Here is a 70,124-nt window from a genome sequence, read left to right as displayed (position 1 = left end):
AGTCTTAAGTCGCTCGTTCTTTTGGGTTTGGCTCATAAACCAGAGAGCCGGTTGCCGAATGCTCTGCAGAGGAGCGCTACAGTCGCCGCTTGCCCAGTTTATAAAGCTGAGCTTTTTTGGTGAGGGTTGATTGTGTTCTGGTTTTCGTTTTTCTCCTGTTATTGTGGCCAGTGTAAGCTTTCTACTGGAGGTTGTTCAAGACATATTTACTTCCTGTGCGATCAGACACCATTGCTATCCAGGGATGCTAAAAATTCTCCCTGCCCTGGAGTTAGGTTTCCTCTCCCAGGAAAAAGATGGGATGACTTTGACTAACTGCAGGCAAGATTTGGCCTCTTTGGCAAATGCATGAACACAGCGCTTGAAGAGAACATGTTGGGGAGGGGGGTGTCACGGCTTGGGTTCATCGGCCTTCTCTCTTTATTCTCGAGTAGTCCCGGTTTTGAGAGGCCACAGGGGATGCGCCTGCCGAAGTGGATTGTGTGCCCACTACATTTTGGCTGTGGATGTTTTCTCTTTTGCATGGCTTCTGCAGGTGATGCGGGGGGAGGGAGGTTTCCGCTTTAAGATATCAGAAAACAAAAGTGCCAAAGAAAAGTATGTTTGCGTGTGTGTGTTGTGTACACACTCCATACTTGACAATTGTCTTCCCCCCACCACCACCACCACATTTTTGTAATCCCGAGATTGCAGTAAAACAGGAATTTTACTGAGCCCTCTGTGGCTTTGAGAGCCAACGTGGAGAAATGCTTAGACTAGGATTGGGAAGACTTGGGTTCAGATCCCCACTCAGCTACGAGGCTTATTGGGTGACCTTGGGCCAGTCGCTTTCTCCCAGCCTAACCGACCTCGCAGGGTTGTTGCAAGGTTAAAATCAAAGGGAGGAGAACCACAGGTCTCCTCAGAGGAAGGATGGAGTTGAAGCTGATAGATTCTTGAGAGGGCTTTTATTTAAAAAGCCACACTTCTGAAGTATAGTTGTACTGGAAGAAGGAAGGTTGTTCTGTCAGACCTTGGTAGCGGAAAGTCTTCTTAAGTCTTGTCCTCAGATCTGTTAGGAAGAATTTGTGGGTGTGTTTTGGATCTATGCTGTATCTTAAAAGGAAAGAAGGGAAGGACGGATTTGGTGTTGGGGGGGCAGAGATGCTGACTGAATCCCCTTTTAGTGTCTGCATCCAAGCCAAGGACAGACTTGGGGTCCAGAGACCACATGGCCGCTAGGAGGGGCAGCAGTTACCAGCATGGTAAGGGAAGGAATGTTACCATGCTTGCCTTAACAGCATGGTAAGGCAAGGCATGGCAAGGAGGTTGCCAGGGGAAACCAGAGGCCTTCTGGCTGTGGCTAGTCTTTGTCGCAACAAATGGTTATCATTTGAGGGGAGGGGCTGAAACTGACCACCATTCCCCCCCCCCCTGCAATTAAGGCTTATAGAGTAAGCAGAGACTTGGGATTGTCTGCTCTCCTTGGGTCTTTACAGTTTCGCTGAATAATAATCGTTGTTTTCCTTGGTATGTTCCTACAAACTGGCCTGTGGTGTTTTAGTAGGGAGAGAAAGAACCTGTGTGAGAGTTCACTTTCTAAAGCAAGAAGGAGGTTTTTATTGTTGATGGATTTTTTTTTTTTTGCTGCAAAAAAAGTGAGTTTCTTTAGCAACTTTGAGCAGGAAAAAGAAAGTTCAAAAAGCGGAATGTGTCAAAACGGGGGGAGCTAACGCTCCAGACTTGTGAAAAAAATAAACGGACGTGGTACAAAAAAAATTCATAAGAATGCAAACTGCTTGGACTTGTTTGTGTCTGTGGTTGTGTCAGACTTCTTGTGCTTGACTTTACATGGGGTGGAGGTTTCTGGCCAGGAGAAAAGGGAATTTTTATTTCTCCAAGATTTTGGAATTGGGATCCGTGGGGAAAGCAGGTTAAGAACAGGAGGACCTCCTTGAGGGATCTGACCCAGCTTCATCTAGTTCGAAGGCTCCCAAACTGTGCTCCGTGGAGCACTTGGTGCTCCCCAAAACATCTCCTTAGTGCTACGTGAAGAGATTGGAAAGAAAAATGCTACTGTTATTTGGTTTAGTATATAGGTGCTAGGTGAAAATTAGTGCCCCGTGATGAATTTCTCTCCTGAAAAGTGCTCCATGTCTCAACAAGTTTGGGAACCTCTGATCTAGTTATTCATCCTTGGCTGGCCAGATTCCTCTGGAAGCCAACACACAGGGCCCGAAGTCCACTTGCTCGTACACATTAGACTGAGACATGTGCAGCTCCTGTACATGAAGGCTCCACTCTGGTTTCTAGCTTGACCTTTACAAACGTTCCTTATCCTTTTCCCAGAACTTGTCAGATAGGAGCAGAGTTTCCAACACCCAGCGGGTGGTTTCTGAGAAATTCCAGGGAAGATGGTGAGGTAGACTGTCCAGAAAAGGGGAGGTTCCTCTCAGCTCACATGGATTGTAATCTCCACAAATTTGATGGTCAGAAGTATTACCAGCCCCCCACAAACACGTGAACATGTGTTCAGACTGACATGGGGAATGAGCTTGTGTTTTTGTGTGGTGTGTGTTTTTACTTCCACACGAGTGGTGGAGGCTAATATGGTGAACTGGATTTGTTTCCCCACTCCTACACATGAAGCCAGCTGGGTGACAGGCTAGAGAGTCACAGCTCTCTTAGAGCTCTCTCAGCCCCACCTACCTCACAGGGTGTTTGCTGTGGGGAGGGGAAGGTGATTGTAAGTGGGTTTGAGTCTCCCTTAAGTGGTAGAGAAAGTTGGCATATAAAAACCAACTCTTCTTCTAAAGAGGTGACTGTGCGTTTCAGCAGAGAAACAATGGCGTAGACCTGATTTAAAAGTTTAAAAAGGAACATGGAGGGATTTTGTACAATGGCGAGGAGGGGGGAAATTTATCCCAAGGAAATACCAGCAAATACTAAATCAAATGCCAGGCAAAAAACATATTCCTTGTCCAAACTAACAGTATAACAGCCACCACCCAAAATCGACCGGAGATACTCCAGTTTGGAGCAGAAGTTACTTTTAAATGTGGGGGGAATGGGGAATAGGAGAGAGGAGATCTGTTGGGTCAGAAGTGTCCAGTCTTCCAGATGCGAGGCCTTAATGGCAGAGAGGAACGAAGCGCCAGCCCTCTCTATGGTGTAGGATGGTTTGTGGGGAGGGGAAGGGGTAAGCTGGTTTGATTCTTAAGTGGTAGAGAAAGTCAGCATATAAAAACCAACTCTTCTTCGTAACAATTGATTTCAACACCCCTGCCGTAGGGGGTTCAAGGCAAGAGGTGTTCAAAGGTGGTTTGCCATTGCCTGCCTCTGCGTAGCAACCCTGGACTTCCCTGGTGGTCTCCCATCCAAATACTAACTGACCCCGCTGAGCATCTGAGATCTGACAAGAACCAGCTAACCTGGGCTGTCTGTGTGCGTGTGTGTGAAGTGCCGTCACGTTGCTGTCTGTACTTGCCCTTAAATCCCCCTTCTGAGTAGAGGAAGTTCAAAGTCTTCCCTGGGCATGCAATACTTTGGTCTGCCTCTCACTTCCTCTCTCTATATATATGTAAATGAGAACTGTAAAACGGGAGAAATGCCGATCCTTGGGAGAAACTTGACTTTTTGAAAAGCAGGGTAGCCAACTTACAAAACTCCATATATACTTGTGTCTACATTAAGGGCTACTTTTTAAAAACAAACCTACATTTTAAAAAATCTTCAGCATACTGCTGTGCTGGAACAGAAAACCTTGTCGCCAACGCCCTCCGTTTGTGGACTGGACCAAGATGGCTGCACCAATGGAACATTCCCCTAACTCTTCTACATGGGGGGCTGGTGGGTAAGTAGCAAGAGGCAGCCTGGAAGGAGAAGGTTCTTCACACAACGCATTGTAAAATGGTGGAACTCCCTGCCCCAGGATGTGGTGATGGCTGCCAACTTGGAAGGCTTGAAGAGGGGAGTGGACATGTTCATATCCATGGCTACTAGTCAAAATAGACACTAGTCATGATGCACACCTATTCTCTCTAGGATCAGAGGAGCAGGCCTATTATATGAGGTGCTGTGGGAATGCAGGCAGGAGAATGCTGCTGCAGCCCTCGTTTGTGGGCTTCCTAGAGGCACCTGGTTGGCTGCTGTGTGAACAGACTGCTGGATTTGAGGGCCTTGTTCTGATCCAGCAGGGCCTTTCTTATGTTTAACACATGAAGCTGCCTTCTACTGAATCAGATCCTTGGTCCATCAAAATCAATAGTCTGCTCAGACCGGCAGCGGCTCTCCAGGGTCTTTCATATCAACTACTTGCCTAGTCCCTTTAACTGGAGACACCAGGGATTGAACCTGGGACCTTCTGCATTCCAAGCAGAAGCTCTACCACTGAGCCACAGCCCCTTCCCCAAAATTTGTTTCCACCCAGGATCGTATGGGGACCTTTCGTGTGTGAGGTGAACGTGATAACCGCTACACTACGGAAACTTATATAAACTTATATGTTAACTCAGAGCGCAGGGTGTCCCAAGCTTCCGATAACAGTAGGGAATGTTTTTTTTTTAGTCAAGGCTGCACTCCGTAACTTTTGGAGATTTAATTAGTTGTAGCCTCCTTGTACCAACTCGGTTCAACACCCCACACTCTCTCAGTTTCCCCCTACACGCACTCAGAAGGGTATAACACTCCCACCTCCTCTACCTTTACAATTCCCCAGTTATTTTCTTGGTAAGCCCCCCCCCTTTGTTTACCCAAATCCCATTCTTGCTTCCTCCCCAGGCGGCCTGCCCCTAGGGTGAGCAGTGCTCAGTGTCTGATGAGGACTAGGAATATAGAGAAGAGGTTCTCAACCTGGGGCTAGATGGCCCCCCCGGGGGGGGGCAGGATATTCCAAGGGGGCCACAGGTGAAAATTACATAAACGGGGGGCCACAGGGAATTGAAGAAAACAGAAACACATGAAAACCTAACACATGGTTTTCTTCATTGCACTTCTATGCATCGTTTGTAACTGGATTTTTGTATCGCTGTAATCTTGTGCAACGGTGGTAGAGGCTTTGTTCTCCCTTGTATGTGAACATTGTTGTTTATTAGCAGGTTATATTCCCTTTTTGTGGGGTATTTTTTGTAAATTTCAGTTTCCCAATATGAACAGCATGTGTGCATTTTGTGTCGCTGTTTATGCTTCTTTGTTCCTTGGCTATTTACAAACAAAACATTTAAATAGCTACCTTTCTACTGGTAGGACGGGAGGGGGCACAGGAAGGAAACAAGGTCGGAAGGGGGCAAGGTCGGAAAAAGGTTGAGAACCACTGATAGAGGATGGTGCCGAGTTGTTTTCTGTTGCTCCAAAAGGTCAGACCAGAACCAACAGGTTGAAATTAGATCAAAAGAGTTTCCGCCTAGAAGAATTTTCTGACAGAGCGGTTCCTCAGTGGAACAGGCTTCCTCGGGAGGTGGTGACCTCTCCTTCCCTGGAGGTTTTCAAGCAAAGGCTAGATGGCCATCTGTCTGCAAGGCTGATTCTATGACCTTAAGCAGATCGTGAGAGGGACGGCATCTTGGCCATCTTCTGGTCAATAGGTGTGTGTGTGGGGGGAGGTAGTTGTGAATTTCCTGCATTGTGCAGGGGGTTGGACTAGATGACCCTGGTGGTCCCTTCCAACTCTGTGATTCTTGCATGCACAGGGGATTCAGACCAGGGGAATAGGAGGCTTAACCCCCCTCCTTGCCCTGACCTGGATGGCCCAGGCTAGCCTGATCTTCTCAGATCTCTGAAGCTAAGCAGGGTCAGTCCTGTTTAGTATTTGGATGGGAGGTCACCAAGGAAGTCCAGGGTTGCTATGCAGAGGCAGGCAATGGCAAAGCACTTCTGAATGTCTCTTGCCCTGACCTGGATGGCCCAGGCTAGCACTGTCTCATCACATCTCAAAAGCTTAGCAGGGTTGGCCTTGGTTAGTACTTGGATGGGAGACCACCAAGGAAATCCAGGGTTGCGATGCAGAGGGCAGGCAATGGCAAACTACCTCTGAACATTTGCCTTGAAAACCCTACAGGGTAGCTATAAGTCTGCTGTGACTTGACAACACTTTCCACCAGCACCACGTTTTTCCCCCCAAGCTGAAACGGCCCCAGGGGGTGCTCACATGTACAGGTACATGTTGGTTTATCTGTTCGAAGAGTGCCCCCCTGGAGGCCATTTCAGATCAAGAAAATGATGCAGGGAGAGGCTGAATCCCCTCCCCCTGTACATCCTGGCTCAAATCTAAATCAATCTCCCAAAAAAACAGGGGTCACACGCCTCCAGTACGCTTCTGCCAAGTTGACTCAAGGATATAATGAGGAAAACTGTATTATGCAGAGAGGTCTTAAGAGAGTTGTCTTGTTTAGGAACCAACTAACAGAATCCCATCACCGTTAAGCTTTGCTGTTGGGGGCCATGAAGGAGACTGTGTTATCTGCCTTCGGCCCAGGTTATCCATCCAGTATACTACTATGGGCTTCAGACCACTACAGAACTGCTTGGCCAAAGGGTTCTGCCCGTGACGCATCCTTGTGTTGTGTGTGGACATCCTAGTTTCCAGGCACCACAGGTAGGACCCTTGCACAATATATATGTGTGTGTGAAACCTCCCTGCCCCAGGATGTGGTGATGGCTGCCAACTTGGAAAGCTTTAAGAGGGGAGTGGACATGTTCATGGAGCATTCATGGCTACTAGTGAAAATGGATACTAGTCATGATAATGCTGCTGCAGTCGTCTTGCTTGTGGGCTTCCTAGAGGCACCTGGTTGACCGCTGTGTGAACAGACTGCTGGACTTGATGGGCCTTGGTCTGATCCAGCAGGGCCTTTCTTATGTCCTTATGAGTGTTTTTCCAAACTCTGTTGTTCACAATACTTTGTGAATTTATTACATAAAGAACAAGACTTTTTAAAAAACTCATGTGATGTTCTTTTAAATTCACAATATATGCTGCAAACACTGAAGTTGCATAGTGAACAGTGGCTCACAGAAACAGTCAAGGCCATTTCAGTACGGGCTGGCACCTCAAAGCCTTGAAATGGCCAACGACGCAATCCCTTTGGCAGAGGCCCTCGGTTGAAGTCCAGCTGGATTGGCAACTTCCCCCTGCGCTAGAAAGGAGATGTAAACTGAAGAACACGTGAACTGCAGGGAAGGCAGGCCTTTTTGAACTGAGTCCTTAAAAGTACTCAGAGCACATCCTGCTCGTGTGAACAATCTTGAGTCCTTAAAAGTACTTAAAATTGTTCACACAAGCAGGATGTGGCTAATTGTAACCCAAATGTTCAGACTCCATATTAATCTTTCTCCCCAGAAAAGCAGACTTCTAATTCAACAACTGGAAGCTTTGCATAATGGTAGTGTTTTAATTAGCCCATGTATTTTGGGTTTTTTAACTTTTGAAGATTGGATTTTGAACAATTTTTAATTTGCTAAGTTCTCCGCTGCTAGATTTTTTACCTTGGAAAACCAGGGAACGGTTATTCTGGCTCCAGTTTCCAATAGCCCCTGGATGATTATGATGAACTCCTTTTTGGGGTACGTATGTACATGTGAAGCTGCTTATACTGAATCAGACCATCGGTCTGTCAGGGTCAGTACTGTCAGCTCAGACTGGCAGCAGCTCTCCTGGGTCTCAGGCAGAGAATGATCTTTCACATCACCTAATGCCAGATTGTTTAACTGGAGATGCCGGGGATCGAAGCTGGGACCTTCTGCATGCCAAGCAGGTGCTCATCCACTGAGCCATGGCCCCACCGGTGGCCCTTTTCACCACTACAATATTCATTTAAAGAGCAACCAAATCCATACCCCGGATTCCCAATGCGGCCACACCACCAAGACCTTCAGAACCATCTGTTTTATTTTCAGTCCCCGTGTCTGCCCCCTGCCCTTGCTTCCGTTCCCTGGTTCTCGCTCCCCTCGCCTTCGGTCGCGCCAACTGCAGCGTTGGTCCTTTCCACCTGCATCTGGTTGTAATCCCCAATTTGAACCATCTGGGCATTCTGGATGATCAGGTGGGGCTGAGGTCCTTGAGATATCGAGGTCGGGACGGCAAAGGGCTGGGAGGGAGAGGCCCAGCCCGGCCCGGGTTGATGCTGGAACATCCCAGGCGCAGAGAATGTGGGAGGGAAAAATGATGGTGGAGCATGGCTGGGTGGGACATGGTACAATCCTGGAAAGCCCTCTTGCATTGTTGGGAAACGCATCTGGGCTGTGAAGCCGGACTGCAGGCTGAGCGCAAAGAGACGCTGCTGCATTTGATGATAATCCTGATAGTGTTCGCGCAGCCGTTCCTGGTGCCGTATCTGCTGCCTCATGCTCCAGGCGGCCTTCTTCCTGTTGAACTCCGACAGCCTGAAAGTGTTCTTCACCCTTCTTTTGAAAACAGGTGAGTTCTCGTCCAGGGTCACAATTCCCACCAGCACCCTGGGCATCTCCCCTTTTTTTAACGGGCTTTCCTGGGGCACAAAAGGGATGACAGAGTTGCATTTGATGATGCTGGTGAAGGAATCCATCAAGGCCATGTTTGTCTGGAAGGTGCAGAGCCGGCTCTTGAAATTCTCTGTCAGGAGCAGGAGCGTGAAGGCCGAGTTGTCCAGCGCATCCTGGAAGCAGGCCAATTGGTTATGTCCAGGGACCAGGAAGTCCTCGCAGAAAGTGGCTCCGTTCGGGACTCCCATGTTTTCCAGAAGATCCTTTACCCGGCAGGCAACGCTCTCATCTTCATTCGCGTGGACCACTACGAACATGAAGAACTGATTCTCATCATCCTGTGGGCCTGTGGGGGAGGATGCTGTTGCAGGAGGGACGTCCTTGGAAGAAGATGCAGATTTAGGACCAGTGCTTTGAGATGCAGAACAAGAATCCTCTACGGGAGTTTGGATATACCGTTCGGTAGCTGGATTGCCTTGCAGCGGGGATGTAGCTTGCAAATTTGAGTGTATGCCTTCTTTGAGATCTGGCAGTTCTGCTGGCATTATATTTGGGGGTTCAGTACATTCTACGGGTCTCTGAACAGTTTCCTCTAAAGGCAGCGCATCTTCCTTGCCAGAGGACACCGATGGACTCAAACCACTACCTAGGCAGTCATCTCTGCTGTTGCCTTGGGGCTGGTCTTGCGGAACCGGGCTATCAGACCGGCTAACAGCCGGTGATGCCAGGCTAGTTTCCCCTTCACCAGGTTGTGCCAAAGAACTGGTGGCACTCCCACAAAGCTTGCTGACCTCGGGGTCACCGCATCGGCGAGCCATCTCAGTGAGGTACGGCACGGTGGGGGACTGGCTGATCTCAAAGTGGCTCGCGAAGGAGGCGGGGGTGCCCGTGGAACGCAGGGGCTGACCCAACGGCACCAACGCGCTGTTAATTGGAACCGGGAAGCTCCTTGGGAATTTCTCCGTGTCAGATTTCAAGGTCTTAAATTCACCGCTCGCCAGCTCTGCAGCGAAACCGAGGCCGCATTTCTTTCGTGCTTCGGCCAGGAGGCTATCGAGCTTGGCGCTCTGGACCCCATTGCTGCAGCGAAAGGCCTTGATCGCTGCTCGATAGGCTTCATCTCTGGCCTGGGGGAGGCACAGTTTTTCTTCTGCCAGAAGTGAATAAATCTGGGCCAATGCCTGCGCCGCCCGGGGCTCTTCCTTCGGAGGATGAATGCCACCGACCTGTGTGCTGCCCCAGTGACGTCTACAAATATGGGCCACTGCTACGTCATCCCCCAAAGTATCCAGGATCTTACTGGCCTGTTGCTCATGTCCCAGGGTCAACAGGATCATCGCTTGCAGGAGTTTGCAGCTCCTGGTATCCTGCCGCACGGAGTTCAATTTATGTTTCAGGTGAATCAACTTGTCTTGCGGGATGTCGGATAAGAGGCCAGAGACCTGCTCGAAACTTGGTCGGGCCTCGGGACCCTCTGCCATCTCACCAAATGTTTCGGTGGAGGAACACCCCCCGGGAAAAGCATGACACAGACTCGAGGAGCAGCCATGGTGCCAGGGGGAGAGGCCGGGTGCCGCGGTTGCAGGTTTAAGACTGGTCATGGCAAGCCAAGCCTTCCCCTGAAAAACTGCCTCTTGTCTTTTCTTGCATTGATCGAGCAGTGCTTTCAGAACGCCTTCTGCCTTCTCTTCTTGGCGGTCGGCCAATCTGTAATTAAAAAGCAGAAAAGATTGGAGATATCTTTAGTGCCGTCTGGGGAATCCACGTTAGAGATCCTTGCTCGGCCATGAGGGACCTCAGCTCAGTGGCAGAGCGTCTGCTTTGCATGCAGAAGGTCCCAGGTTCAATCCCCGGCGCCTCCAGTTAAAAAGAACCAGCTATTAAGTGATGTGAAAGACCTCTGCCTGAAACCCTGGAGAGCTTTCATATCACCTACTTGCCTAATCTCTTTAACTGGAGATGCCGGGGATTGAACCTGGGACCTTCTGCATGCTAAGCAGGTGCTCTACCACTGAGCCACAGCTCGATGCACCATAGAAATTGTTTGCAACTGGATCTTTCTGTGTGAGACGGAAAGATCCAGTTGCAAATGACTGCTGTAGCGCATGCATTACCCAATGTGCCTGAATGTCACAGTGCATGAGAGGACAAAACCCCTTCAATAATGCTTTACAGTCCTTTTTGAAGGGGGGCTGAGTCCAATGATTCACTGTGATATTGATATCGTGTTTATCGCCTTGATCGGCTGCTGTGTCTCTGGGTACATTTAGGGTTGCCAACCTTAGGGAGGTGGTGAGCTCCCCCTCCCTGGCAGTCTTCAAGCTGAGGCTGGACAAACACTTGTCAGGGATGCTCTAGGCTGATCCTGCATTGAGCAGGGGATGGACTAGATGGCCTCTATCGCCCCTCCCAACTCTATGATCCTATGAAAATGATTTACCCCATTTATGTGCATGGTTCAACTTGTTTAACCAGTTCAACTTGCTTTGCCGCACCTAGAACCAGGGCATGCCTCGTCCTCATTCCGCAGGGCCTTCTTTGCAATAATGTTTCTTTGCCACCCAGTCCCGTCTTCTGTTTGCAGCTCTGAATAAACATATGCCACATTGTCATCCCAGCTGTGCTACGAAGAGCTCAGAGTGGCACGCGTGGTTCTTCCTGTACCCCACATGACAACCTTGTGATGCAGTTTTGCGCCAGGAAGAATGGCTGGCCGAAGGTCACCCAGCAAGCAGAATGGTAGTGCCTCCCCTAGGGTTGCCAGGTCCTTCTTCACCAATGGCGGGAGGTTTTTGGGACTGACCCTGAGGAGGGCAGGGTTTGGGGGAGGGGAGGGACTTCGATGCCATAGAGTCCAATGGCCAAAGTGGCCATTTTCTCCCGGGGAACTGATCTCTACTGGCTGGAGATCAGCTGTAATAGCAGATCTCCAGCTAGCACCTGGAGGCTGGCAACCCTAGCCTCCCCTGACCCCATGCAGGCTCTGTCTTCCGAGCAGGAGCCCAGAGGCACCCATAACCTGTTGGAATATCTATCGTGGGGATATTCCGGCATTTAGCAGAGTGCCTTAAGCTTAGCAGCAACGGAAGCTACGCGTGTGTGAAAATAAAAAGGAGCAGTCGTTTGCTCTAATCAAACTAAAGTACATTTATTGTTGAAATACACATTGGATAGGAAAGGACAAACAAGGGTTCTCTATCCTGATCTACCCTGCTAATTCTCTAGGTATTAAAGGGGATCTGCCTTCCACTTCATCTTGGGGTGGGAAGGCCTGGACGTGCGGAGCGCCCGGCTCCTAGATCTTGCTTGGGTGATGGGCGAAAGGGAAAGAGAGAGAGAGGGGGGAGAAGTTTCCCTGGCAAGACATCCTCTAAACATCAAAGGGGCAGGGAATGAGGGCAAGGTGTAACTAGAGATGACCTCCCCCCTGTCCTGTCTATCTATCTGGCGTGGTGGTCAGTTCCCCCTCTGGGAATGTGCAGGCAAGTGACCCCGTCCTTGAAGGGCAGATTTTCCAGCATTAGAGACTCCCATTGCAAGTTGCAAGCATTCGCCAGCAATATTCTCTTGGGGAGACGGGCGCGCGCCCTCGCCGCTCCTTTTCTCCGGGGCGCGCGGAGCAAAAGCCCCGCACCGCCGCGGCAGGGAGAAGCGTTTCCCCCAGCCAAGTTCTGCAAACTCAGCAATAAGCCCCCCCATGCAGTTTGGAGAATTCAGATGGGGAAAATGTGCATCTAGAGCGCGGCAAATCCAAGGATTTGCCGCGCTCTAGATGCACATTTTCCCCATCTGAATTCTCCAAACTCTGCATGGGGGGGCTTATTGTTGAGTTTGCAGAACTTGGCTGGCCGACTTACCTGGGAAAACCACAAAAGAGGGGGGGGGGACCAAACGGCACTCAACCAGAGTGCTGGTTCCAGACCGAACAGGTTGAGCTGGAAAACGCTGACATTACAAGTCTATGGATTTTAATAAGGTGCGCACTCACGCTGAAAACCCCGGCCTCTCGTTTCGCCTCGACTTACCCGGGAGCCAGGAAGGCGCGTTGCAAAGCTGCGGCCCCGCTCGAGGGGAGGCGGACTGGAGACTCGGGGCCCCTGCACGGCCGCAGGGGAGCCAGGCGGACCGTGCCTGGCGCAAGAGGAAGCGTCGCCGGGAGAGCCGGGGAAGGCAGCTTTCGTTTTCGGTCCCGAAGCGCCGCCTTCCCCTTTCGCTTTCCCCCACCGCTCGATTATAACAGCGCTACTGTTCGTGCTGGTCGCGCCTGTTCATCCCAGTTCTTCGGAATACCCCCTCCACGTGGCCGGCCGGCCTACACGTCTTATCTGACAACTCCTCCTCTCTGTAGAGCTTTTTGCTTGGCTAGATTGGATGCTAACCCTTCTATGGCAATGCAGGGCAGAATCCTGAATATCCCATACTCAGACAGGATCTGCCCTTGCTCTTCTGGCTCTATTGACTCATTAGCCCATGCCCTTTGGGAATGCCGCCTTTACGACGAACTTCGATCGCACTATATTTCCTCCCTTTTAATATACAAATCCAATGCCTCTGTGACTGACATAATGCCTTTTTTACTAAGCGATAGGGACTAAGCCCTGACCTGGATGGCCCAGGCTAGCCTGATCTCATCAGATCTCAGAAGCTAAGCAGGGTCAGCCCTGGTTAGTATTTGAATGGGAGACCATCGAGGAATACCAGGGTTGCTGTGCAGAGGAAGGCACTGGCAAATCACCTCTGTTAGGCTCTTGCCATGAAAACCCCCCAAACGGGTCGCCATAAGTCGGCTGCGAATTGACGGCACTACACACACACACAACCACACACACACATACACGGACCCCAAGGCTACATTGTCAGTGGCAAGATTTGTTTCAGTCCTTATATCCCTCCAACACCAGATATATGCTGCTCCAGATCAATTGATCAAGGAGCTTCTAAGGGATAAAAGGAAAAGAAAGGCTTTCCCCAACCTGACTCTTCCGAGAGGCTGAGCTGCGGACCGACTTCGGGAGCCGGCTCTTTTGGAGGAGCAAGCGCTAGGGATTTGTCGTTAGGGTTGCCAACCTATCTGGCACCCTGTATTATATATACGTGATCTGCTATTGCCACTCATTCTACTTAGGAGTCAATATACTCCGAACAGCAGCAACAGAAGATGCCTGCTATTTCCACTACCAAGTCTGGAGGTTATTGAGAGTATATCCACGTCTCCTTGGTGCAAATTTGGCGAGATATTCGCACAAAGACTCTTTGAATGGGATTCAGACATTTGTAATTACAACTTGTTTATGATTTATCGTGCATAATATTGCACAGATTGCACAGACAATGATTATATAATTGTATGTTAACTATATGCCCAAATTGAACAAAGACATACTTTGCATGATTTATTGAATGCTTGTTTTTCTGCTATTTTGTATTTGCTAACCTCCAGGCACTAGCTGGAGATCTCCTGCTATGACGCCTGATCCAGAGATCCGTTCACCTGGCGAAAAACGGCCGCTTTGACAATTGGACTCTGTTGCCTTGAAGTCCCTCCCCTCCCCAAAGCCCGCCCTCCTCAGGCTCCGCCCCCAAGAGGCAAAGAGTGAACCCTAGATCTCCCGCTACTACAACTGATCTCCAGTCGATAGAGATCCGTTCGCCTGGAGAAAAGGGCTGCTTTGGCAATCAGACTCTATGGCATTGAATTCCCTCCCCGAACCCCGCCCTCCTCGAGCGCCGCCCCCCAAATCTCCAGGTATTTCCCAACCCAGAGCTGGCAACCCTATTTGTCGTGCATGTGTACTTTATTTTGCAAATAGGCTAGCCATGGGGGAAACTAAGGCAGGGCCCGGATCAGAGCCCCGGAGTGGAATGGATACATTTAATTCTCAATGCGGCCTCATCCCTGGATACTTCAATCCCAAAACTGGGGCCATGGGTAGACAAGACAGCTGTTTTCTACGAACCTGAGAAGGCTCAGATTTGCAGAAAAATCTGGAATCTGTCTACATATACATGCATATATTGGGAATTAAAACCCTCCAAAATGGTAGAAGCTGTAACTCTAAGAAAGGAATGACCTCACTGGGTGTTGCTGGGCAACCATAACAGTATTGACCTATGAATTCTTGCTGAATGCTCAACGCTAGTCTCAGCCAGCTGAGGAAATGGCAAACTGTGCCTGGCATGGCACCTCAATGTTGGTGCGTGTGGACTTACATGCAAGTTTCTAAATGGCCTAATAAGCACATGAGGGAGCATGTGGAGACACAGATGGTAGTCAGTCACTTCAGATCACATTTTGGAAGCTAGCAGCGAAAGCAACCGCCAGGGGTAGAGCCTTTCACATAAAGCTTTTTTTATAATGCAGAGGAATATCCAGAGTGGAAATCTCCCTCTGGATGTGGTGCAGTTAGGGTTGCCAGCCTCATTGAAGAGAGCTGTGGTTCAATGGTAGACCATCTGCTTGGCTTGCAGAAGGTCCCAAGTTCAATCCTCAGTATCTCCACTTAAAGGGACCAGACAAGTAGGTGATGTGAAAGACCTCCGCCTGAGACCCCGGAAAGCCGCTGCCAGTCTGAGCAGACAATGCTGACTTTGATGGACCGAGGGCCTGATTCAGTATAAGGCAGCTTCATGTGTGTTCAACTGGGGCCTAGAGGTCTGGAATTACAGCTATTCTCCAGACAACTGAATCAGTTCCCCTGGAGAAAGTGGCTGCTTTGGAGGGTGGACTCTATGCCAGGGGTGTCAAACATAAGGTCTGTGGGCCAGATCCAGCCAGGTCCAGCTGAAGCAGCCACCACCACCCCCTCGATCTGGGCTGGCGAGGCAGGGCCCAGCCTGTCCAAGTGACATTAATGTCATATCCACCCCTTGTAACAATTGAATTCAACACCCCTGCTCTATGGCATTACAACCTGCTGAGGTCCCTCATCTGCCCAAGCCCTGCCCTCCCCAGGCTCCACACTTAAGTCTCCAGGAAATTCCCATCATGGAGTTGGCAACTCGAAGTGCAGTCCATTCTACCACGTTCAGATCCTTACATTGTGTTACAGCGTTTACGAGTCCACGCGGCCCCTGTCAAGGAACTGTGGTGGTCCAATCAGGACCACAGCATTCAGAGAAAGAGGGTCTTTAAGCCTCCCCCCACCGTAAAAATTTTCCCTACTGGAAAGAGCCCTAGTATCAGAGGAGCATGCCTGTTATTTTAGGTGCTGTGGATGCTGCTGCAGTCGTCTTAGTGGGCTTCCTAGAGGCACCTGGTTGGCCCCTATGTGAACAGACTGCTGGACTTGATGGGCCTGGGTCTGATCCAGAGGGCCTTTCTTATGTTCTTATGGAGGACGGGGCTATTCATGGCTACTAGTCAAAATGGATGCTAGTCATGATGCACACCTATTCTCTCCAGGATCAGGGGAGCATGCCTAATATATTAGGTGCTGTGAAACATAGGCAGGATAATACTGCCGCAGCCATCTTATTTGTGGGCTCTTAGAGGCACCGGGTTGTCCACTGTGTGATCAGACTGCTGGACTTGATGGGCCTTGGTCTGATCCAGCAGGGGTTTTCTTACGGTCTTATGGAGGACGGGGCTATTCATGGCTACTAGTCAAAATGAATACTAGTTATGATGCACACCTTTCCAGGCTACTAGTCAAAATGAATACTAGTCATGATGCAAACCTATTCTTTCCAGGATCAGAGGAGCAGGCCTAGGTGATTGTAAGCTGGTTTGATTCTTCCTTAAGTGGCAGAGAAAGTCGGCATAGAAAACCCAACTCTTCTTCCTGCGCCCTGTCAGTATGAAATTGGGGACCCTTGCTGTAACCCCTCCCACCTCGTCACCACCGTGTCTCAAACAAATCTCTTCAGCTGTGAGGAGCATAAACTTTATTTTATTAAGAAAACAAAAGGAGAAGGGTGGACCTGAAAGAAGATGCTGGTACCAAGTTCCCTGCTTTGCATCACAGTAACAAGTAGATGAGGGGACATACAGCTGTGCGTAAAGCTATTGCAACTTTACATGCAAGGGGAAAGGGGTATCTGCGGCAGGTCATTTTATGGATAAAACACCCCAGCTGCAAAACAGAGCTCACTCCAAGGTCTCCCAATGTCAAGAGTAGAGGTAATTTCGGTTCTAAAAGCTGAAGGCGTGCCCGACGTTGCGAGAAATCCCACTCCTTTGTTTCTCTGTGAGCCACTCTTCCCTGGGCGTACCTCCTATTGAGAGGAAGTGAATTCAGAGCAGGGATTCACACAGAGGTTCAACGGAGAGCCTCCCCTGACGGCTGGGAATTCGGCCGAAGGAGGATCGAATGCTTGATTGCAGAATTAGAAGAAGCTATTTAGGCCAGCCTGACAGATCGCGCGAAGACGCAAATGGGCTGCCCCACTGCAGAGGAGCTGAGGAGGAATTCCTCTTCATGTCTGCGTCAGTGAGTGACTGAATGATCCAGTCTTATGTGGCGCAGAGATTAGAAAGGAGGCAACGCCCAGAGGGTTGTGCAGAGGCACTGCAGGGAATCTCCTCTGTGGAAAGGCCAATAAATAACATATTATTGGTTCTTGTAGGTTATCCGGGCTGTGTAACCGTGGTCTTGGAATTTTCTTTCCTGACGTTTCGCCAGCAACTGTGGCAGGCATCTTCAGAGTAGTAACACTGAAGGACAGTGTCTCTCAGTGTCAAGAGTGTAGGAAGAGTAATATATAGTCAGAAAGGGGTTGGGTTTGAGCTGAGTATTGTCCTGCAAAAGTAATGAGCTAATCATTGTCCTGTAAGTATCAAGATAATGTGCTAATGAGGGTATGGTATGTTAATATGGAACCATTGTATCCTGAAGTGACCTGTTAATGTGTGTAATCCAAAGCTAATCTGCATGGCTATTGTTGAATGTTGTCTTTGTTAGTCTGGAGGTGTTCAGAACAGGAAGCCAAGCCTTATTCATTCTTAAACTCTCCTCTTTCCTGTTAAAGTTGTGCTGATGTTTATGAATTTCAATGGCTTCTCTGTGCAATCTGACAAAATGGTAGAAAACCTCCAGACTAACAAAGTCTGTTCTGAAAACCTCCAGACTAACAAAGACAACATTCAACAATAGCCATGCAGATTAGTTTTGGATTACACACATTAACAGGTCACTTCAGGATACAATGGTTCCATATTAACATACCATACCCTCATTAGCACATTATCTTGATACTTACAGGACAATGATTAGCACATTACTTTTGCAGGACAATGACTCAGCTCAAACCCAACCCCTTTCTGACTATATATTACTCTTCCTACACACTTGACACTGAGAGACACTGTCCTTCAGTGTTACTACTCTGAAGATGCCTGCCACAGTTGCTGGCGAAACGTCAGGAAAGAAAATTCCAAGACCACAGTTACACAGCCCGGATAACCTACAAGAACCAATGAACTCTGACCGTGAAAGCCTTCGACAATATTTTAATAACATATTAGTTTGAGAGGCGTGTGGGCTGGGCTGAGAAGAGCTTTAGGTCAGGGGCAGCACAGACCAGCCAGGAAAACATTTCCAAAAGCTCCAGCAAAAATACATGGAAACTTTATGGCTTCTTCTCAGGTGCTTCAGGGATCTTATTCAGAGCGCTTTTCCCTGCCTTTTTGGCTTCCCCTTCCTTTTCCTTGACCTCTATCTTTGCTCTCTTCGGCATTTCAAAAGTAGCTTCTGTCTCCCGAGTCTTGTCTGCTTCCTTCGCTTTTCCTGCTTCCGCCTCCCTGGCTTGCTTGGGCACCTTTGCCAATTTGGGCACCGCACCCAGGGGCTGGGGGGGCGTCCCCGCCTCCTTCAGAGCCCCACTCAACGGGGTGGCCTTGTCTCCCCCCTTGGGTGCTTTCTTTGCCCTCTCTGGGCCATCCAGTGTGGGCATTTCCTCCATCGTGACCTCCTTGGCCCCAGCCGGCAACGCTCGGAAGGGCCCCACAATCCAGTTCAGGGGCGTGTTCTGCCTGACGTACTCCACCAGCATGTCCAGGGCCTCACGAGCCTTGGCAATCTGCTCGCGGCCCTGGGCCAGGATGTTGGATGGCAAGTCTCGGAAGGACGTGGCGGAGGAGAACGAAGCGTGGAGCTGGCGGACGTTGCCGACGGCTCGGTCCACTTTCTCCCGGATGTTGCCGGGGAGGCCGTCGATGCTGGACATCAGCCGGGAGTAGGCCGGGCCCAGGTCTTGTGTGATCAGACGCAGCAAGGCCAGAGTTCGTGATTCAACCTGCATAGAGAAGAGAGAACTTCAGAGGTCAGGGGGGGACATCACGCCAACAAAACGTGGTTTGGTTCCCCACTCCTCCACATGAGCGGCGGACTCTAATCTGGAGAACCAAGTTTGATTCCCCACTCCTCCACATGAAGCCTGCTGGGTGACCTTGGGCTAGTCACAGCTCTTGCCGAACTCTCTCAGTCCCACCTACCTCTGTTGGGGAGAGGGGAAGGCGATTGTGAACCGGATTGAGACTCTAAAGGTAGAGAAAATCGGGGTATAAAAACCAACTCCTCCTCCTCCTCTTCTTCTTCTTTCAAGGGTCAAAGCTCCCTTCATCAGACACAGCCTCAACGTGTCTCAGCCTAAACTACCTCGTTCTAAACTACTTCAATCTCAGACTAAACTACCTCAATGGGTTGTTGTGAAGATAAAATGGAGGAGAGAATGATGTAAGCCACTTTGAAGAAGAAGAGTTGGTTTTTATATGCCGACTTTCTCTACCACTTAAGGCAGAATCAAACCGGCTTACAATCAGCTTCCCCTCCCCACAACAGACACCCTGTGAGGTAGGTGGGGCTGAAAGAGCTCTAACAGAGCTGTAACTTGCCCAAGGTCACCCAGCTGGCTTCGTGTGTAGGGGTGGGGAAACAAATCCAGTTCACCAGATTAGCGTCCGCTGCTCATGTGGAGGAGTGGGGAATCAAACCTGGTTCTCCAGATTTGAATCCAACCCTCCAAACCACCGCTTTTAACCACCAAGCTGGGCCTTCATTGGGGTGAAAGGCAGGGTATCAATTAAATAAATGAGTAAATAAATGAACTTGGGTGCAGGGCATTTCCATAGCCCTACTTGCCCTGACCTGGATGGCCCAGGCTAGCCTGATCTCATCAGATCTCAGAAGTTAAGCAGGGTCAGCCCTGGTCAGTTTTTGGATGGGAGACCACCAAGGAAGTCCAGGGTTGCTGTGCAGAGGAAGGCACTGGCAAACCACCTCTGTTAGTCTCGTGCCATGAAAACCCCAAAAGGGGTCGCCATAAGTCGGCTGCGACTTGACGGCACTTTACACACACACACTGAAAGCATATTCAGAAGTCCAGAAGCGAGCGATACCTCCGTCTCTGTGTCTCCTGTGGGCTGGTTTCCTCCTGGCTGCATCTGGGCCCACTCCGACAAGACCTGGTGAAGTTTCTGTTGGGCCTCTTGGAACCGCTGCCCCACACCTTGTTTCACATTCTCGACCTACCAAGACACAGAACAGGCTCATTGGAATAACCAAGAATGTTTGCAACACATTTTGGGTGCGTTCATACATGCCGAGTAATGCACTTTCAATCCACTTTCAATGCACTTTACAGCTGGATTTTACTGTATGAAATGGCAACGTCCACTTGCAAACGATTGTTAAAGTGCATTGAAAGTGGATTGAAAGTGCATTATTCGGCATGTGTGTGAAAGAGGCATAGATAAGGCCTATGACATACTGATATGGGAAGGCAGCATAGTATAGCCCGATCTCATCAGATCTCAGAAGCCAAGCAGGGTCCACCCTGGTTAGTATTTGGATGGGAGACCACCTAGGAATACCAGGGTTGCTATGCAGAGGAAGGCACTGGAAAACCACCTCTGTTAGTCTCTTGTCTTGAAAAACACATGAGGGGTTGCCATAAGTCAGCTGCGCCTTGACATCACTTAACACACACAAGACATACTGACTGCTCCTAGGTCTAGTCCTTGGCAATGTGAAAGATCTTAGTTAGCAGTACTTACAAAGTCCTTTCTCTGATAGGTAATGTGCAGGAGAAAAAAGCAAATCACCAGAAATAACACAACAATGTGGTTGTGAAGATAAAATTGGGGTGGGGGGACAATATATGCCATTGTGAGCTCAAGGGAGGAAAGGAGGGATAAAGATTTACCAGGGCAGGCAGCAGGAAATTGGGGCTATAATGTAGGAGTGTGTGGGGTATGTATGTATGTGCCTTCAAGTCGCAGTTGACTTATGGCAACCCCAGCAAAGGGCTTTCAAGGCAAATGAGAAGCAGAGGTGGTTTGCCGTTGCCTTCCTCAGCAGGGTCTTCTTTGGTGGTCTCCCAATCCAAATACCCACCTGCTTAATTTCTGAGATCTGACAAGAGCGGGCTATACCATGCTGCCTTCTCTCCGTCTGTGGGGTGGGCACGGCTAGAATTAGACTCACCAAGTTAATAACCAGCTGGAGTTGCAAAAGTATATTTTGAGTGCTTTCCTTGAGGAGATGAAGCTTGCTGAGGGAATGCATGTAGGCCCGGTGGCGGACTTTGGTGGATAGGGACCCCAAGCGGATGAAATAACTTTGCTTCCCGTCCTTCGTGGCAGCCTTCTTCGAACCCGGTACTTCCGCAGCCAGCTTTTCTGCAAAAGAAGGACAGGACAGCCTCAGTTCTGAAGGGCACATTAAAAAGCAGCATCCGAAAGACACGGAGGCGATGCTGCCAAACGTCCAGCTCCCTTCTTACCCAGCTCCTCCTGCGTCACCGGCAGGAAGTGGTCCACCATTCTCTCCGACTTGTCCAGCATGGCGTCCACTCTGCTCGCCACCATCTGCTTCAGGAAGTTGGTCAGCTCTGTGGTTTGTTCACTGAGGTTCTCTGCGGGTTTGAACGGCCGGCCGGCCACAATATCCCTCGTCCCCTGGGCAGCTTGGAGAGCAGTGCTCACTGTAGAGGACACCACCGACTTGGTCAAGTCCATGCTGTCTTGAACGGTCCCTTTGGTCAAGTTGATGATGTCACCCATTCTGCTCGTCACAATATCTTTGGCCCCGAACGCAACGTCCTTCGCAGTATTCACTGTGGAATTCACCACCAGCTTGGTTAAGCTGACGCTGTCCTGAACGGTCCCTTTGGTCAAGTTGACGATGTCGGCCACTCTGTGGGTCATGAGATCCGTGGCCCCAAATGCAACATCCCTGGCATTGTTGACGGTGGACGTCACCACCGACTTGGTCAAGTCGACACTGTCTTGAACTGTCCCTTTGGTCAAGTTGACGATGTCGGCTACTCTGTGGGTCACGAGATCCGTGGCCCCGAACGTGGCATCCTTGGTGGAGTTAACTGTGGAATTCATCACTGACTTGGTCAAGTCAACGCTATCCTGAACTGTCCCTTTGGTCAAGTTGATGATGTCACCCACTCGGTTGGCCATGAGATCCGTGGCTCCAAACGCAGCATCCTTGGCGGTGTTCATTGTGGAAGACACCACTGACTTGGTCAAGTCGACGGTGTCCTGAACAGTCCCTTTGGTCAAGTTGACGACGTCGGCCACTCTATGGGTCATGAGATCCGTTGCCCCAAAGGCAGCCTCCCTGGCAGTGTTCATCGTGGAAGCAACTACTGACTTGGTCAAGTCGACGCTGTCTTGCACAATATCCTTGGTGATATCTACGGCTTCTGCCACTCGTTGGGTCACTATATCTTTGGCTCCGAAAGCAGCATCCTTGGCCGTGTTGACCGTGGAAGAAACCACTGTTTTGGTTAAATTGCAGCTGTCTTCATACAGCTACAAGGCACGGGAAGAGAAACCACAGAACACAACTCAGGTAGAAGAAAGAAAAGTCCTTCTATCCCAATGTCTGGCAGGACTCCCCGTGTTGCTTTGGAAAGCAGGAGACCTAGGGATCAAGCACTGCTCCTCTAGCTCACTGAGCCCCCAAGGATACTGATCATAAGAAGGAATTTCAAGCTACTTCACACTGGGATATTCGCACAACAACCCAGAGAACCAGCATGGTGTAGTGGTTAAGAGCGGTGGACTCTAATCTGGAGAAATGGGTTCGATTCCCCACTCCTCCACATGAGCGGCAGACTCTAATCTGGTGCGCTGGATTTGTTTCCCCACTCCTCTACATGAAGCCAGCTGGGTGACCTTGGGCTAGTCACAGCTCTCTCAACCCCACCTACCTCACAGGGTGTCTGTTGTGGGGATGGAGGGGAAGGTGATTGTAAGCCAGTTTGATTCTTCCTTAAAAGCTAGACGCTCACACCCTGAAAATTTTGTTGGTCTTTAAGGTGCTACTGGACTTGAATCTGTATGTAGAAATATAGTTTGTAGGCAGTTAATTAATTAAATCACGAATTATCCTTGTGAAACCTGGGAGCAGGGACTCTTTCTAAGTTTACAGGGTTGTTGTGAGGACAAAATGGGGGGTGTATACTGCCCTGTGCTTATTGGAGGAAAGGCCAGATAAAGGTGTACAGAGAAAGAACTTACCTGAGTGGGTTGCTGGTGAAGGCAGGGTAGAGTCTCCTCTATTCTCTCCAGACCCTGATTCACATAATTATTCACCGCTGAAACTAGGCAGAAATTGAAATTCACATGTTTTAAAACTCCCTGCTTTGAACCAGATCAAAAGTACAAGGACTGCGTTGGGTTTTGGTGACGGTGGGTTTGTGGTTTTCCCCCCTACCATTTATCTAAATGCCCCAAATCCGGCCCCCGCTTGGAGCACAATCAATTTACTCTAAAGTCAAGTGAGGTCAACTCCAGAACAACAAAGACTATCAGAAATCAAGACCCGTAAAGATGAAGAGTAGTTTGGCTTTATTATTCTGTCTTGCTTGCAAAAATGGCTTTGCAAGACTTGGCAGGAACTGTAGACAACTCAGGTTTAGTTAAGTATATCGCTTGCAGAGGCGTGATTTCAAAGGGCTTAGAGGAGCTAACCAATTTAAGAATTTAACAAAAAAATTCAGCTCTTTGGACACTGTACTCTAGTTGTGAACAACAGTGGAGAGGAAGTATCATTGGGCATGAAAGCGATAGGAACAACAGTGTTTTAAAACTAGAGAAAGGAAAATGGCTTTAAAATCGGGTGGCTGTTGCTCAGAGATGTGGCACAGCTTAAATCCCAGGGGTGGCATGTGTATTTGCAAACATCTTGGATTTAGCCATGAGGACTAGAAAGAAGGTGTTGGTTTTTATATGCCTATTTTCTCTACGTTTGAAGGAGAAGCAAACCAGTTTACAATCGCCTTCCCTTCCTCTCCACAACAGACACCTTGTGAGGTAGGTGAGGCTGAGAGAGAGCGGAGAGAACTGACTAGCTGGCTTCATGTGGAGCAGTGGGGAAACCAACTTGGTTCTCCAGATTAGAGTCCACTGCTCATGTGGAGGAGTGGGAAATCAAACCCGGTTCTCCAGATTAGAGTCCACCGCTCATGTGGAGGAGTGGGGAATTGAACCCGGTTCTCCAGATTAGAGTCCTCTGCTCATGTGGAGGAGTGGGGGATCGAACCCGGTTCTCCAGATTAGAGTCCTCTGCTCATGTGGAGGAGTGGGAAATCGAACCCGGTTCTCCAGATTAGAGTCCACCGCTCATGTGGAGGAGTGGGGAATCAAACCCGGTTCTCCAGATTAGAGTCTGCCACTCTTAACCACTACACCCCACTGGATCTCAACCCGTTTCTGTCTGGGAAAAAAAAGTTAAAAATGTAATAAACCCACCCCATGCCCCAAAATTTAACTTAAAAGAGACCCAAAGTGGAGAGAACTGAAACATTTAAGTAATTTTGTTCCGGAGGGTAGCCACGTTGGTCTGGAGTAGATTCGAGTCCAGTAGCAATTCAAAGACCAACGAGATTTTGGGGATATGACCTTTCAAGAGTCAGTACTTGGCGAAGGGAGCTGTGACTCTCGAAAGGACATACCCCCCCCCCCAATCTTATTGGTCTTTAAGGCGCTACTGGACTCAAATTAAGTAATTTAGAACATGTGTGCAGTATGCCAAATTGCCCCAATCCTTCGGCATTCCGAGGAAGAGTCATGAAACCATATGAGTTGGAAGGGGCCATACAGGCCATCTAGTCCAACCCCCTGCTCAATGTGGGATCAGGATGCATTGAGAGCCAGCGTGGTGTAGCGGTTAAGAGAGGTGGTTTGGAGCGGTGGACTCTGATCTGGAGAACCGGGTTCGATTCCCCACTCTTCCACATGAGCGGCGGCTGCTAATCTGGGGAACCGGGTTGGTTTCCCCACTCCTGCACATGAAGCCAGCTGGGTGACCTTGGGCAAGTCACAGTTGTCTTAGAGCTCTCTCAGCCCCACCTACCGCACAGGATGGCTGCTGTGGGGAGGGGAAGGGAGGGAGATTGTAAGCCGGTTTGATTCTTCCTTAAGTGGTAGAGAAAGTCAGCATATAAAAACTAACTCTTCTTCTTCTGAAAGGAAAAGCCCTCCCCCAGAGCCAACTAGGTGGTGACCTCAATACTCACTGCGGGGCACGACGTGGTTGAGGATTGGCTGTGTGCCCCCTACTACGATCCCTACTGCCACTGCAGTTACCGTCTCCATCACATTGGCAGCCTTGTTGAAGTACGGATGAGTTTCTTTAGCCCGGTGATACAAGGAGGCGCACAGATTGTACATGGCGCTGATCAAAGGGAGGCTGGCCAATCTGCTTACGACGTTCTGGAGGAGGGAGACGGTGAGAGCATTAAGACTTGAACCTGGAGCCTCCTGCTTTGGATGCTAAGCACGGGCCCACTCGTGCAGCATTTTAGCGCAAGCCCAAGTCCTGATCCTGGTGGCATTCTCCCCCCCTCCGCTTCCCCTCTGTTCGCTGAGGACCCCAAGGTGCACATTGAGTGGGAGTATCCTGCAGAAGTTTGTACAGCACCTAGCATCCAGTGGGTGTTTCAGCATCCAAATAGAATAATGGCTGGACTACTGCAATGCATTTACCGTAGGGCAGCCCTTGAAGACAGGTCAGAGGATTCAGCTGGTTCAAAATGGGTCTGCCCAGCTGATAGCGGGTTTGACTTAGAGCGATCACACTTCACCACTTGTATAGGCTTTATATCGGCTGTCGGTTTGCTTCCCTGCACGGTTCAAGTTGCTGGCGCTGAACTTTAAAGGCCTATATGGCCCGAGACCAGATTCCCTAGAGGATTACCTATTCCCATATGTGCCTGCCAGCTGGCTGGATGTCACCATCGGGGACCTGTTCTGTGCACTCCCATATTCTAAGGTCTGCTGGATGAGGACAAACGGCGGGGCCTTCCTAGTGGTGGTGCCTTTGCTCTGGAACTCCTCCCCAATGGGCTTGCCTGGTGCTGAGTAATTAACCCTTTTGGTGTGGGCAAGGTCATTTTTATTCTGTTATCCCCCATCCTTGTTGTTAGCGATTTTAAACTCCAGTTTTCAAAGTTTCTTTTCATGCTGTTTTTAGGATATTTATGATTTGCGTCTGCCATGTTTTAACATGTTTTTCAGTAGCTGTTTTAATAATTGCTTCTTTTTTGGCTTGAACATCTTTACTGGTTTTGCAAGAAATTGTTGTTGGTGGAAAGTGCCATTAAATTGCAGATGACTTATGGAGATCCCTCATGGCAAGAGACGAACAGAGGTGGTTTTGCCATTGCCTGCCTCTGCATAGCGACCCTGGATTTCCTTGGTGGTCTCCTATCCAAGTACTTACTGGGGCCAATCCTCTTTAAGCTTCCAAGATCTAACAAGATTGGGCTATCCTGGGCTATCCAGGTCAAGGCAAGAGATGTTCAGAGGTGGTTTGCCATTGCCTGCCTCTGTGTAGCAACCCTGGACTTCCTTGGTGGGCTCCCATCCAAAAACTGACCAGGCTGACCCTACTTAGCTTCCAAGATCTGACAAGATCGGGCTAGCAGGAACCATCCAAGCCAGGAAGTAAACTCTTATGTCATCATTTATATTGCAAGCTGCCAAAATCAGGGTCAGCCTTAGCCAAGGGGCAACTGCCCCACACCAGGTCCCACACTGGGGCCCCAGAATTATCCACAGTCCTGCCCCTCCATTGAGGGGGGGGGAGAAGAGGAGCTGGAACCCACTACCACTGGTGCTAGCTCTGTCTGGGGCTTGGGCCTCCCAGCTTGCATAGGGTTGCCAGGTCCCTCTTCACCACCAGCGGGAGGTTTTTGGGGCAGAGCCTGAAAAGCATGGGGTTTGGGGAGGGGAGGGGCTTCAATGGCATAGAGTCCAATTGCCAAAGTAGCCATTTTCTGCAGGGAAACTGATCTCTATCAGCTGGAGATCAGTTGTCATAGCAGGAGATCTCCAGCTAGTACCTGGAGGTTACAAACCAAAAAATTCAGTCACAACTTAATATAGATGCAAATTCTTTGTTACAAAAATTGTCAACACACCCCTATAAACTATACAATCCACCAACTAGTGTACACATACAAAGTATCAAAAAGGTACAAGATCTTTCTTATATCAGAGAGGTATAATAAATATTTTGTTTTTACTCTAACAATATTGTCTATAAAAGAATAATCATATATGAATTCTTGTTTCAGATGCCAGGTAGCAGAGGAAGACGGCCGTTTCTTTCTTCTTCAGTTCCTCTTCAGACCCTTAAGTTTACCAGTTGGTATATTCCTTCATTTTTGAATAAGTTCTTTCCTTTATTCAAAAGCTCCCCATGAGTAGTTCAAAAACAAATTCTCTGCTCCTTCAGGAGTCAGGTTCCATAGATTCCTCTTTGGGATATCAGATAACTTATGTAAAAATGAAGGAATATACCAACTGGTAAACTTAAGGGTCTGAAGAGGAACTGAAGAAGAAAAAAACAACCGTCTTCCTCTGCTACCTGGCATCTGAAACAAGAATTCATATATGATTAGTCTTTTATAGACAATATTGTTAACTAGAGTAAAAGCAAAATATTTATTATACCTCTCTGATATAAGAAAGATCTTGTATCTTTTTGATACTTTATATGTGTACACTAGTTGGTGGATTGTATAGTTTATAGGGGTGTGTTGACAATTTTTGTAACAAAGAATTTGCATCTATATTAAGTTGTGACTGTATTTTTTGGGTTGTAACTAACATTTGTACAGCATTGTCTATTGCAGTGATGGCGAACTTTTTAAAGACCGAGTGCCCAAACTGCAACCCAAAACCCACTTATTTATCGCAAAGTGCCAACACAGCTAGAAGTCCACATGGGGCTAGGGGTTGCCAGGTCCCTCTTTGCCACCTGTGGGAGGTTTTTGGGGCAGAGCCTGAGGATGGTGGGGTTTGGGGAGGGACTTCAATGCCATAGAGTCCAATTGCCAAAGCGGCCATTTTCTCCAGGTTAACTGAAATAGCATATCTCCTGCTACTACCTGGAGGTTGGCAACCCTGCATGGGCGGCCGAGCGGGGGAAGAAAAACAGCTGGAACAGAGCCCCCACCCCTTCAGTTTGGTTCTTTTTCCAACTGTTATCTTCATATGAATTAAAAAAGACTGTTATGCGGGGGGGCTGATGGTGGGGACAGCCCTCTGCACACACTCAGAGGCACCTTTGGTTGCATGAACGAGCATAGTGGAAACCCGAGCTAAGTGAAGGGCTTGGCTCCAGCACAAATGCCAGGCGGTCCCCCATTCAGCCCTCACTGCCAACCCCCTGCCCTGCAGTCACCAACCAGCCCGCCACAGATGGCCACCCAGGCGTCCCACTCCCGGTCCAGCCCCGTCCTGGCTCCGCCTCTTCCAGTCCTTGGCAGAAGGCTCGTCGTTGTCTTCACTTCCGAAGCACGCAGCCGGCGACTGCGGAGAAGGCACTGGGAAGGAGCCCAGCGCTTTCCGGAGGAGCCAGAAAGGCACCGCTGGTCCCCAGCCTCCTCAGCCCGGTGAACGAACTCAGGCAAACTCTGTGCTGGGGCAACGGCTCGCGTGCCCACAGGGAGGGCTCTGAGTGCCACCTCTGGCACGCATGCCATAGGTTCGCCACCACGACTCTATTGTTTGATAAGTACCTGGAGGCTGGCAACCCTAAGTTTGCAGTGGTGGCAACTGAGAGAGGTCTGCTCATTGTTTGGCCCTGATGGGGGGGGGGGTGACTCAGGGGATGGGCTGTGTTTCTAGGGCCTACCCTGGACTTTTGCCCAGGTCCCCAGAATTACTAAGATTGCCCCTGGTTAAGACATAGACATAGAGAGAGCAGAGATATTAGTATTTTAAATATAATCCAGAATACAGGGGTGGGGTGGCAGTATTATACAAAAGAAATGAAACCATTCTGCAAGTGAAGCTCATTTGCATGTACTGTACGTACTGGTCTTGGGGAGCAACGAAGACATATGCTAGTCCTGTGTGGCGCCGCTAGCCAGCTTCTGAGATTCCCCCTCCAATATTCATTTTCTTTATTACATTTTGATCCCAATTTGCATCCAATAATGGCCTCTCAAAGTGACTGCCATGAATAAAATGCATATAATTTAAATACAAATGACAGTGAGAATCCAATGAAACTGGTCTTCCTTTTTTGTTTTTCCTCGGAGGGCAGCTGGATTTCACCAGGGCATTCACACGTACTTTCAGACCTATTATTAAGGACTAACAACTTAATTTTTAAAAGCTTCCTTGGAAATAACACTGCCCTTGTTAGGGTTGCCGGCCTCCAGGTACTCTCAAATAACAAAATACCTGTGCTGGAGACAACATAGTTACCAAAAACAGCAGCACGCAGGCTCACAATGAAGAAACGTATACTGATACTCTGTATTCTACAATACTTTATCATGTATTTCTATAAATAAATAAACCAAAAAGCATTCACAATACAAACAAAGGACAACAAATGCTGAATAAGTTCCCACAGGAACTAAAAATCAGTCTCAAGTAAGTGAAAACCGTAGCAAGGAAGTCCAATTTCCTTTCAGTAACACTCAGGTAAATGAAGTCGGGTTGCATCACCCAATAGACTGTTTATAAAGCAAATGTGGATGGTGTTTAAATTCTAAGTGTATGTGTATATTTTTACAGAGGCAATTCTAGCCCTACAAACTAAATATTACTGAATATGAAGACCAACTGAAGAAGCATTACAGGCGAAACGACTACCGATCTGGAGGTGTCGTCTTGTTTTTGATTTATGATTCTACTCTGCATATTTTTTCCACGTTTGTATTGTGAATGCTTTTTGGTTTGTTTATTTATAGAAATACATGATAAAGTATTGTAGAATATAGAGTATCTGTTGGGTATTAGAGAGCGAGCTTTGTTACATATCAGACAGTTAAAGGGTTAATATTGCAACTGACCAAATGGTCAGTGTAGTGGCCATTGCAATAGTGCCCGAGGGTCACGTATACAACTATTTTGCATGTTCAACTGCTTTCGATTTCTTTGTTAGAACTGAAAGCAGTTGACCACGCTACATTCTCTTTTTGCTTGACTGCTGAACAGGCAGGATGGAGAGAGGCTCTCCTTTTGCTAAGGGTGCCTACTCGTAAGTAAGCTTAGTGCCTTGCCAAAGGTTTTGGCAAGTATAGGAAACATAGAATGTAGACAGATATTATTTGTTTTGTATCCCAGTGACTTTTTCCCTACCCTGAGTTAGAGTAAAGATTGTTTTACTTCAAGACAAATGCGTCTTGCCTCTTTTGTGCGTGTGTGTGATCTCTATTCTCATAGTTCAAGAGGAACGATCCAATCCCTCTGATTTGGTAGCAGAAAAATTAAATATCGGGGTTTCCTTTACAGGAACTGGGGCCCCGATTCCCCAACAAGTGGTAGCTGAGTACGCTTGGTTTTTATTTTGGCTATTGAGATAGGATCACACCGCACCTTTTTTTTTTGCTTTTGAGATCTTCACTGGAGACGAAAGGATTTACAAACGCCCAGAGGGAATTTTTCCTGTGACGGAGCCAGCAGCCTGGTCTGCAAAGGACGGCAGGAAACACAACCCCGCGCTTGGATCCTGTGAGGAGGAAAGCAGCCCTGAGCCGCTGGAATGAGCAACGATAAGGAAAGTATGAATTCAAAAGGGCCCCAGTCTGTTTCTGTCCCACATATCACCCAAACCTCCTTCCCCGTATGGAAGAGAATGGTGGAAAATGCTTTAACAGCAATTGGGGTGAATCACGTTTTGAATGAGGACCCGCCAGCTGACACAGATAGAGAAGCCCTAAAGAAATTTAAGATTGCAGATGCCCAGGCAATGAATTTGATTGCCAACTCAATTAATCCGGAAGAGACAGCGATAATTTTGAATAATGATACCAGCAAGAAAATGCTTAATGCACTCAATGAGAAATTTGGAACTGTGTCCAAAACCCAGAAAATGATTTTAAAAACTAGACTGTATGCAAATAGAATGTCTGGAGATATGACCCTCTTGCAACACCTTAAGAAAATGCAAGATATGGAATCAGAGTTGAAGGCTGTAGGAGGGGAAATCGGTGAAGAGGAGTTCCTCCTACTATTTCTGGGAAGTTTGCATTTTAAATATAACGCTGAAAAAAGGAATCTTTTGGGTAGAGAGGACTTGACCCTTACTAAGCTGGTGACTGCACTTAAACAGTTTGACGCAGACAGGAGCCAAGAGAGGGAATTATCTCGTGGAGTGTCTGTACTGCGTGTAAATGACAAATCCACAATCAGATGCTTCTCATGTAAAAAGCATGGTCACCGGTCGTTTCAATGTGAGAAACGTGAAACAAAGGGAGAAATTCCCCCCCCCTCTCGCCGGGAAGAAAAGCCCGCCAAATCCTCACAAAGGGAGAGGGATGGAAATGGGAGGCAACAGCCCCAATCATCCACAAGAGGGAGTCCAAGCCAAGGGAAGCCCAGATGGCCCCACCAGCCAAAGGCTTATCTAGTCTCGAATAAAGCCTCAACCAAAGATTATTTAAAGCGTGTAAATACATTTGTTCTTGACAGTGGTGCAGATGTACATGTGTCTGGCTTGAGATCAGCTTTTGACTTTCTAGAGCCTTGTGATGAAACATTAGTTATGGCTTGTGGAGAAAGATTTCTATGCACTCAGAAAGGAGAAGTTTCTATTGCAATTCAAAGCTATTGTGGAAATGTGATGCATTTAACCTTACAAGACGTATTCCTAATGCCTAATTCAGATGAAAATTTATTGTCCGTGAATAAACTAGTGGATGCAGACTTTGAAGTGTCTATAACAAAAGACAAATGTCGCTTATTTGATTCTGATGGGAGAGAATACCCAGTGCTATCAGTAGGCTCACACTATTGCCTGGAGAATGTTGCAAGTCAATTGGAGGAATATGCTTGTAGTGATTTTGAGAGCAATATTGATTCTGATGAAAGTGATTTTGATGGAAATGAGGATAATGTTGAGGAAGAATCAAAGTGCCTAGTTGCTTTTAATAAAGGATTGACAGAGCAGAAGGCTGCAGATTGTAACCACAAGGACTGTTTGTACCAATGGCACGTGAAACTAGCTCATAAAAACTTTAAGTCAGTGAAGCAACTGCTGATTGATTGTGGAATGCCAGTTAAGGAATGCTTTAAGGACAAAGAACGTTGTGAAGTGTGTCTCAGAGGAAAGGGAACAGCGCCTAAGCACGTGCAGAGGCCAAGCAGTGTTAAGGCAGAGATTTTGGAAGAAGTGCACTCAGACTTGATTGGCCCACTCAAGGCTTCAGCAGGAGGGGCAAAATATGTTCTGCATTTCATAGACAGCGCTTCAAGATTTGCATATGTGTATTTGTTGAAATCAAAGACTGAAGTAGCTGAAAAATTTAAAGCTTATGTTGCCCTGATGAAGAATAAACATGACAGAGGAATAAAGTTATTGTACACTGACAGAGGGACTGAGTACCTTAATAAAGAAATGAAAGAGATTCTTGAATCTGAAGGAATAGAGCATGCAACCTCAGTTGCATATACCCCTAGGAACAATGGGTTGTCAGAAAGGTTTAACAGAACTCTGATGGAAAGTGCAAGATGCTTAATGCTACAGGCAGGCTTGCCTTACCCCTGCTGGGGAGAATGTGTAAATACAGCAGCTTACCTTTACAACAGGACAATTTCAAGTGCTATCAACATGACTCCATATGAAAGATGGAATGGCAGGAAGCCTAGTCTGAAACACTTGAAAGCATTTGGATCTCGTGTGTTTGCATACATCCCAAAGGAGAAAAGGGGAAAAATGGATCCTACTACAGAACTTGGAATTCTTGTGGGATACCATCCTTTCTCAAAAGGGTACAGGATAATGGACATTAAGACTTACAATTTACAAATATTGAATGCAGTATATATAGATGAAAGAAATGTTATTAATAATCAACAAATTAATAACTTTGATGATCCAGAGGTTTGTGAAGAGGAAACCATAGAGATTCCATTTACAGCATGGGATTGCAATCCACCTGCTCCTGCGGAACAGCAAGAGACTGCAGATTCAAAAGGGGTTGATCCCGGTGCTGATGGAACAGCGGAACCCTCTCAGACCTTAAGGAGATCTACAAGGACTACAAAAGGAATACCAGCAGAGAAACTGAGTCTTTTCACTAGAATTGACAGCCACGTGGAACCCTCAAGTTGGGACGAACTGCAAAAGTTGCCCGATGGGGAGCGGTCAAGATGGCTGAAGGCAATTCAAGAAGAATTAGACTCACTGCAGAAGAATAATACCTGGAAACTAACCAAACTCCCACCAAACAAAAGGACTGTGGGATGTAAATGGGTGTTCAAGGTCAAGAAAAATTCGGATGGAACTGTTGACAAATACAAAGCAAGACTAGTTGCAAAAGGATTTACCCAGAAGTATGGAACTGACTACACAGAAACCTACGCACCTGTGATTAGTCACACGGCTATAAGGACTTTGCTGAGTATAGCCGCCTCCAGGAATAAAGTGGTACTGCAACTCGACGTCAAAACAGCTTTCCTGAATGGAGACTTATCAGAAGAAATATACATGGAACTTCCACCAGGATTAAAGGACTGTGATACTAAAAATCAAGTTTGTAAACTTGAAAAGACTTTATATGGGCTCAAACAGTCAGCAAGAGCATGGAACCACAAACTAACCTCATTATTGAAAGCTCAAGGCTTTGAACAAGGAAATATAGAGAAATGCTTATTCAGAAGGAAGAAAGATGATGGATGGGACTTTATTTTGGCTTTTGTAGATGATCTTCTGATTTGTTCTGACACTGAAGAAGCTGCAAAAGAAATTGCAAACAAACTGAATGAATCAGTAGAAGTGAAACTACTTGGAGAAGTAAAGAACTATCTTGGAATGGAGATTGAAAGAAACCAAGACAATGGATTTTCAATCAATCAAAGGAACAAGATACTGGAATTTCTGCAATTCATGAATATGAAGGAGTGCAAGACCAAGAACACTCCACTTGACCCTTCATATATGGATCTAGACGGAGGTGAACTATTGCCTAACAATCACAAATACAGAGAAGCTATTGGAAAACTTCTATACTTGAGCAACGTTAGTAGACCGGACATAAGTGCAGCAGTTGGAATCCTAAGTAGAAGGACCAGCACACCTGCAGAACATGATTGGAATGCAATCAAACACCTCACACAATACTTAAAGAAAACTATTGATTTGAAGTTGAAGATAACTCCAGATACTGAGCTGAAACTGATAGGATACATGGATGCTAGTCTAGGTGGTACTAGAACAGACAGCAAATCTACAAGTGGATATCTGTTCTACTTTGGAGAAAACCTAATCTCCTGGACTAGCCAGAAACAGCAAGTTGTGTCAACATCTTCAACTGAAGCAGAATGCATAGCAGCCAAGTGCGCATGTACAGAGCTGGAAGAGATAATTGAACTGCTACGCGACTTTGGATTAGATGAACTGACACCTGCTACAATGTTTGAGGACAATCAATCGTGTATAGCACTACTGAATGGCGAGAACTCTAAGAAAGGGAAGAAACTTCTTCGACTCAAAATGGACTCAGTAAAGGACAAACAAGAAAGAGGTCTCGTAGTAGTGAAGTACTGTGAAAGTAAAGAGATGGTGGCTGATATCCTGACGAAGCCACTGCCCAGACAACAGTTTGAATACTTACGTGATGCATTGTGTTTATATGTCTGAATGTAACTAAACCTCGAAAAGGGGATTGTTGGGTATTAGAGAGCGAGCTTTGTTACATATCAGACAGTTAAAGGGTTAATATTGCAACTGACCAAATGGTCAGTGTAGTGGCCATTGCAATAGTGCCCGAGGGTCACGTATACAACTATTTTGCATGTTCAACTGCTTTCGATTTCTTTGTTAGAACTGAAAGCAGTTGACCACGCTACATTCTCTTTTTGCTTGACTGCTGAACAGGCAGGATGGAGAGAGGCTCTCCTTTTGCTAAGGGTGCCTACTCGTAAGTAAGCTTAGTGCCTTGCCAAAGGTTTTGGCAAGTATAGGAAACATAGAATGTAGACAGATATTATTTGTTTTGTATCCCAGTGACTTTTTCCCTACCCTGAGTTAGAGTAAAGATTGTTTTACTTCAAGACAAATGCGTCTTGCCTCTTTTGTGCGTGTGTGTGATCTCTATTCTCATAGTTCAAGAGGAACGATCCAATCCCTCTGATTTGGTAGCAGAAAAATTAAATATCGGGGTTTCCTTTACAGGAACTGGGGCCCCGATTCCCCAACAGTATCAGTATACATTTCTTCATTGTGAGCCTGCATGCTGCTGTTTTTGGTAACTACGTGGCCTCCAGGTACTAGCAGAACATCCTCTATTACAACAGATCTCCAGCTGAGAGAGATCAGTTCCCCTGGAGAAAATGGCAGCTTTGGCCATTGGACTCTAGGGCATTGAAGTCCCTCCCCTCCCCAAACCCCGCCCTCCTCAGGCTCCGCCCCAAAACCTCCCACCGGTGGCGAAGAGGGACCTGGCAACCCTAGCTTCTTGTGTGTTTCAAAAGGGCCCATCTCATCTGCTTCCCAGTGGGTGGCTCCCCTTACCTCCCACTTAGCATCTTTTACTTGATCCCAAAATCTGGCCCTGTGGGGGCCATATGGTTTTCTTCCATGGCGCGACTGCAGTGTATGGGGTTGACCTACCTCATTCATTAGTGCTTCAAGATTATCTCCTTGAGCCTCCGTGGCGGTGTCGCTGGTGGACGCGTCTGTAATGGGAGAGGGAGGAAAAGAGGAACATGGGGTGCTGGTCAGCAACTGTTCATTTAGAGAGGCTGTATTCTGTAGCCGGCCCTTTGGCCCTTCCATAGCCATGTCCCACTGCGGATACCCAAACAAAGAGCTTTTTAACTCCTTCCTCCACAGTCAGCGGTCAGTGGCTTTCTTGGGTAAGCCCCTTCTGTGCCTCCTCTGTAGGGTTGCCAACCTCCAGGTGGTGGGTGGAGATCTCCTGCTATTATAACTAATCTCCAGGCGACAGAAGTCAGTTCCCCTGGAGAAAATGGCCGCTTTGGCCATTGGACTCTCTGGCTTTGAAGTCCCTCCCCTCTCTAATCCCTGCCCTGCTGAGGTGCCTCCCCCCAAATCTCCAGGTTATTTCCCAACCCAGAGCTGGCAACCCTAAGCTGGAGATCTCCTGCTATTACAACTCATCTCCAGCTGATAGAGATCAGTTCACCCGGAGAAAATGGCTGCTTTGGCCATTGGACTCTATGGCATTGAGGTCCCTCCCCTCTCCATACCCCGCCCTCCTCAGGCTCTGCCCCCAAAGCCTCCCGCCAGTGGTGAAGAGGGACCTGGCAACACTACTCCTCTCTGGCACAGGCCAATGAGTAGCTAATGGGTATAAGCTGGAATCCCACGGCTTAATTTGCTGAGATCTGTGAGAAGATGGGATGAAGAGCCCTTTGGCCCGGTTGCATCTCGTTCTGCAAGGGAGATAAAGGCTTGAATTTCTTAATAAGAGAGCCAGCGTGGCGTAGTGGTTAAGAGTGGTGGACTCAAATCTGGAGAGCTGGGTTTGATTAACAACAGCAATAACAAAAAGATTATGACGAGAGGCTGCGCAGGGCCACGTCTCCGCTGAGTAACCAGAACCAACCTCCGAGATCTGAGGTTAAGAGAGAATTTCTGGATCAGGCCATAAGATCTGGAAAACCTGCTTTTCCTCTCTCTTTTATTTTGATTTGTTTTCAAACTGTGCAACATTTAGCTTGAAGAGTTTTAATGGACGTGAAAGCTTGCACACAATGCTTTGGGTCATTTCGGTGGGGGGGGGAAGCGCTGTCAAGTCGCAGCCGATTTATGGCAACCCCGGAGGGTTTTCAAGGCAAGAGATGAACAGAGGTGGTTTGGGCCATTGCCTGCCTCTGCGTAGCCCCCCGGGACTTCCCATACAAATACTAACCAGGGCCAACCCTGCTTAGGGTCGAGATCTGACGAGATCCGGCTAGCCTGGGCCATCCAGGTCAGGGCAAAGGTGGGTTGCAATTGCCTGCCTCTGCATAGGAATGCAGGACTTCCCTGGTGGTCTCCCATCCAAATACTAACCAGGGCTGACCCTACTTAGCTTCCAAGATCTGATGAGATCAGGCTAACCTGGGCCATCCAGGTCAGGGTTTCTGTCATTTTAGCTGTCCCTACCTCAGAAAAGGTTACGCTGAATTTGGTCCACCCACAATTCATCTAGCCCAGCATTCTGTCCAGCTCCTCCCATGAAACTCACAACTAGGAGATGAATTAATTTTGTTAACCACCTTAGGAGAAATGCTGGCTGGCCTTTCTAGAAGAAGAAGAAGAAGAAGAAGAAGAAGAAGAAGAGTTGGTTTCTATATGCTGATTTTCTCTACCTTTTTTCAGGAGAATCAAAACAGCTTACAATCTCCTTACCTTCCTCTCCCCACAACAGGCACCTTGTGAGGTAGGTGAGGCTGAGAGAGCTCGGAGAGAACTGCGACTAACCCAAGGTCACCCAGCAGGCTTCATGTGGAGGAGTGGGGAATCAAACCCGGTTCTCCATGTTAGACTTCACCACTCACATGGAGGAGTGGGGAATCAAACCCGGTTCTCCAGATTAGAGTCCACTGCTGTTAACAACTACACCACTCTGGCTCACCTAGTGTTCTAGGTTTAGAGATACACTGCCTCTGTACAAGGAGGTTCCATTTAGTGACTACAGGTATGGAGAGGACGATGCTCTTTCACAAATGTTTCTTTCTGGAAGCTGCTTAAGGCAGCATCCATCTTCTCACCTGTAGACTCTGGAAAAAGTTATGGAGAGAGGCAAAAGGCCATTGATTGACAAAGGACCGCCTACCTACGCTTCATATCTAATGAACTGGTCATGGCTTGAACGGCCCAGCTTGTTTGGCAACCTGTTTGCACCCCACGCGTGTCCTGTGTGTCACACGGTCTCAGTGCACCCATTTCTTTTGTCACAGAGAGGGCCAAACCTGTTTTGCACCACGGCTATTACTCCCCCACGCTCCAGAGACCGAAATATCTGGCGGGGCATTTCCCAGAAAAGCCGGCCCATCTCTCTCTGCGCATCTTGTAGGCCAGTGGTCCCCAACCTTTCTGACTCCATGGCCACCTTTGGCGTTCTGACACGGTGTGGTGGGCGCAGCCACAAAATAGCTGCCACAGGAGGCGAACCAGGCCACCGAATGGCTGCCGCCGCTTACCTTCAGTCACACAGGGAAGATCCTTGTGCTGTGGTGGCAGCTGCTGCCAAAGCAACATTAAAAAAAAAACAACCCACAAATCCAGTGGCCGATCAGAAGCCAAACTGGGCAAAAGCGCCGTCTGGCACCACCTACTTTAAACAGACACTTGGTGGATGCCAGGAAAGGTGGTGGGTGCCACATGACCCCATTGGGGACCCGCGTTGTAGGCAAAAGTGGAGGGCAACCACCAGAGTCGGCATAGATAAACTGTGGAACTCCTTGCCCCAGGATGTGGTGATGGCTGCCAATTTGGAAGGCTTGAAGAGGGGAGTGGACATGTTCATGGAGGAGAGAGATATCCATGGCTACTAGTCAAAATGGATACTAGTCATGTTGCATACCTATTCTCTCTAGGATCAGAGGAGCAGGCCTATCATAACAGGTGTTGTGGGACACAGGCAGGAGAACGCGGCTGCAGTCGTCCTGTTTGTGGGCTTCCTAGAGGCCCCTGGTTGGCCACTGTGTATACAGACTGCTAGGCTTGATGGGCCTTGGTTTGATCCAGCAGGCTTTTCTTCTGTTCTTATGATCTACTCAGAAATGGCACTTAAATCTGGGACCTCTCTCACAAGAGAGATTCATCCTTTTCCTGGAATTTGGGTTCCAGGCCCAGAATGACGCACATCCATGATGGAAAAGGGAGGCCAAACGCGCCTCCGTTCACATCCAGACAACGTGCCATGCTAGTGAGATTTAGAAGAGGGTATAGAAATCTCCTTCCTAGCTTAAAGCCGTGGAGCTCAGGATTGGCATACAGCCAATCCCAGGAGTAATGCCCACCACCTCGTCTTTCTTGCTTTTAATTATTTCCTAACTCTATTAATAATAAACACAATTCTTAATAAAGATGTGCCTTCTAGTGCCATAAAGGCTAACAAGATTTTATTCGACCTGAGTTTTTTGTAGATTAGAGCCCTATGGAATAAAATCTTGTTGGTTTTCAAGGTGCAACAGGACTCCCGTGTGGGTAGGGTTGCCAACCTCCAGGTACTAGCTGGAGATTACAACTAATCTCCAGCCGACAGAGATCAGTTTCCCTGGAGAAAATGGCATCTTTGGCAACTGGACTCTATGCCATTGAAGCTCCTCCCCAAACCCCGCCCTCCTCAGGCTCCACCCCAAAAACCTCCTGCCGGTGGCGAAGAGGGACCTGGCAACCCTACGTGTGGACTTTTTGCTACCCCCTGAAGAATTATAATCCATGGTGTTCCTATTGTTCAGCAGCAGCCAGAGCGCTTTAGAACTGACAGTGCTGTGAACGGTTCCTTGCCTGTCTTGTAAAACTAACGTGGATCATTTGTAATGCCAGCCCTCACAGACTGAGGGGTCGGATCCAGTGGCGTGTGAGCAGAAGTGAAAATGTACTAGTTGTGGGACTGTTTGCGCATGCTGTGGCAACGCAGTGCACAGTTTTTGGTGGAGCAACGGCGTGCCCGTGGAGCGACGGAATCCCCAGCAGGAAGGGTCGCGTGATTTCATACCATTTGGTTTTGAAACGGTGTCAGTGACAAATACCTTGTGCTATCTCTTGCACGCACGGAAAAGGTAGGAGGATATAATCGCTTTCGCTTAGTGACAGCCCAGCAGACAGCAAGTAATTATTTCAGGGCATCTGCTTGCCCAAGGACGGTTGCTCATGTGGAAATCTTCTGTGGGATCTGGGATCCAACCAGGATGCCGTTTTTAATCTCGGGATTAAAGATTAACATTGATTGAGAAATGGTATGGGTCTATTATTGTATGTGTTTTTCACGACTTGTGGCCATACTGGACTAACAAAAGGGTGTCAAAAATATTAAATAAAGAATAATAATTTATTTTCATTAAAAAAACAACAACCCAGCATTGTAAGCCGGTGTGGTGTAGTGATAAAAGTGTTGGCCGCAGATCTCAGTTCAAATCCCCACTCCACCAAAGGTCTCTGGGTGGGTGACCTTTGGACAGTCACTGTCCCTTAGGGTTGCCAGCTCCGGATTAGGAAATTCCTGAAGATTTTGGGAGTGCAGCCTAAGGAGGGCAGGGTTTGGGGAGGGGAGGGACCTCAGCAGGGTATAATGCCATAGAGTCCATCCTCCAAAGCAGCCATTTTCTCCAGGGGAACTGATTTCTGTCGCCTGGAGATCAGTTGTAATAGCGGGAGATCTCCAGCCACCACCTGGAGGTTTGCAAACCTACTGTCACTCAGTCTAACCCACCCCACAGGGTTGTTGTGAGAATACAATAGAGGAAGAGAGAACCAGATGTGCTGTCCTGAGATCCTCGGACGAAGGGCAGCATAGTCATGTAGTCAAGAGACAAAGCTCCATTCATGCTTCATCCCTCGAGGAAGGAAAATAAGATACATATTATTTTGCAAGGTATAGTAGGGTTGGGTAGGCCTCTGCTGCAGGTGGGGTTGCCTGGTCCCTCTTTGCCACTGGCGGGAGGTTTTGAGGGCGGAGCCTGAGGAGGGCAGGGTTTGGGGAGGGGAGGGACTTCAATGCCATAGAGTCCAATTGCCAAATTGGCCATTTCCTCCAGGTGAACTGATCTCTATCGGCTGGAGATCAGTTGTAATAGCTGGAGATCTCCAGCCCACACCCGGAGGCTGGCGGCCCTAGTCCTTACCCACCCTGGGCACCCCTCACCTTCTCTTCGAGGTTGGGTCACCATCTCCGCCTCCTAGTTTGCTATTTGGCAACGAAGAGGATGCCAGAGGCCTCTTTATTGTGTAACCTGCCCGTGTAATGAGATTCTGTTGTCAGCCTGAGAAAGGTGGGCGGATGGAAAGGGCTGGGTGGAGACGTCTGACCTGTGGCAATATCTGGGCTCCCCACCCATGCTGCACGCCCACAGTACTCCGCTTTAGAGGCTGGCACCGAGAGCAAAGATGGGCGATTCTAGCACATTTCACAGGCCCGGTAAACTTTTGATAAGTACGGTAACCCTTGTAATACTTTGTGGGCAAAAAGCAGTGTGTAGGGTTGCCAGGCAGAGGGGAGGTAGGGTTGCCAACTCCAGGTTGGGAAATGCCTGGCGATTTGGAGGTGGAGCCTGGGGAGGGGAGGGGCCTCAATGGGTAATCCTGCCATAGAGTCCACCCTCCAAAGCAGGCATTTTCTCCAGGGCAACTGAGCTCTGTAGTCTGAGGATCAGTTGTAATTCCAGGAGATTCCCAGGCCCCACCTGGAGTAGGTGTTACATCCCACATAGGGTTGCCAACCTCCAGGTACCAGCTGGAGATCAAAATGCATACTAGTTGTTATGTATGTAAATAGGCAAGTAAGCAGGGGGAAACCTAAGAGCTTGAGTTTCCGATGAAGGCTCCTAAACCCTGCTTGCGCCATTGGCCCTAGCCAGCACGCCCCATTGGCCCTAAGCCGGGACGCGCCATTGGCGACCTGGGGGTTGTTCCCCCCATTACGGATCAGGGGGGAAGTGGCCACAGGCGGCCAGGGGAGCATATAAGTGGGGCCGGTTTACACAGTTCTCCAGTTCTGTTCTGTTCCTGTACTTCAATAAAACGGTTGCTGTTTGAACTCCGTCTCCGACCTCGCGTGTCCTCCCGACGCGGACTTAACACTAGTCATGATGAATACTAGTCAAAATGAATACTAGTCATGATGCATACCTATTCTCTCCAGGATCAGAGGAGCAGGCCTATTATATTAGGCGCTATGGAACACAGGCAGGGTAATGCTGCAGCAGTCGTCTTGTTTGTGGGCTTCCTAGAGGCACCTGGTTGGCCGCTGCTGGACTTGATGGGCCTTGGTCTGATCTAGCATGGCTTTTCTTACACTCATGTTCTTATATCCATGGATACTAGTCAAAATGGATGCTAGTCATAATGTATAAATATTATCTCCAGGATCAGAGGAGCATGCCCATTATATTAGGTGCCTTGGAACACAGGCAGGATAATCCTTCTGCAGTTGTCGTGTTTGTGGGCTTCCTGGAGGCACCTGGTTGGCCAACTGTGTGAACAGACTGCTGCTGGACTTGATGGGCCTGGGTCTGATCCAGCATGGCCTTTCTTATGTCTAAGCTTCTGGGAGGAAGACCAGAGTAAAAAGATAATAGACATCTTTCTGCCACTCTTGTCTTCAACAAGTAGCCACCAGCTACCACAAGAACTGCTCTTGTTTGGCTCCAGCACTGGTGTTAGAGGTATACTGCCTCTGACCGTGGAGGCTTTAAAAAAGTCACCATGGCTAATAGGCCAGTCCTACTGTGGCAATCTCACAAGCCAAACGTGAAGGTAACAGCCCTCTCCCTTGTTTGCCGCTCACCTCTCAGCATCCAGAGAGATAGACTGTCCCTGAACATGGTGGCTCCATTAAGCTAGCCTGTTTACCAACTATTGACAGACTATGGCTATAAAGTACGTCTTGCAACATCATAATTTAAATCACGTTCCCAGTAGGAAACAAATGTTGCTTCACCTTTTAAACCCATCTGTCCTGAACCCTTTGTCCCTTGGGTGGAAAATGATATTCACAGATAGGAAGACAGCTTTCTGGTCAATTGAAAGGCAATTCTCAAAGATCCTCCAGTCACAAACATTCAGTCCTTGTGTGTTAAGTGCTGTCAAGTCGCTTCCAACTCATGGCGACCCTATGAATCAGCGTCCTCCAAAATGTCCTATCTTTGACAGCCTTGTTCAGGTCTTGCAAACTGAGGGCTGTGGCTTCCTTGATTGAGTCAATCCATCTCTTGTTGGGTCTTCCTCTTTTCCCGCTGCCCTCAGCTTTTCCCAGCACAATTGTCTTTTCCAGTGACTCTTGTCTTCTCATGATGTGACCAAAGTACAACAGCCTCAGTTTAGTCATTTTAGCTTCTAGGATCAGTTCAGGCTTGATTTGATCTATAACCCATTGATTTGGGTTTTTTTTGTGTGGCAGTTTTTAGTTTGCTTATTTTTAATTCACATTTTAAACAATTACTCTTGGAAATAACAATATTCTTCTGCTTGGAAGTCCAGGGTTGTGACACAGAGGCAGGCAACGGCAAACCACCTCTGCATATCTCCTGCCTTGCCCATAGGGTTCCCATAAGTCAGTTGTGACTTGATGGCAAAAAACACCCCCAAACAAACCCAGAGCTTTTAACTATGGCTTTGAACACTGAACAATACAATTAAAAACTCTTCTCATTACCTCTTATTACCATAAACAAGTTGAATCATCTCTGTGTTTGCTCCGGCGTCGGGAGGCTAATGACAGCTCGCAGAGATGGGAGTCGGCTGCAAAGATCGGAACGCAAAGATGCCCTTGCAGGTCGTGGGCATCACCTGTCCTCCCACCAGGGGGTTCGTGTCACAGAGCAATTCCAGAACGAGTGTGTCATTTTCTGTCCTGCCCCTATTTACTCCTGGTACCCATCAGCAGGGGATCGAGACTGGGGGCAGCCATGGAGCTAGAAAAGATTCTCAAGTGTACGGATGTGTCACTGGCAACCAAGACCAGGTTAATTCATGCCATTGTGTTCCCTATTACTATGTATGTGTGTGAAAGCTGGACAATGAAGAAAGCCAGTAGGAAGAAAGTAGATTCCTTTGAAATGTGGTGTTGGAGGAGAGGGTTACGGATACCCTGGACTGCCAAAAAAAACCCCCAAATCAGTGGGTTCTAGATCAAATCAAGCCTGAATTGACCCGAGAAGCTAAAATGACTAAACTGAGGCTGTTGTACTTTGGTCACATTATGAAAAGAGTCACTGGCAAAGACAATCATGCTAGGAAAAATGGAAGACAGCAGGAAAAGAGGAAGACCCAACAAGAGATGGATGGACTCTATAAAGGAAGCCGCGGCCCTCAGTTTGCAAGACCTGAGCGAGGCTGTTAAGGATAGGACGTTTTGGAGGACACTGATTCATGTCACACACACACACACACACACACACACACACAGAGAGAGAGAGAGAGAGAGAGAAAGAGAGCTATGTCCCAGTTTCCCTTTGGGGGAGACTTTTAAGGGCTGCCTTAGTCTTTGTAAGCATGCACACCAGGAGCATTGAAGCGCTTAAGAAATTTCAACTCTCTCTTCAACTCTGTCGAAGTTAAATGTCTCCTTGTGGGCTGGGTTGATTACATTTTTCTGAGACTGGTTTTCAGACAGAACCTATCTTCCAGAGACGCTTACCGTAATGATAATTAGATGTTCAAGAAAGGCGGTTTCAGGCGCTGCCCATAAATGAAACTTAAGGCACAGGCCTGGTGGATCTCAAGCTTCCACACCAAAAACAAAATGCCAAGGAGCCAGGCAGTCAGATTGATACAGCCAGAACCGAAATGGGATTTTAGCAGGCCTGGATCCCCAACTGGGACTGGCGGATTTTGCTAGGATGAAGGTATTTCTTGCACTGGGAACTCCAGCACCTTAGCCCTTGTGTAAACCTGGACACACTTCGGAGCAATTAAAACAGATCTGCTTCTGATAAGAATGTAAGAATATAAGAAGACCCATGCTGGATCAGACCAAGGCCCATCAAGTCCAGCAGTTTGTTCACGCAGTGGCCAACCAAGTGCCTCTAGGAAGCCCACAGAAAACTGCAGCAGCATTATCCTGCCTGTGTTTCACAGCATCTAATATTATAAGCATGCTCCTCTGATACTATAGAGAAGAGGTATAAGAACATAAGAAAAGCCATGCTGGATCAGACCAAGGTCCATCAAGTCCAGCAGTCTGTTCACATAGTGGCCAATCAAGTGCCTCTAGGAAGCCCACAAGCAAGACGACTTCAGCAGCACCAACCTGCCTGTGTTCCACAGCACCTAATACAGTAGGTATGGCTCCTCTGATAACTGGAGAGAATAGGTATGCATCATGACTAGTATCAATTTTGACTAGTAGCCATGAATAGCCCTCTCCTCCATGAACATGTGAAATCCACTCTTGAAGGCTCTCAAGTTGGCAGCCATCACCACATCCTGGGGCAGGGAGTTGCACAATTCAATTATGCCTTGTGTGAAGACATACTTCCTTTTGTCCGTTTTGAATCTCTCACCCTCCACCTTCAGCAGATGACCCCACATTCTGGTATTATGAGAGGAGAAAAGCTTCTCCCTGTCCACTCTCTCCATACCGTGCCTAATTTTACAGACCTCTATCATGTCTCCCCTTAACCGCCTTCTTTTCAAGCCTAGGCCACAATGTGTCCCAAAACCCCCATAGTCTGGGAACAAGTATGCAACATTCTTATGCCCCAAACAAGTAAGGATTCATGTTCTCTTTTTTGGATCCCACAACTCATATTTCTGCATCAGACACGATCAGGATGTGTCTCTGCATGAAAAGAGACAACCCAATAACAGTTACTTCAATCTTTTCCATTAATCTCGGGATATAAGCTAAATGTTGAAAAACAAACGTTCGATTATCTGTTTTGAATCTCCGGCTTCAGCAGATGACCCCACATTCTGGTATTACGAGAGAGGCAGAAAAGCTTCTCCTGGTCCACTCTTTCCATATCCTGCATCATTTTATAGACCTCTATGTGCCCCGAGACATGTTCTGTTAGACTTACCTTCACTCATCCTTCCCCGTCTCCTTGCAATCCTCCCTTGGCCTTCCAAAAAGCCTTCAGTGCAAATGTTCCTTTGCGTGCCTCCTAATATAGGTAACTGTCAAAACATGTGACGGGAGGAAGCTTGGCCAAGAATCTCTCCAATCACAGAGCACTGCATGGGCGGCCTGCTGCAACCCTCGGGAAAGGCAACCTGCCATTCCACAAACCTAGGTACCTGCTCCACCAGTGATTACATTGCTACCTGGAACTAGGTGAGAGGGGATGTGCCTTCCCCATCGGTTGCCAGCAGGGGGAGTCCACACCCACACACAGTTGGAACAGGAGTAGGGTTCAAACCCAGACCCTGACCAGGGTCTGAGTCCAGAATGGGACACCTGTGTACATAGGGTTGCCAACTCTGGGTTGAGAAAAGGAGGGGCTGTGGCTCAGTGGTATAGAGCATCTGCTTGGCATGCAGAAGGTCCCAGGTTCAATACCTGGCAATCTCCAGTTAAAGGGACTAGGCAAGTAGGTGATGTGAAAGGCCATTTATGCTTGGTAGTTAGCAGCATGTTTCAGGCTGAAGTGCCCCCCATATTTTTTTTTAGTTTTTCTCGCTGAATTGTCATTCAGGAAGTGACTGTGAAGCCCGGTGCATACCTGCTTCGCATTTCTTAAGAGCCCCTTTAACATAACCCTAAGCTGCAGTACTGCAGTCAAGGCTCTGCTCACGACCTGAATTCGATCCCGACGTAAGTCGGTTTCAGGTAGCCGGCTCGAGGTTAACTCAGCCTTCCATCCTTCTGAGGTCGGGAAAATGAGGACCCACATTGCTGGGGGTAAAGGGAAGACTGGGGAAGGTACTGGCAAACCACCCCGTAAACAAAGTTTACCTAGGAAACGTCGGGATGTAACATCACCCCATGGGTCAGGAATGACCTGGTGCTTGCACAGGGGACCTTTACCTTTTTTGTGTGTTTGCTCTGCCCCCGCCTCGAAGAATCCCCTCAAGGAAGCATGCAAAACCATAGCCTCAAGTTAGCTATGCAAACGGTGGTTGCTAATGGAAGGAATGAAGGAGCAGGCGAGTGTGGGGGTGGAATTTCTCTTTTTGCATTGGGACTGTGAATAGGCATTTTAAAGGTCACATTTTAAGAAAGAGCTTTGGGCGAGCATCAAAGTTGACCCTGCATAAATGGCCAAAGACCTCTGCCTGAGACCCTGAAGAGCCGCTGCCGGTCTGAGTAGACAATACTGACTTTGATGGACCAAGGGTCTGATTCAGTATAAGGCAGCTTCAAGTGTTCATGTTGTGTGAGAATTCCTAGAGATTTTGGGGGTTCAGCCTGGAGAGGGTGGGGTTTGGGGAGGGGGCCATTGAGCCACCTTCCAAAGCAGTCATTTTCTCCTGGGGAACTGATCTCAATAGTCTGGAGATCAGTTGTAATTCCCGATCTGCAGGCCCCACCTGGAGGTTGGTAACCCTATGTGGATGCTGCTAGGGCTGTTTATAATTTCCCCCAGGTTTCATTTATGTAATAGGAATCCATTCTTCCACAAGGATATCATGATAATCATCACTGTGATTGATGTTTATCGTCTTTATATAGTCACGTCAGGGCTCCTGTGAGGGAGCACAGGCAAACATGAGAGGCTGCCATGCCTCTGACCTTTATGGCCCTTTGCTGTCTATAAGAAGAGTTGGTTTTTGTATCCTTTTCTCTACTTTTAAAGAGTATCAAAGTGGCTTACAATTGCCTTCCCTTCCTCTCCCCACAACAGACACCCTGTGAGGTGGGTGGGGCTGAGAGAGTACAGAGAGAACTGTGACTAGCTCAAGGTCACCCAGCAGGCTTCATGTGGAGGAGGGGGGAACCGAACCCGGTTCTCCAGAGTAGACTCCATCGCTCATGTGGAGGAGGGGGGGAATCAAACCCAGTTCTCCAGATCAGAGTCCACCACTCGTATGGAGGAGTGGGGAATCAAACCAGGTCCTCCAGATTAGAGTCCACCTCTCTTAACCACTACACCACCCAGGCTCTTTGGATGGCCAAGGATGCTGGAACTAGAGGAGAAAAAGTTGCTGGTATGTTTATAGGTAACATTAAATTGAGCCGGACTCTTGAGCACACAAGGATGTATTTCTTTATATACAAGATCCATTAGGAAAAAAACAAACCTATGAACGCCTCTGGATAAAAGGATGGGAGGGGGGAAGCCGCCCCCCCATTCTATTCTTTGGGGTCCGCAGCTTCGTTCTGTATGATGATGGGGATCCGAGCCTCCACGGTGCTCAAGCAGGGGAAGTAGACGCTCCCCGTCAAGTCGTACCCGACGTCCATGATGTCGTCGGACTTATGGGAGCTGGTGACCAGCATGACCTTGGGAAGCAGGAGGGTGCTGTGGATCTTGGTGTCCACGCAGGACCCCGCCTCGAGGTGCGATTCCAGGCGCAGCAGGTCGTTGCGCTCCTCCAAGGTGCGCCGCTCGGCCCGCAGGTTGATGCCCTTGTACAGGACAACCGAGTGGAGGACGAAGACCACCTTCTTGATGGACTTGCCCGTCCGGTTGATGATCTCCGTGGTGAAGGAGATGTTGTCCCCCGGTGTGAAGATGTTCTTGCACAGGGAAATGCGCAATGTGATGGGAGAGCTGTTGAAGCAGCAGCTGTGGCGGAGTTGCTTCTCCACTTCTACCACCAAGGGGTACTGAAACAAGGCGGGAGGAGAGAGAGAGACGGTAAAGGGTGAGGGTTTAAGAGACAGAAGGACTTTCATCATGCCATTGGTCAACCAGCCTAAGAACATAAGAAAAGCCCTGCTGGATCAGACTCAGGACCATCAAGTCCAGCAGTCTGTTCACACAGTGGCCAACCAGGTGCCTCTAGGAAGCCCACAAACAAGACGACTTCAGCAGCATTATCCTGCCTGCGTTCCACAGCACCTAATATAATAGGCCTGCTCCTCTGATCCTGGAGAGAATAAGTGTGCATCATGACTAGTATCCATTTTGACTAGTAGCCATGAATAGCCCTCTCCTCCATGAACATGTCCACTCCCCTCTTAAAGCCTTCCAAGTTGTCAGCCATCACATCATCCTGGGGCAGGGAGTTGCACAATTCAATTATGCCTTGTGTGAAGACATACTTCCTTTTGTCCGTTTTGAATCTCTCACCCTCCACCTTCAGCAGATGACCCCACATTCTGGTATTATGAGAGGAGAAAAGCTTCTCTCTGTCCACTCTCTCCATACCGTGCCTAATTTTACAGACCTTTATCATGTCTCCCCTTAACCGCCTTCTTTTCAAGCCTAGGCCACAAGGTGTCCCAAAATCCCCATAGTCTGGGAACAAGTATGCAACATTCTTATGCCCCAAACAAGTAAGGATTCGCGTTCTCTTTTTTGGATCCCACAACTCGTATTTCTGCATCAGACACAGTTGGATGTGTCTCTGCTTGAAAGGAGACAACCCAATAACAGTTACTTCAATCTTTTCCATTAATCTCGGGATATAAGCTAAATGTTGAAAAAAGAAAAGTTCAATTGCCTTTCAATAATGCTTTGCAAGAAAACTATTCATCAAATTGGATAAGGAAGATGAAAATTGTTAATAAAAGTATGACCTATTTGGGCATAAAGATAAGTCATGGCGATGAAAATGTCTCAGACATTTCAAACCAGTGATACTTGGCATGAAACAAAAACATGAACTTTGGTAGTTATTTAATCTTTCTGTGTTGATGCTAATACTGAAACTGGTTTGTCTGGTATTGAATATTCCAGATGTCATTAGCGATAGAGTGGCAGGGGATGTTTAATGAATTAATTTGGAGATCAAAACAACCTGAAGTAACTTGCGCTGTTGCTCAATCAAATTCGTCTGCAGGCGGTTTTGCTATTCCTAATATCCAAGTTTACCATGTCGCTGCTGAACTAGTATGGTCCTGTAGATGGTTAAATGTTGACAGCAAGCAGGGTTGCCAGGTACCCCTATCCCCAGGTACCCTGGCAACAGGCGGGGTGTGTGTGTGGGGGGACTTACTGGCCTGTACTGGACGTGATGTCATTGCATCGCCGGTGACGTGGGGACACTCTGGTATTTGGGCAAAAACTATACGGTAGAAGCCGTAGAGTTTTTGCCCAAATACCAGAGTGTCTGTGCATTGCTGGCGACGTGATGACAGTAATGGCAGAAGTTGCGCAGCCCCCACTCTTCAGGATTCCCCTTCCTCATTTGTCGGCACGCAGTTCTGGCCTCCGCAATTCTCTTTGGAACTCCTGTCCAACCTGTTCTTTTTGTGGCTTCTGGAATTTCAGAGGACAGTAGCCACGGCGACGAACGGCAACAGAGGATGGAGCCGCTACCTCCGAGCCTTTCACATGCATCCTTTCTCAGAAAGGAAACCCCAGAGACCCGGCACTTACTTCGGATTCTATGGTGTCCTGGCGGTAGACCGAGGTCCCTTGGACCAGCAAATATTTCTTCTCTTTGGCTAGGATGAGCTCGCGGGTAGCGCAGATGGCTTGCAGGAAGTAGCAGATGCGGCCGACCCGGCTGGTGAAAGTCGAGGGGATTCTGGGTGGCAGGACGAAGCTGAAGTTAAACGTGTGGATGCCGGGATCCAGCCAGTTCCCTACAGGCCAGAAAGAGAATCCTCTCACTTTCCCGTACTTCTAGACCCCTGGTTTAAGCCTACTCTCTCGGATCCTGGTGCGAACTTGTGCTTTTAAACGTTCTTAGCGGGTGGGTTAGGGTTGCCAGGTCCCTCTTCCCCACCAGCAGGAGGTTTTTTGGGGTGGAGCCTGAGTAGGGTGGGGTTTGGGGAGGGGAGGGACTTCAATGCCACAGAGTCCAATTGCCAAAGCAGCCATTTTCTCCAGGTGGGTGGGTGATAGGGTTGCCAACCTCCAGGTAGTACTCAACAAAAAGAACACCTCTGTACTTATACCAAGGTTAGGAAATTAGTACAGGAAACAGCTGACACAACCATAGCATAACAAAATTGTATTAACTAACTACAAGCAACAAGTGAAAAATATATACAGTGCCAATGAAATAAAGTATGCACAATATTTATGAAGAAGTCCATATAAATGGTATCCAATATCAATCTGTCCAAAAATGGTATCTTCAAACTGAAGAGTAAAAAGGGATATGATTGTTTCGCAGTCTTCCTCAGTCCCACTTCTGTATATACAGAAGAGTGCATTTACATTCACACAGTAAAAGTTATCATTTAACAATTATGAAAATATATATGTATAAAAATGTTCTACCGTACTTACATATCAACAGCAGTGCATACACAATTTTCCATAAAATCCCCATATTAAGTATCCCTATGGGGACTTTATGGAAAATTGTGAAAATATGCATGTTGAATTTGGAACAAGTGTATGCACTGCTGTTGATATGTAAGGATCCTACTGACAGTAAGCTATATGCAGCAGTATAGAGCAGTCCCTAATTGTTTATCCAAGTAAGTATGCAAAACCGCTTTGTACAGTGCAACCATATTACCTGTGTCAAAAACCTCTCTTGAATAATTCGCTTTTGCGTAATTTGCAGAAAGCCCAGTGGGTGGGAGCCTCTGAACCTCTTTGGGCAAGCCGTTCCACAATGTCCATGCACAGGAATTTTATACTCATGTGCACTAGAGAAGATTCTACTAACCACACTAAATATTTAACGAATAATAATAATAATAATAATAATAATAATAATAATAATAATAATAATAGGGACAGTGTTTCCCACAGAGTTAGCTGTGGTAGTTGCTTGCAGCCAAAAACAATGGAGTCTTGTGGGAAGGTGAAGAGTTGACTTGTGGATGCATAATAAGCGTTCACGGTCCCTGAATGATGAATACCACATTAAAGTGCCCCAGGAATCTTTGTTAATCATCATCATTATAATTTCTTAAGCGCCCAGAAACATAAGACACTGGGGAAAGGCCGTAGCTCAGTGGTAGAGCCTCTGCTTGGCATGGAGAAGGTCCCAGGTTCAATCCCCGGCATCTCCAGTTAAACAGACTAGGCAAGTAGGTGATGTGAAAGACCTCCACCTCAGACCCTGGAGAGCCGCTGCCGGTCTAAGTAGACAATACTGACTTTGATGGACCAAGGGTCTGATTCCGTGTAAGGCAGCTTCATGTGTTCATGGCTTATGTTCTGGGGAGGGGCCGTGGCTCAGTGTAGAGCAATTGCTTGGCGTGCAGGAGGTCCTAGGTTCAGTCCCTGGCATCTCCAGTTAAAAGGACTAGGCAAGTAGGTGATGGGAAAGACCTCCGCCTGAGACCCTGGAGAGCCGCTGCTGGTCTGAGTAGACAATACTGACTTTGGTGGACCAAGGGTCTGAGTCAGTAGAAGGCAGCTTCATGTTTTCATGTGACCAATATAAACAACGAGAGTACCCTGCCTGTGAGATTTATAAGGCCACATTGAGAGGCCCTTGGCAGAGAAGAGATGCAAACCCAGGACTTCTGGATTCGTATCTCACTGCCTTTGTCATTCCGCTTCATCAACTGTACCTGAGAGCCTTTGAACTGGAGACGAAATCTGGGGCCTCCTTTATGAAAAGGCAGAACATTTTGGGGGGAAAGGGCATAATCTTTAAATACTTCATTTATACCTCACCTTTCTCCCCAATGTAGACCCAAAGCAGCTTACATCATTCCTCCCCATTTTATCCTCACAACAACCCTGTGAGGTAGATAAGGCTGAGAGGGTGTGACTGGCCCAAAGTCACCCAGCGAGCTTCCATGGCACTTGGGGATTTAAACCTGGGTCTCCCAGATTCATCCAGCCCTCTACCACATAATATTAAATCCTAACCAAATGTTAAAGTACTCTAAATTCCTTCCCCACCCCCCTAAAACTATTTAAGGGGAGATGTTTTTTAAAACACAATAATCCAAGGCCTGGCTCAAAATATTCCAGTTCTTGAGGCAACCCTGCTCATCCTCTGGGGATTTCTACTGAGTAGGGAACACTGAAGTCAACCACACATGCAGAAGAACTACAGTTGCCGGCTCCAGGTTGGGAAATACCTGGAGATGTTGGGGGTGGAGCCTGAGGAAGGTGGGGTTTGGGGAGGGGAGGGACTACAATGGGGTATAATCTCATAGAGTCCACCTTGCAAAGCGGCCATTTCCTCCAGGGGAACTGATCTCTGTCGCCTGGAGATCAGTTGGAATAGCGGGAGATCTCCAGCCACTACCTGGAGATTGTAGGAAAAAGGCCTCTATGCTAGTACCTGAGGTTTGGAAATCAGCATAGATGCGAAAAGATACAACTAAATGCTACACAATGACACAACACAAAACAACTTATAAATACAAATATGACACACATATTTCTTATATTGATCTCTTCTTCAGTCCCCCTTAATAATATAAAATTATTCTTAAAGAATATAAGAAATCGAAACGGCCATATCCCCATCTGCACTTCGTGGAAACCTTCGTGGGACCATTGTTGACTATGTACACTTACCTTTATAGGGATTACTGAACACTTACCTTTTGAAGGATTGTGTAACTTTTGGACCACATATGTTGGTCTTGGACTGCTTGTTGGTGATGCACATATCTATGTTGTGTATGTCATATTTGTATTTATAAGTTGTTTTGTGTTGTGTCATTGTGTAGCATTATATAAATTTTTGCACTTTGGTTATATCCTTTCGCATCTATGCTGACTACCTGGAGGCTGGCAACCCTAAAAGGACCTTAGATGGTAGTATCCTGGAGAAAAACGTCTGTTGTTTTTGCTGTAAGTAGACAGTAATCAGAAAAGTATGTTCATCCTGAGACATGGACCAAATCTCTGTTTATCACTCTGCTGTCCTTAGTGGTACCCACGGTCCAACTTATCTCATCATATCTATAACAAAGACATGAATTACAACAATCAAATTTAGCCCAGAAGTTTCACATCTCCCTGAGAGCCCTTCTCTCTACCATAGGGCCAGCCTCCAGGTGGGGCCTGGAGTTTTCCCACCATTGCACCTGATTTCCATTCTACAGAGAACAGTTCCCCTGAAGAAAAAGGCAGAATGGCAAACTCTATGGTATACCATAGGCAAAAATCCCCTCCCAGATTTCCCCCTCTACAGGCACCCCCCCCCCAAATTCCCCAGGAATTTCCCAAGCTGGAGTTGGCAATAGGGTTGCCAGCTCCGGGTTGGAAAATACCTGGAGATTTTGAGGGGTGGAGCCTGAGAAGGGAGGGGTTTGGAGAGGGGAGGGACTTCAATGCCATAGAGTCCAATGGCCAAAGCGGCCATTTTCTCCAAGCGAACTGATCTCTGTTGCCTGGAGATCAGTTGTAATAGCAGGAGATCTCCAGCCACCACCTGGAGGTTATAGGACATCACAAGAAATACGTATGTATTTTTGCCATAAGTGCTTGTGATTTCCTATAGCTACTTTTGGGGCACCTGTTTCAGTTTTGATTGCTATACCACCTGGAGGTTGGCAACCCTAGTTGGCAACCCTATGTCTCTAGTCACCTTGTTGTGATCAGCAAAGGAACGGCCCTCAGTTCATGCTCAAAGGAACGCTAGCTACAATCGTTGCTTTCTGTGCCGTAGTCTTAGGGGCAGAGCCCAATTTCATAGGTGGGTCATCCGGAGTCGCTCCACCTCCTCCCGCTTAGACACAACACTCCCAGCAAAATGGATCCCTCAACCCTCACCTTCAACATCGAACGTTTTCTTCTTGTGGACGTAATCGGCCCGGTTGACGCAGCTGGAGGCCTGGCTGTAATCCTTGTTGGCGTTGGCCTCTTCCATCCACTCCAGGTAGCCCCTTCCAATCAACTCCACCTTCACCATGGGGTTGATCAGTGTGCTGTGGAGGCTCAGAACCACCTGCCCGTCCACCTCGGAGCCGGCCAGGTACACATCCCTTGGCACCACCAGCTCAATGGACTTAACCACTGACATGGAGGGCCAAGAGGTAGAGGCCGAGTCCCTCTTAAGCCTGGAATCCCTAAGAGGGTTGATGTCAGCGTGCGCTTGGGGTGATGTCAGAAGATTTGTGACATCACAGTGTGTGGGTTTCAAAAAGGGATGGGTCCCCCCGGGGTCAGCAGGGTGAGGATGGCGGCAAACGAGGTCCTGGGTGCCCACGGTGCCGGTACGGAAATAAATTATATTGGAGGGAGGTATCTTGACCTAAGCAAGCAGCTTGAGAAGGGAGAATCCTGTCCCGGAAAATGCAAAGCCAAGCCCACTGATGATAACCATCTTCAAGTACTTCAAGGGCTGTCATATAGAGGAGGGTGCCGAGTTGTTTTCTGTTGCCCCAGAAGGTCGGACCAGAACCAATGGGTTGAAATTAAATCAAAAGAGTTTCCGTCTAGACATTAGGAAGAATTTTCTAACAGTTAGAGCGGTTCCTCAGTGGAACAGGCTTACTCAGGAGGTGGTGGACTCTCCTTCCCTGGAGGTTTTGAAGCAGAGGCTTGCTGGCTATCTGTCAGCAATGCTGATTCTATGACCTTAGGCAGATGATGAGAGGGAGGGCATCTTGGCCATCATCTGGGCATGGAGTAGGGGGTCACTGGGATGTGTGTGGTTGAGGTAGTTGTGAGTTTCCTGCATTGTGCAGGGGGTTGGACTAGATGACCCTGGCAGTCCCTTCCAACTCTATGACTCTAAGAGGAGTGTGGACATGTTCATTGAGGAGAGGGCTATCCATGGCTACTAGTCAAAATGGATACTAGTCATGATGCATACCTATTCTCTCCAGGATCACAGGAGCATGAATATTACACTACACTACATTACACCATGCCAGCGTGGTGTAGTGGTTAAGAGCGGTGGTTTGGAGCGGTAAGAGTCTGATCTGGAGAACCGGGTTTGATTCCCCACTCATCCACATGAGCAGCAGAGGCTAATCTGGTGAACTGGATTTATTTCCCCACTCCTCCACAGGAAGCCAGCTAAGTGACCTTGGGCTAGTCACACTCTCTCAGCCCCACCTACTTCACAGGGTGTCTGTTGTGGGGAGGGGAAGGGAAGGTGATTTTAAGGCGGTTTGATTCTGCCTTAAGTGGTAGAGAAAGTCGGTATATAAAAACCAACTCTTCTTCGTCTATTATATTAGGTGCTGTGACTTGCTAGAGGCACCTGGCCACTGTGAACAGACTGCTGGACTTGATGGGCCTTGGTGTAATCTAGGGCCTTTCTTATGTTCTTATGCCTGTTTACAGAAGCACACAACCATGGCCGAGGGTACCCGCTATGCCTCTGCAGGATTTACTGCTCTGGCCAACCCTCCTTCCTGTGCAAAGCAAGTACTTCTGCTATGGATCATCCCCAGTGTGGAACGGCAACTCTGGACTGGGTCTGATTGGATCACTCAAAGCAGAGAAGCAGCAGGGGAGACTGCCTGTTGCCTCTCTGCACGAGTTTTCCCACAAAGCTAGTCTCCGCCCAGTCAGGACCCTGTGGATCAGGAAAATGACTAGTTTGGGAGGGTGGACTCTATGGCATCATATACCACTAGGGTTGCCACCTCTTCACCACCGGCGGGTGGTTTTTGGGGTGGAGCCTGAGGAGGGCGGGGTTTGGGGAGGGGAGGGACTTCGATGCCATAGAATCCAATGGGCAAAGCAGCCATTTTCTCCACGGGAACTGATCTCTCTCGGCTTGAGATCAGTTGTAATAGCAGGAGATCTCCAGCTAGTACCTAAAGGTTGGCAACCCTATATACCACTGAAGTCCCTCTTGTCTGCATATCCTGTTTTACCAGGTTGATAATTGCACACCCATTTTATATATGCAGCTCAGTATAACAACTTGTAGACAGTCTTACCAGATGTTTGTATAATTGGAAATATATTATACAACCTATATACATGCCTGGTCTGACGTATAATTGTCCTCAATATCTTTCCGGAACTAGGAAATGTAAATAAGGAACTGGGAACGAACTGGGTACCATCTTCAGCCTCCCGGAGAGAAGACATTTCCAACTCCCTGGAAAAATTCAGAAATTGCCCAAATTCAGCAAAACTAACAAGTTTCAAGGGAAGAATCTAAAGGGAAGCCGCTGAGTTAAAATTCAACATGCAGGACTGATACTATCATTTGGCTTCAAACTGGAAGGGGTGACTCACTCAATTGCTTCCTTGTAGGCTGTGTAAGATAACACACACTGTCTTCCTTTGCATTCCTCATCACCACCCACCCTGATTGGATCATTTGCTCTTTTGACCTGACCTTGTTTCCATCTGAACTGAAACCCCTCCCCATTGGGGGGCTGGTTTTTGTGGCCTCCCCTTTGTAACCCCATTCCTTTCTTTTTCTACCTCTTTTCTTTTATTCATAGAACCATAGAGTTGGAAGGGACCACCAGGGTCATCTAGCCCAACCCCCTGCACAATGCAGGGAATTCACGAATTCCCTCCCCACCCCCAGTGACCCCCTACTCCATGCCCAGAAGATGGGGGGGCGGGAACCCTCCAGGATCCCTGGCCATTCTGGCCTGGAGGAAAATTCCTTCCTGACCCCAAAGTGGCAATCGGCATTACCCTGGGCCAAAGTGTATTTTTTTTAAAATGGGAATGCACATTTTATTCCCACGCATACTTCCACTACTGCAAATATATTAGTTTACAACTTATCCCAAGGCTACGGCCAGAAAGGCGGGAGAGTATTCTGCCCTGATTTGATCAGGAGTGCGGATCTTTCTGCCTGGAGGCCGTTTTCTCACAATGGAGGCTTGATTCAGTTACTCCAAATTGCATCCAGAGACCAAACCCTTGTTTTTGGCTGCTTCTTGCTAATGACATCATGTTAATGACCTCTTCAGAACAATACCTAAATACTGCCCGTAATACTCTCTTTAGCTTCATCTTGGTTAATGAAAGAAGAGAGCAAGCTTAGCATATCAGATTAGCATCCTGGAACCTCACTCACTGGGTGACCTTGGGCCAGTCACACTCTCTCGGCCTAACCTACCTCATAAGGTTGTGGTGAGGATAAAATGGAGGAGAATGACGTGAGCTGATTTGGGTTCCCACTAGGAAGAAAGGAGAGGTACAAATGAATTATGTAAATTATATATATATATACATACACACGGATACAAATGAATTATGTAAATTATATACACAAACACACTGATACCCTTGACAGCAAGATTTGATAAAAATGGAATAAACAGAACGCTTCTGAACATGCACAGAGTGCCTTTCCTTCCTCACTGGTTATCACTGAAACCCTTTCTCCACCATGAAACTTGCTGGGTTACCTTAGCCCAGTTGTGCTTTCTAACCCTGACCTACTTCACATGAATGTCGTGCAATTAAAATATATCTTGACCTGCTTTAGGGTTGCCAGGTCCCTCTTCGCCATTGGCGGGAGGTTTTTGGGGCAGAGCCTGAGGATGATAGGGTTTGGGGAGGGACTTCATTGCCATAGAGTCCAATTACCAAAGCGGCCATTTTCTCCAGGGGAACTGATCTCTGTCGCCTGGAGATCAGTTGTAACAGCGGGAGATCTCCAGCCACCACCTGGAGGTTGGCAACCCTAATTATCTTGTGTATTCATGTAATTAATAAACCCTAACCTGCTCTGAGTTGCTTGAAACAAGAGCAAGGTGTAAATGGGACACATGGCATGTCTCTGAGCATGCACAGAGTGCTTTACCATCCTCACTGAATAGCTCCCTTCTAGTACAGAGAGGGAGAGAAACCGTTTCAGGGGGGCAGGGGGCGACCTGCCCCACGCCAAGGTTAAACTCCAGCCACCACCTGGAGGTTGGCAACCCTAATTATCTTGTGTATTCATGTAATTAATAAACCCTAACCTGCTCTGAGTTGCTTGAAGCAAGAGCAAGGTGTAAATGGGACACATGGCATGTCTCTGAGCATGCACAGAGTGCTTTACCATCCTCACTGAATAGCTCCCTTCTAGTACAGAGAGGGAGAGAAACCGTTTCAGGGGGGCAGGGGGCGACCTGCCCCACGCCAAGGTTAAACTCCAGCCACCACCTGGAGGTTGGCAACCCTAATTATCTTGTGTATTCATGTAATTAATAAACCCTAACCTGCTCTGAGTTGCTTGAAGCAAGAGCAAGGTGTAAATGGGACACATGGCATGTCTCTGAGCATGCACAGAGTGCTTTACCATCCTCACTGAATAGCTCCCTTCTAGTACAGAGAGGGAGAGAAACCGTTTCAGGGGGGCGGGGGGCGACCCGCCCCTCGCCAAGATTAAAACTCCAGCGCCCACCCTGCCTTGAATAAAGAGGAAACCCACCCTCGCGCATGCGCACCTGTTGCCTGGGGCCAGCGGGGCGGGGGCAGGCGGAGCGAATGGCAAACAAGCCCCGCCCTTCCTCCCGGATTCCCGCCACCGCGGACCAATCGGGAGGCTCCGAACGCGGCCCCGCCACTTTCCGCGCCAAACTCCAAAGCCGGGAGGCGTAGAAAGGCGCTTCTTTTGCGCGGGTCGCCGTTGCGGGGGCCCCTTTGCAGCTTCGGTCTGCCTATTCTGTTGGGGCCTTTTGAAACCCAGAAGTCTTCGGAGTTTGTGGCTTGCAACTCTCCCTTTTCTCTAAAGGCGCGGTTTTTGCAACAGATCTGGGAGCCGGAAAGTTGCTCTTTCCAGGTGAGTCTTTCCGTTTGTTTCCGACTAAGGGGGCTTTTTGAGTTTGGCGGCAGTAATTTTAGGACCCTATAAGGGACCCCTAAATAAGCAAAATAACAACAACAACAAAAAAAAACCCGCGAACTTTTCTAATTTTCTGGCTCCACGCGGCTGTGTGAACCCCAGCTGCGACCCTGTGCCTGCTTACTCCCGAGGAAGCCCAATGGGATGGGGACAGCGATTGCACACTTACTCCGAAGTAAGCTTCGCCGAATTCTGCGGCGTCTTCTCCCCTCCCCTCCGTGGGGGGGGGGATCCGTTTGCAGACCTGCAGCCGGATTTGCGCGGGCTTACTCTGGAGCAAGCCGTAAATGACTTCCCTGGAGTCGGCGCGCGTAGAACCTGCGCCTTTAGAAGCCCCCATCTAAGCGGAAAGGGGCGCAGTGAGCCGGAATGCGCCTTAACTCTGCTTTTGTGGGACTTTTCCGGGAAACGTGCCTCGATCGGGCTTGGAAAAAATGCTCCAGGGGACATTTTGGATGGGGGGTGGGGGTGGTGGAGGCTGCAGTTGCAGCCCTGCAAATGTTTGTCATTTCCGCGTGCACGCGCCCCCCCATCTCTGCCTTCTCGACCGTGCACGTGCTTTTAGGTCCCTCATTAACGTGGGCACGTTAAGAACGATTACGAAGTGGATTTAATAGTTCTCCAGCACAACTGTGGCTAATGCGCTCTAAAGACTGCCCATTCCGGATTAGACCGCCTTTCCCTGAGTCTTGTTTCCCACGGGGGTGGGGTGGGGGGTCAGCTAGGCTCTGCACAGCTCTCCAGCGCTAATCTTCCTTCTTGATGCTGGAAGTGGAAGGTACAGTGCCCTTGAACATGGAGGTTCTATCGAGCTCCTGCAGTTAGTGCTGGAGTAGTAGTAGGTTTTGTGGCGCTACGGCTGAAAGACCCCATGGCCTGAGATTCGAACGCGATCCTTTCTTTCAAGCCATCCACGGCAGTGGTTACTGCTCCATCTTGCGGTGACTAACACCTTCCACGAGTTTAGTTCTGTGTTGCCTGAGTCAGATCTTGTCCGCGTGGCTCATGGGTTTGGTACCAAACCTCAAATGTGCGGATACCTTGGTGGATTGCTTGGAAACGGAATTCTGGGCTGGGAGTGCCTTAATGACACACTTCGTATATTCTCTAAACCCTACCTGTTGGTTTGCGTGCCCAAACGGCAAAATTCCCATTCTGAAGCTGAGATCTGTCGGACGTCCTCTGACACAAATCCCAGACTGTGTCCCTTATGTATGTTGTTCCTCAGAGGACAAATGGACTTGCTGCCAATAATGTTCTAGCCAATTAATTGCTGTAGCCGGCATTAAAAGCAGGAAGCAGTTTTCCTACCATCAGTTGAGTAGCTGTGGTGTGAATAATTTTTTTGTTTCACAGTGGGTAGCCGTGTTAGTCTGTTTGCAGTCGTCAAAAAGGGCAAGAGTCCAGTAGCACCTTAAAGACTAACAAAAATATTTTCTGGTAGAGTATGAGCTTTCGTGAGCCACAGCTCACTTCTTCAGATTCTTCAGGTATCTGAAGAAGTGAGCTGTGGCTCACGAAAGCTCATACCCTACCAGAAAATATTTTTGTTAGTCTTTAAGGTGCTACTGGACTCTTGCCAATTTTTTTGTTTGTTTGCTATTTTGGACCCAAGAGGTGGAAAGGGCTCTCAGGTTGCAGCTGACTTTATGGCAACCTCTCCTGGAGTTTTCAAGTCCATTGCCTTCCTCTGCGTAGTAATGACCCTGGACTTCCTTGGTGGTCTCCCATCGATGTAATAAGCAGGGGCCACCCTGCTTAGCTTCTGAGATCTGAAGAGTTCAGGCTAGCTTGGGCCATCCAGGTTAAGGCGAGTGATGTTCTGGGGTTGTTTGCCATTGCCTGCCTCTGCATAGCATAAGAGCATAGCCTAAGAACATAAGAAAGGCCCTGCTGGATCAGACCAAGGTCCATCCAGTCCAGCAGTCTGTCCACACAGTGGCCAACCAGGTGCCTCCAGGAAGCCCAAAAGCAAGACAATTGCAGCAGCATTGTCCTGTCTGTGCTCCACGTCACCTAAGATAATAGGCCTGCTCCTCTGATCCTGGAGAGAACAGGGATGCATCTTGACTAGTATCCATTTTGACTAGTAGCCACGGATAGCCCTTTCCTCCATTCCCCTCTTAAAGCCTTCCAAGTTGGCTGCCATCACTGCATCTTGGGGCAGGGAGTTCCACCATTTAACTATGCAACCCTGGACTTCCTTGGTGGTCTCCCATCCAAATACTAACCAGGGCCCTGCTTCTGAGATCCAGTAAGGTCAGGCCAGCCTGGGCCATCCAGTTCAGGGATCCAGGAGGCCTGAATTCAAATCCGCACTCAGGCCTGGAATGTCTTCTGTGCTTTTGGGCCGAGCGCCTCTGTTGTTCAACCTCTTATCTCACAGGCCTGTTCTGAAATAAATGCACCGCCCCACAGCCATCTGGTACACACCAGCGATGAGAAAGCAGTTGTTGCCTTGGTGTATGCTTCTGGAAAAGACACAGGGTGTGGTGGTGTTTCTAGATTGACTGGGATGTGGGATGTATCCCTGTTTGTGGGTTTCTGCACTTGGGTGTGGCCTAGCGCATGAAGAACTGGTCCTCCCAGCTGGCAGGTTGGGACAGACCCTTGGCAAGCGGCCGTGCTCCCTGGCAGGTGGCAACAGGCTGGAGAGCAATTTGTTCCTCTTTGTAGAATGTAGAGGGACTGTCTAGCGGCAGGTCTTCCTAGGTGTGGCCCAGTTGATCCGGATTGAGGGCGGCGGTGTTCTGGCATCTGGAAGTGGTCCAGGGCGCCCACAGAACTGAAATGTGGCAGGAGGTGTTGTGGATTAGAGTTTACTTCCTAAAATGTGTGTGTTAAGTGCCGTCAAGTCGCTTCCGACTCATGGCGACCCTATGAATGAAAGTCCTCCAAAATGTCCTATCTCTGACAGCCTTGCTCAGATCTTGCAAATTGAAGGCTGTGGCTTCCTTTTCAAGAGTCCATCCATCTCTGGTTGGGTCTTCCTCTTTTCCTGCTTCCCTCAACTTTCCCCAGCACGATTATCTTTTCCAGTGACTCTTCTCATGATGTGACCAAAGCACGACAGCCTCAGTATAGTCATTTTAGCTTCTGGGGGTCAGTTCAGGCTTGATTTGATCTATAACCCACTGATTTGGTTTTTTGGCCGTCCAGGGTATCCGTAACACTCTCCTCCAACACATTTCAAAGGAATCTACTTTCTTCCTATCAGCTTTCTTCAATGTCCAGCTTTCACTTCCTAAAATACCTGAATTGTATCTCAGGTTGTCACATAAGCATACTACACACATCTTAACGTGGAGGGGGAAATGTAAAATGGGGCCCACAGGGTATTTTTTGTGGTGGCCCCTGGTCTTTGCAGCACCCTCACTGACACATTGTTTATTTTCGTTTGGGTGCTAGGCTACATCACTTCTGTTTACCCGGGCTTTTAATGAGGGGTTTTTATCCTATCGGCTTTTTAAAGGTCTGTTTCAGTGTTATGGATAGTTTTTATGCCGTGTGTGTTTCCATATTGTGGTTTTTTAAAATTTAATTGTAAGCTGCCTTGAGCAGGACTTTGAAGTGGCGGCATAGATGTATTCGGAATAAATAAATAGATAAAATCTACACAAACCTGGCGGAGCAGGTAAGACTACTGATCCATGAGGCCCTGAGTTCAAATTTGTCTCTGTGGCAATTTTTTCTCTCTGCCTCAACACCTTGTCTGCAACATGGGGCTTACCTTACAGGGCTGTTGTAACAATTGAACACCAAAAATGCGATTCAGGGTCGAGACAAGCCGTGATATCTCTGTGCAAAGCCCAGATTTCCAAATTCAGATGTTTCAGATTTTATTAATACGGTCAATGACCAGCCAGAAAAATACAACATATAACCTAAGCCTAAAAATGACAAATTACGGTATATGAACCGAGTTTATATGAACATCACGTAATTTGACATAACCCCCTCAGTATTTTAAAATAGTAGAGTAATTCAGTTAATCTCCTGACACGGTACGTCGTATTTTGATAGCTGCAGCACAAAATTTGGCCGTCAGAAGTGAAAACTGTGGTTTTTCATCTGTTAGGAGCATCTTGGCCAAAACACACGTCAGGCCCAGATTTCCAATTTGGTTTACTATCACTCTAGCCATTGCGGTGTAGTGGTTAAAAAGTCAGATTAGGATCTAGGAAACCCAGGTTCGATTCTCCATTCTGCCACGGACGTTTGCTTGGCCCATTCACATACATTCAGCCCAGCCTACCTCAAAGGGTTGTCATGAGGGCAAAACAGAGGAGAATGATGTGAGCCACTTTGGGGAGGAAGGTAGATGGATCTCCTTATACACTAGAGGATCCAGGGGAGAGCTAGACAGGCTGGGGAAACTGGTGTAGTGGTAAAGAGCGGCTGACTCTAACCTGGTGAACCAGGTTCGATTCCCCACCCCTCCACATGAGCGGTGGACTCTAATCTGGAGAACTGGGTTTGATTCCTCACTCCTCCACATGAAGCCTGCTGGGTGACCTTGGGCTAGTCACAGCTCTCTCCGAACTCCTTCAGCCCCACCTACCTCACAAGGTGTCTGTTGTGGGGAGAGGAAGGGAAGGAGATTGTAAGACGGCTTGATCCTTCTTAAAAGGTAGAGAAAGTCAGCATGTAAAAACCAACTCTTCTAAAGTAGAGCGGGAAATCCACTTACAGAGTTGTGGGGCAAAAAATGCCAGAGCTCTGTGGAAATGCTTGGCACATCCCTGGCTGATCTCTGACACCGAAATTGGATTTGTAAGAGGGAGAGGACACGCGTAGGACGGCGGGTGGAGCGTTTTGCCAATAAGGACTAGAAGCTTGCAGAGTGTGGCAAAGATCCCATGCGACTTGTATTAGTCATATGATGCATTCCTGCAAATGAGTAAAGGTGTACAGATCCTGCACTTCAAGACATGAGGGCTGACAGAGTAGGATGTTTTTGGGGTGTCTTTTATACACCTCCGGCTTCATTGCTCTGTGTCTGCGGTACTGAGATTTGGGGGGAAGAAGAGATTTTTGAAATGGAGATGCAATGTTCAATAACACTTTAGAACGAACTTCAGTGTGGCTCGATTTGGATTCATGCTTCAAGCCTAGAATGATAACCATCTTCAAGTACTTGGAAGGGCTGTCACGTAGAACAGGGGTGGGTAACCTTTTTTCCGCCAAGGGCCATTTGGATATTTATAACATCATTCGTGGGCCATACAAAATTATCAACTTAAAAATTAGCCGACCAAGCCCCGAGCAGGCAACTGCCCCAGATGACACCCTCCCCTGCGTGCAGGCAAGCATCCAACTGGTGGCGCACTCGCCCACCTGGTGGCACAGGATGGTCTGTCTGTTTCTCCATGGCCCGGGTGGGAAAGAGTTAACACAGTTTCTTGGGAGGTCCTAGCAGCTCCATAGCTAAGGACTCTTCTGCAAGGGGGGGGAAGGTTCCTTTTCTCGGCAAAACAAACGCACATCTGCCTTGAATGGAGGCTATTCCTGTCTGCGGGAGGGGGCAGATCACCAGTCTTAGATCCTTCTGAGCTAGAGATCTGCCAGGACCCACAAAGGGCCAGACCAAATGGTTTTGCGGGCCTTAACACCCCCCCCACGTTCCCCACCCCTGATATAGAGGATGGTGCCGAGTTGTTTTCTGTTGCCCCAGAAGGCCGGACCAGAACCAACGGGTTGAAATTAAAGAGAGTTTCCGTCTAGACATTAGGAAGAATTTCCTAACAGAGCGGTTCCTCAGTGGAACAGGCTTCCTCGGGAGGTGGTGAGCTCTCCTCCACTGGAGGTTTTGAAGCAGAGGCTAGATGGCCATCTGTCAGCAATGCTGATTCTGTGACCTTAGGCAGATCATGAGAGGGACGGCATCTTGGCCATCTTCTGGGCATGGAGTAGGGGTCACTGGGGTGTGTGTGGGGGGGGGCGGTAGCTGTGAATGTCCTGCATTGTGCAGGGGGTTGGACTAGATGACCCTGGTGGTCCCTTCCAACTCTGATTCTATGAATCCTGGGTCTCAGCCAGGAATGCGTTTATGCTTCTGTTCCTGCCTGTAACATCAATTTTTTTTTTTTACCTTGCCAGATTCCATACAACTCTTTGTTGGTCTGCACGTTAAGCAAGCAGAAGCAAAGAAGTTAGGCTTTGTGGCCTGGATCTTTCACCTGATGCTGGCAGTTTTCTCCTCCTTTGTTTTCGTTTGCTTAATATGCTTGCTACTTTGGAGTGTTTTAGGTGATCTGACCTATGTGTGGCATGTTTCCTGCATTGTGCAGGGGGTTGGACTAGAGAACCCTGGTGGTCCCTTCCAACTCTACGATTCTATGTAAAATTTTCTTCTCTCTTTCTTCTAAGCTGTTTGAACAGATGTTGGAAAATCAGCTCACAGATTTTTTTAAAATCACTAAATAACCTTCGGTGGGCCCTGCCTGTGTATTTTGCTTCATTTATACCCCGCCTTTCTTCCCACTGGAGATCCACAGCTGCTTAAGCCTCCTCCTCCTTTCTGATTCATCCTCACAAGAGCCTTGTAAAGTAGGTTAGGCTGAGTGTGTGACTGGCCCAAGGTCGCCCCGCAAGCTTCCATGGCAAGTAGAGATTTGAGCCCGGATCTCCCCACTCCGTCACACATAGATAATAGAATCCTAGTTGGAAGGGGCCAGACAGGCCATCTAGTCCATCCCCCTGCTCAATGCAGGATCAGCCTAGAGCAGGGGTCCTCAAACTAAGGCCCGAGGGCCGGATCCGGCCCCCGGAGGGCTTTTGTCCGGCCCGGGGACCAAGGAAGCCAGTCCCCCCTTGCCCCCCTCCCCAGAGCTTTTCTGGGCTTCCTGGCTGTGTACGCACAACTGGAAGCCTCCCTCCCGCCCCAGTCGCCCCCTTCCCTGCTCCCTCTCCAGCCCAAAACCCCTTTCCTGGGCACACGGCATCTTGCTGCTTCGCGTGCCGCCCGGTCGCCCCCTTCCCCCTCTCCCTCCCAGGCCCAAAACCTCCTTTCCTGGGTGCGCGAGGCGTCTTGCTGCCTCGCACGCCGCCCAGTCGCCCCCTTCCTGTCCTGGCGTTCCTGTTTTGGCCACAGTTGGCAGCGTTCTCACGGCTCGGGCCTCTCTCTCCTCCTGGGGGTATCCTTGTGGCCTGGAGATAATTGTAGGGGCCCCTTGGGGGGGGGCTGGGCATATCTCCAGGGAGAAGAAAAAGACTTGTGGCCATTTATTCATGGAAGGGTTTGCCTTGGATTTGCCGCTCTCCAGATGCACATTTTCCCCATCCGAATTCTCAGAACTCAAAAGTAAATTCCCCCCCCCCACCCCAGGGGAGAGTTTGGAGAATTCAGATGGGGAAAATGTGCTTCTGGAGAGCGGCAAATCCAAGGCAAACCCTTCCATGAATAAATGGCCTTGGTTTTTACATGCCAACTTTCTCTACCACTAAAGGGAGACTCAAATTGCCTTACAATCCCCTTCCCATACCCTCCCACAACAGACTCCCTGTGAGGCAGGTGGGGCTGAGAGAGCGCTAACAGAGCTGTAACTTGCCCAAGGTCAGCCAGCTGGCTTCGTGTGTAGGGGTGGGGAAACCAACCAGGTTCACCAGATTAGCCTCCGCTTCTCACGTGGAGGAGTGGGGAATCAAACCCGGTTCTCTAGAGTCCCCGCTCCCAACCACCACTCTTAACCACTACAGGGGGAATGACCGGGCTTGTAAGGAGGATGCTTTTCCGGAGAGCCCCCTCGCGCCGCCACCTCCTCCCCCGAAACAGTCCGGCCCCCAACAGTGTTTGAGGGACAGTGAACTGGCCCCCTGTTTAAAAAGTTTGAGGACCCCTGGCCTAGAGCATCCCTGGCAAGTGCTTGTCCAGCCTCTGCTATACATACATGAACATACACAAAGCTGCCTTGTACTGAATCAGACCATTGGTCCATCAAGATCAGTATTGTCTACTCACACTGGCAGCTGCTCTCCAGAGTCTCAGGTTGAAGTCTTTCACATCACCTACTTGCATGGTCCCTTTAACGGGAGATGCCGGGGATTGAACCTGGGACCTTATGCATGCCAAGCAGAGGCTCTACCACTGAGCCACAACCCGTCCCCAGAACATAAGCCATGAACACATGAAGCTGCCTTATACTGAATCAGGCCCTGGATCCATCGAAGTCTACTCAGACTGGCAGCGGCTCTCCAGGGTCTCAGGCAGGGGTCTTTCACATCACCTACTTGTCTGGGACCTTCTGCATTCAAGGCAGATGCTCTACCACTTAGCCACATCCCCTCCCTTAGTCCAACACTGACCACTACATCACTTGCTCTCAGTGGATCTATGCATCCATCCTGGCTGTATACATCCAGTTGTGTGTGAGTGCAAGGGAGGCTGTTGTGTTGGAAGGGCCAGGCAGGATATCTCTGCAGATTCTGGTTGACAGAGTACAGCCCTCCGAGGGTGGGTATGAACCTTCCCCGGCTGGCATAGGAAGAGGAGCAGAAAACAAGTACTGTCCTCCCCTGTTTTATTGCTGGTTCATCAGCAGGCTGTTGTGGTTTGCACCCACACTGATGGAATTTTGTGTTGCTTTGTCGCAAAGAACACACCTGTTGTTCTGGCATGGTGTTCCCACCTTTTTTCCTCAGGAAAAACCGAGTCTCTGTGAGCCCTTTCGGGGACAACTTTTGTCCATCTTGGCAAAACAGTGAAAGATGAGTAAACTGTCCTGGATCAGGCCAAGGCCCACGGGAATCCAGGGGAGGGGCCTGTGGCTCAGTGGGAGAGCGTCTGCTTGGCATGCAGAAGGCCCCAGGTTCAATCCCCGGCATCTCCAGTTAAAGGGACTGGGCAAGTAGGTGATGTGAAAGACCAGGGCTGCTGCCGGTCAGAGTAGACAGAACTGACTTTGATGGACCAAGGGTCTGATTTGGTATAAGGCAGCTTCATCTGCGTTCATTCTGTTTGTGGCTGGCCAGATGTCCAGGGGTAGGGCATTTATTCACTTAATTCATTTATAAGCTGCCTTTCTTGCTGAGCTTAAGGCAGACTATGAAAGCGAAGAAACAATTAGTGCAAGGGAAATAATATTTTAATAAGTCTTGTAACCCCATTTGCTTTATTGATGTTAGCTTTATTGCTTGCACTGGATGCTGAAGTAGAAAAAGATTCCCCCTGAAGTAGCTCACACGAAATGTGTTGGGGTTACATAACGTATTAAAATATTATTTCCCTTGCACCAATTGTTTCTTTGTTGTGGTCCCCTCTTTTTCTTCCTTAAGGCAGACTACAAGAGTTTAAAAATGCAATAGAAACAGTACAATATTAAACACAACAAACTTGTATATCTTATACAAGGAGAATTATGTAAGCCATCTTGGATCCCCATTTGATAGAAAGGTGGGAGGATAAATGAAGTAAACAAATAGTTCTTATCTATAGGAGATGCAACTTGTTTCTAGTTAACTGCTAAATACCTTTTTTCTCTTCAGCCAGTTATGGCTAGAATTAACTTGTTCATTTACCCTCCTTGCGGTCCTGCAGTGATTGAGCAGCTCAGGGCTATAAGTTTTTATGATAAATAATGTTTAAAAACTGGTGCACTTTACTGGCATCCCATTTTTCTGGCTGCCACAGAAAGTATGTTAGAAAAAGGCCCTCAGTTGTGTTTTTGAAGTGCCACAGGCTTAACATGGTTAACTGTTTGCAGTCGGTCCCCTTGATGCTTCTGGGGTCATCTGCTTGGCCACTGTGGGAACAGGATGCTGGATTTAATGGACCTTTGGTTGGATCCAGCTCTTCTGGTGGTGAGTGATGGTGTAATCCTAAAGATGATGATTTTGGAGTAAGCCTTGTAGAACTCAGTGGTATGTACTTCTGCGTAAACATGCACAGAATTGGGCAGCAAGAATTCCTTTCTTTTACCTAGACCAGGGGTGGGGAACGTCAGGCCCGGGGGCCGTATAAGGCCCTCGAAATCATTTGGTCTGGCCCTTCATGGGTCCTGGTAGATCTCTAGCTCAGAAGGATGCTGCCCTGCCTCAATCTCTTGGGCCCAGCTGGAGACAGCAGAGCTCAAAAGCGAGTCGCTCTACGTGGCAGACTTTCGGAGCCGTCTCCGGCCGTGCCCCTTGGCTAAACGTTTGACCAAATACAGCAGGCTAATTTTTAAGTTGATAATTTTGTACGGCCCCCGAATGATGTTATAAATATCCAAACGGCCCTTGGCAGGGAAAAGGTTCCCCACCCCTGACCTAGACCATTTTCAAGTGAACACCTGCTCAACCATTGGGTTGCAATAGTTCTTTGATGGCATTGGTGTGTGTGTGTATAGTGCCATGAGGTTCCGTCCAATTTATGGCGACCTTATGAATCAGTGTCCTCCAAAACGCCCTCTTCTTAACAGCCGTGCTCAGGTCTTGCAATTTGGAGGCTGTGGCTTCTTTGATTTGAGTCAATCCATCTCTTGGTGGGTCTTCCTCTTTTCCTGCTGCCTTCAACTTTTCCTAGCATTATGGTCTTTTCCACTTACTCTTGTCTCCTCGTAATGTGACCAAAGTACGATAGACTCTGTTTAGTCAGTTTAGCTTCTAGGGTGTGGTCAGGCTTGACTTGATCTGTAACCCACTGATTTGTCTTTTTGGTGGTCCACGGTATCCGTAAAACTTTCCATTTTTTCAAAGGAATGAACTTTTTTCCTGTCAGCTGTCTTCATTGTCCATCTTTCACACCTGTACATCGTAATGGATTTTATTTATTTTTCAAATGTATAACCCGCCCTCCCCGGCCAAAGCCAGGCTTGGCAGCAAATGAATATCTAGGTCAGCAGCGACATAGACACTTGAGAATCTTTTCTGGCTCCTTCATGGTTGCCCTTCCCAGTCTCAATCTCCTTCTGATTTTCTTGGTTG

The 70,124-nt window shown here is 48.2% G+C and overlaps 3 protein-coding genes and 1 non-coding gene across 4 annotated transcripts; all 4 read right to left on the bottom strand.

Annotated features, from left to right (window-relative positions):
• Positions 1-4,311: 4,311 nt before the first annotated feature.
• Positions 4,312-4,383, bottom strand: TRNAS-GGA (transfer RNA serine (anticodon GGA)). The gene has a single exon. It is a non-coding gene; the product is annotated as a tRNA-Ser (tRNA).
• Positions 4,384-7,868: 3,485 nt separating this feature from the next.
• On the bottom strand, positions 7,869-9,917 carry TICAM1 (TIR domain containing adaptor molecule 1). Its single transcript, XM_056844070.1, has one exon. It carries the CDS (start codon positions 9,915-9,917, stop codon positions 7,869-7,871), a length of 2,049 nt encoding a protein of 682 aa, XP_056700048.1.
• An 8,086-nt stretch (positions 9,918-18,003) lies between these two features.
• Positions 18,004-45,563, bottom strand: LOC130494006 (perilipin-3-like). Its single transcript, XM_056867637.1, has 9 exons — positions 45,554-45,563; positions 35,469-35,533; positions 24,910-25,105; positions 22,910-22,992; positions 21,317-22,198; positions 21,104-21,244; positions 20,859-21,020; positions 19,772-19,900; positions 18,004-18,669 (listed from the first exon to the last, which is right to left on the bottom strand). The coding sequence occupies exons 1-9, from the start codon at positions 45,561-45,563 to the stop codon at positions 18,004-18,006; spliced, it is 2,334 nt and encodes a 777-aa protein (XP_056723615.1).
• Positions 45,564-47,766: 2,203 nt separating this feature from the next.
• On the bottom strand, positions 47,767-54,482 carry ARRDC5 (arrestin domain containing 5). The gene is made up of 3 exons (XM_056867635.1): positions 54,233-54,482; positions 49,961-50,169; positions 47,767-48,243 (listed from the first exon to the last, which is right to left on the bottom strand). Exons 1-3 carry the CDS (start codon positions 54,480-54,482, stop codon positions 47,767-47,769), a joined length of 936 nt encoding a protein of 311 aa, XP_056723613.1.
• Between the last annotated feature and the right edge of the window lie 15,642 nt (positions 54,483-70,124).

The sequence above is a fragment of the Euleptes europaea genome, chromosome 2, assembly GCF_029931775.1.
Source record: "Euleptes europaea isolate rEulEur1 chromosome 2, rEulEur1.hap1, whole genome shotgun sequence".
Lineage (NCBI taxonomy): Eukaryota > Metazoa > Chordata > Lepidosauria > Squamata > Sphaerodactylidae > Euleptes > Euleptes europaea.
The sequence above is the reverse complement of the archived record's forward strand: the minus strand, read 5'-3'. Positions and strand labels throughout refer to the sequence as shown.

What these genes read in the sequence shown, in the direction of transcription:
- ARRDC5 (XM_056867635.1), bottom strand. Translation starts at nt 54,482, where the DNA reads ATGTCAGTGGTTAAGTCCATTGAGCTGGTGGTGCCAAGGGATGTGTAC. An exon ending in GAAAACGTTCGATGTTGAAG is followed by an intron (nt 50,170 to 54,232) that starts GTGAGGGTTGAG and finishes TCTGGCCTGTAG; the next exon opens with GGAACTGGCTGGATCCCGGC. An exon ending in AGGACACCATAGAATCCGAA is followed by an intron (nt 48,244 to 49,960) that starts GTAAGTGCCGGG and finishes GCCTTGTTTCAG; the next exon opens with TACCCCTTGGTGGTAGAAGT.
- TICAM1 (XM_056844070.1), bottom strand. Translation starts at nt 9,917, where the DNA reads ATGGCAGAGGGTCCCGAGGCCCGACCAAGTTTCGAGCAGGTCTCTGGC.
- LOC130494006 (XM_056867637.1), bottom strand. An exon ending in CAACCACGTCGTGCCCCGCA is followed by an intron (nt 22,993 to 24,909) that starts GTGAGTATTGAG and finishes ATTTCTGCCTAG; the next exon opens with TTTCAGCGGTGAATAATTAT. An exon ending in CTCCGTGTCTTTCGGATGCT is followed by an intron (nt 21,021 to 21,103) that starts GCTTTTTAATGT and finishes CCGGGTTCGAAG; the next exon opens with AAGGCTGCCACGAAGGACGG.